Consider the following 60,948-nt stretch of genomic DNA (forward strand, 5'->3'; position numbering starts at 1 on the left):
GACTGGGCAGCTCTTTTCACAAGGCAGCTCTGCCAAAGCCCCACCAGTGGTGCCGTCTTGGAACTTTGAAGTACCTTCTCCTGAAGCAGTCTATGCTGAGGATGCACATAGTCTCTGGGCCAGTCCCAATGGGGTGCTTTTGCCATTCCTTCCCAGTTAGACTCACTTCAGCCTCCAGTACAGTTAACTGTTGGGATCCCCCTGTCACTCCAGAAATACAGGTGGGTTCTACCTCTTTCTAGCTTGATGGCATTAGGGTACACTGTGCACCGGTGCCTAGTAGAGCCTGATACATTTGTGGATCTGATGTGTCAGGCCATTAAATATACCCAGTCCAGTAAACCTGATTGTCCCTTTCCTCCCTGCCTCCCCCTGGCTGGAAGGAGGATCCCTCTAGTCCTTCTCATAGTGTTCATTACCGTGTATAGTCGATGGCCCACTGGAAACACATCCCACCATGGCAGGGGAGAGGGCACTGACAGCCATGGGATGCGTTTCGGTGCAGGATAGACAAGGAGTCAAGGCAGTGTGGTGGGGGAGGCCAGCAGAAGCAGCCCAAGGGGTGGTGCTGCTGGTGAGGACACGTTTGTGGCAGCAGCCGGAGTGGGCAGCAGCTGTGCGCAGGTGAGGGGAGGCCAGGACGCGCATGGCAAGAGCGCTCCTGCCAGCAGAGCCAAGGCTGGGGCCGAGCCCAAGGGCAGAGGCAGGCCCAGGGCAGGGGGCTGCAAAGGCCATGCTGAGCTCCCTGCCCCTGCAGCAGTCACCCTGGCCCTCAGCAGATGTGCTGGCCGGCTGCACGGGGAGGTGCTGGTGTGCATCAGAGAGCAGCAAGGAGGGCGCTGGAGAGGGCCGGGGCCGGGCGGGTGGCAGAGCCCCATGCAGGGCCTGGCTGGTGGTCCCCTCTGCTGCAGCCTGCACACGCAGCATGGCAGGAGGAGGGCAGGCAGGGTTCGTGGCCACCTTGCTGGGGAAGAGCCCTGATCTGGAGGACAATGTTTTCCTGCTCGGAAGGACAAGGAGCTCCGGCTTTGCCCCACGATTTGTGTCTTTACCGTCTCCCTGTGCACCACAGAGCAGAGCCAGGCCCTGGGCCCTTCCTGACATCCCTGCAGGCCCTGGTGATATCAGTTCAGAAGGACATTTGGTTCTCTCCCTATTAGAATAATAAAACCAAATTTGAAATACGTTGCTATGTTTAATTAGATGGAAGACTAGAAACCTTTTATGTCTGATGCTACCTTAGTCACTAACACCTTATCTGTAAGGCCGTACAGAATTGTAACCCAGGATGGAGGAGACGGATAAGATAATCTAGTGCTAGAGTATGTGCCTGTAAAAATAGGTGAGGAACTTGTGATATACAAGCAGTGCTATAGGCTGGGAGATAAGTGGTTGGAAAGCTGCCTGGCAGAGGAGGACCTGGGAGTATTGGTTGATGGTCAGCTGAATATGATCCAGCAGTGTGCCCAGGTGGCCAAGAAGGCCAATGGCATCCTGGCTTGTATCAGAAGCAGTGTGGCCAGCAGGGCTAGGGAGGTGATTGTCCCCCTGTACTCGGCTCTGGTGAGGCCGCACCTCAAGTACTGTGTTCAGTTTTGGGCCCCTCAATACAGGAAAGACATCGAAAGACATCTCTACAAGAAGGACATGGAGGTGCTTGAGCGAGTCCAGAGAAGGGCGACGAAGCTGGTGAGGGGCCTGGAGAACAAGTCCTACGAGGAGCGGCTGAGGGAGCTGGGCTTGTTCAGCCTGGAGAAAAGGAGGCTCAGGGGCGACCTTATCGCTCTCTACAGATACCTTAAAGGAGGCTGTAGCGAGGTGGGGGTTGGTCTCCTCCCACGTGCCCAATGACTGGATGAGGTGGGAATGGGCTAAAGTTGTGCCAGGCGAGGTTTAGTTTGGATCTTAGGAAGAACTTCTCTTCCGACAGGGTTGTTAGGCATTGGAATGGGCTGCCCGGGGAAGTGGTGGAGTCACCACCCCCGGACGGCTGCAAGGAATCACTTGCCAGGCTCCTTTGCTGTGGCTGCTGCGTGCCCTGGGGCTGCTGAGCTCTCCTCTGCCTGCTCACACCAGACTGAGCACTTGAGCTCTTGTCAGTCCACCTCAGGCACAACATGGTGCTCAGCGGTAAATATTGGGGCCATCTTTCCAAGTTAAGGTTACAGTTTCTCAGAGACTGGCAGTACAGTGGTCTGCTTGTGGGAATTGAAAAGTTACTAAATATTCCTCATGTTTGGGGTTGGAATATCTTTTTCTTTCATTTTTCTTTTCCTTTCCCTTACTTATGTGTCTATCTCTCTGAGTTTTTATGGTTTTGTTTTGTTTTGTTTTGTTTTGTTTTGTTTTGTTTTCCCCTTCTCCCTCTAGATGTATTTCCTCCTCTCCCTCTAGAGGAGGAGGAAGCAGGCAGCTCATACATGTGTAGTGTCTGCTTGGGGTGAGCAAGGAGGAGTCTGGCTATGGTGCCAGGAGATGGAGGTCTGTGAAGCTGCAGGAGCCCTGATCTCCTGCCTGGGAGATCCCCAGCACACAGTGCCTGTGCCCCGCAGGGCCAGCCCCAGTCCCCAGGCCAGCACAAGAGGCCTGGCCCAGCCACAGAGCAGCCTGCCCCGAGCAGGGGCCTGCACAAAGAGCTTTCTCCTTCTCATTTCTGCTTTTATACAGGCCCAGCAATGCTGCCCTGCTCTTCCCCAGGGCCATCCCTGCTCCCAGAGAGCCTCGCCCAGGGCAGTGTGTCCGTGCTGGCCAGGTCAGCCATTGCTGCTTCCTGCCCTGTGCTCCCCACAGAGCCCCAGGCTGGCGGTGCTGCTGTGAGAGCCAGGGGCTGTGGTGCCCTGGGATCCCCGGGGGTCTCCCTCCCTGCCCATGCTGCTCAGGCTGGGCTGGAGACCTATGTCCATGGGGATCTCTGCTGCTGAGCCCCTTTCCATCTGCCCTGATGGCTCAGCAGCACAGGGCAGTGCTGGGCAGGGCCATGGGGTGTCTCTGAGGGCACAAAGGGCAGGCGAGTGCTGCACCAGACCTGGTCCATGAGGCCTCAAGAAGGTTATCCTCAATTATTCTACACTCTTAGAGGTCTCTGTCCGCTGGCTCTTCAGCACCACTCCTGGCATGGCAGAGCTGTCCTTACCCCATGGACTCCTCATATTCCCTTTTTTCTTTACGAAACTCTTCTTTGGATGCCATTAATTTTATGGGATTCTAATCCCTACCAACTCAGCATTGCATGTTCTCCCTGCAGATCCCCTGACATCTCCTGGCAGCTCCAGATTCCTCTCCAGGCTGACAGTGGCCATGAGCCCCACTGCAGGGGGGCAGTGACATGCAGATGAGTCCAAGACCAGTTGTTGTCAGGTGCTGCCATAAAGCTCTTGGTCAGGCCCTTGGTCCCTCTCAGGCTGCCCTTGGACTTTAAGTCTATGTCCTTCACTCCACAAAGTCCCAAATAGAACCCCATTTGTTGCTGTGGTGCTAACAGGGAGGCAGCTGTGACTCAGGGCTGCACAGTGCCTGCTGCTGCCTGCAGGGACAGGGATGCCACTGTAGAGACAACAGGACTGTCACCAAGGTAAATGAGATATCAGGGCTTACCCAGAAAAACAAAAAAAGAAGCACAATGTGGAAGCAAAAAGAGAGCAGCAGTGTAAAGGCCACGTCCTGCCGCTGGCCATGGCCATGGCTCCAGGGAAGCAGCAGCCCTGACCCGAAGGCAGCAGAGAGGCAGAGCCCAGCAGGCAGTGAGGGGCAGCCCCAAGAACCACCAGGGCTGCTCCTGCATGTGGCAGCTGGGATCTTGGTCCTGAGCCCCTCCTGCGTGCTGGGGCTGCTCCCCCAGCTCCTGAGGAGATGGCAAGAGAGATGGCAGCTGAGACCAATCAGGTTCTAACAGCTTCTCAATTGTCTTTATCTAGAAGGCAGGCATGGTTCTACAGGTACATGAGATATTTTTGTGAAAAAAAAAATAAAAATAATTAAAAGATTTGAAAATAAAGATACCATTATAAAATGAAAATCTAATAATGCAGTATAATATATTACAAAAGAAGTATAGCAAAAGAATATTCTAACAATTTTTTAGAAAAACAGTGAGTCCTGGCTGGATTGGGGGCTTCAATATTACTGACGAAGGAACATGTATCCAAAGAGTTTCCACAAGGCATCCTTGAGCTGCTGGTTCCTCATGCTGTAGATGAGGGGGTTCAGTGCTCGAGGCAACACTGAGTACAATAATGACACCAGGTCCAAGGATGGCGAAGAGATGGAGAAGGGCTTCAAGTAGACAAATATGGCAGTACTGACAAAGAGGGAGACCACGGCCAGGTGAGGGAGGCACATGGAAAAGGCTTTGTGCCGGCCCTGAGAAGAGGGCATCCTCAGCACCACCCTGAAGATCTGCACATAGGACAACACAATGAAAACAAAACAACCAAATGCTAAAGAAAAACTAAAGAGAAGTACCCCGACTTCCCTGAGGTAGTAGTCTGACCAGGAGAGCTTGAGGATGTGGGGGATTTCACAGAAGAACTGGTCCACAGCATTGCCTTGGCAGAGGGGCAGGGAAAATGTGTTGGCCGTGTGCAGGACAGCATTGAGAAAGCCACTGCCCCAGGCAGCTGCTGCCATCTGGGCACAAGCTCTGCTGCCCACGAGGCTCCCGTAGTGCAGGGGCTTGCAGATGGCAACGTAGCGGTCATAGGCCATGATGGTGAGAATAGAATATTCTGCTGCTATAAAGAAGAGAAAGAATAAGACCTGTGCAGCACATCCTTGATAGGAGATGGCCCTGGTGTCCCAGAGGGCATTGGCCATGGCTTTGGGCAGAGTGGTGGAGATGCAGCCCAGGTCGAGGAGGGTGAGGTTGAGGAGGAAGAAGTACATGGGGGTGTGGAGGCGGTGGTGGCAGGCTACGGCGCTGAGGATGAGGCCGTTGCCCAGGAGGGCAGCCAGGTAGATGCCCAGGAAGAGCGCGAAGTGCAGGAGCTGCAGCTCGTGCGTGTCTGCGAATGCCAGGAGAAGAAAATCTGTGATAGAGCTGATGTTGGGCATTTTCTGACATTGAAAACCGTTTTCTGTTAAAGAGGAAATTGCGGAAAAATGTTAAAACAAATTTCTCTGAGGAAAACCTATTGTATGTCATAGAGCACCCCCAAACACAGCCTGTCTCTTTGCAGGAGAACCTTTCTGCATCTGTCTTGCTTGAGCCGTGGCTGGTGCTGGCTGAGAGGGGCACTGGGAGCAGGGGCTGCTGTGGCTCCATAGGAGTTCTTCCTGCTGTGCAGCTGGAGGGAGGCAGAAACACGGCAGAAAATTACATTCCGTCCACTGTTCAGATCCATGAGATCTGCAGTGTTGTTGCAAAAAACTCATCTTAATACAGAGGCAGAGCTGCAGGGATTTTGTTTCCTTTGTTTTGTTCCTATTATCCCAGTAACACTTATCAGAGGTATTGGATGGTTGAGCTCCCTGACATTTCCTGTGCACTTCCAGAGAAACCCTGTGGGTGCCAGGAGGCAAAGGGGCTGTCCCTTGGTGAAGACTGAGCAGAGCAGCTCTGTTGATCAGACCAGTTCTCAGCAGTCAATTGTCACCCCTCTGAGCTGCAGGACAATTGCTCTCAGGTGTTTCCCTGAGTAAAAAATGTAGATGGCTGCTAATCGAGGAGGACGAAATCAAGACAGAATTTGAGAGCTTCTCGTACGGGCTCTGCCTGTACTGCTGGCCATGCCTGTCCCTCAGCCCATGGGCTGCAGGGGGAGAGGAGGCCAGGGTGGGGCTGCTCCAGGGGAAGGTGTCTGCACTGCAGGGCATGGCCGTGAGGTGCCCGAATCCCCCCTGCCACGACGTTTCTGCCAACAGCTCCTTCTGGCCGCCTGCCCCTCTCTCTGCTGCCTGCAGCTGTCCCTGCCGGGAGCTGCTGCTCTGCGCCCACCTCTTCTTTCCCCCTGCCCGTGCTCACAGACCCCATCCCACGCGGCTGTGCTCAGCATTGCCCTGCAGCACCCTGCCACCAACAGGGCCCTGCCAAGGGGCACCTCCATGGCTGCAGGAGCTACGGGGCAGCTGACAGAGAGCCCGGCATGGCCAGCCACGGCAGGGTGTTCTGGGCTGACTGGGGGCACCTGCCTTAGGGCACTCCAAGGGGCTTCTGCCAGACTTCCTCACCTCACACTGCAACCCAGCAGGACTCTCAAAGCCTACTGCATTGCCCACTGCCCTCCCAGAAACAAGACCCAGCAGGAGGAGACCCTTCCAGGACCTGCAGCAGCATGGCCCTGCAGCCAGGCACTTACCTTGTCAAAGGCTGTACACATTTCTCCTGCAGGCAGCTCTCAGCATCCTCTCACTCACAACTGAATTCAGCCCCTGGCCCCTTTTCTTCTCTCTGTGTGTCTGCCTCTGTGTCTCTTTCCTGCTGCGTTGTGCAGAGGAGCTGCTCCTAGGCACAGCTGTCTCTCTGCTTCATGGGACTTTTTAAAAAGTGTTTTCTCTGTCCTATGAGCCCGGCCCAGCTCAACAGCACAGCACCAGCCCAAGGCTCCTCTGGAGGCTTTCCTGATGAGCCCAAGAAACTCAGGCACTCAGAGACAATTGAAGACATCTCTCCAGAAGTCCAAGTCAGAGGCAAATTTCCTGCAGTGTCCCCCTGAGGGCCAGCACTGACACAGCCTCCCTTGGAGCTCGTTAGAGCAGAACCCTAGAGGCAGTGAGGACAAGGAGACAAAGGCAATGTGAAGGTGACACTGATGTGTGGAGAAACTGGATGTGTGTCAGCAAGCACAAGAGCCAGGCCTTGACCCCTGTCCCCTGGGAAGGGAGATCCTTTCCCTTCACACCTTGCTCAGAGCTCTTTGTGGGGCAGTAGGAGATGGGGATGTACATGGCCAAGTGCAGGAGAATGGTACGACTCCTGCCTGCTTCATGGGTGGGGGGTGAGGAGGCAATGAGGCCCTGGTGTTTTAACGATTAGCTCTCTCCTCTTTGGCCTCAGTGACAGACACAAGAACCATAGCCATGGACACAAAGACATTGGACCTTTTCAGACTTTGAGTCTTGCCATAGCCCTTGCTCCTCTCCAAACCAGGATACCCTAGAGACTCCCAGATCTGTACCTCTTTACTGACTATTTGTAGACACATGTCTGTGTGGTGTTACACCAGATCTGAGCTGAGTTTGATAACTCGGATCATCTTGGTCACTATGCTCCTCGTAAGGCAGCTCTGTAGGAAGCTGGCCTGGTTCCTGGTGAGCAGGCACCACTGCTCATATGGCATCCCTCATGGTGCCCAGGCCCTCCTCCTCCTCCTCACTCAGCAGTGTCCCAGTCTGCTCTGATGTGTGGGGTTCCTCTTCCTTTGCTGCACGACTAGGCTCTTCTCCTTGTAAATGTCAGGAGGTTTCTGTAGGTAAATCCTGGAATTTCTCGTGGTTCCCCCAACCAATGTTGCATTCTGTCAGCAGTTAATGTCTTCAGGAAGATGTCTCACCCTGATTGTGCTGTCTCTCACAAGATAACAGCATCAGCAGTTGCAGGACAGTTTGTATAATACAGGAGTAACTAGTTGAATGGATTTCCAGCACAAACTTAGAGAAGGTTAGAGGATGGAAGGTTGCCAGGTTCCACCTTTTCTTTGCTTCTTTCCATCCATGCAGTCATTTTGTGTAGAATTGAATCCTGAATGTCATGAAGTTTTGCAAAGACAAATTCAGAATGGCCAAATCCCAACTGAAGCTCAATCTGACTATTACCTTCAAAGACCTATGCTGCATATTTTTATGTGTAAATACATTAAAATAAGAAGAAGAAGAAAAAAAAAAAAAAAAATAAAGAGCACTTAGGGGAATCTTCATCCTGTATGGGATGTAGGGGGAAGCATATTCACAAGAGTTGAGGAAAAGGCTGAGGTACATAACGTTCTCTTTATGTACTCTTTGCCTCAGTTTTCAGCAACATGACCTGTTGTTCTGATACTCAGCCTCCTGAGCTGGTAGATAGGTACAGGGAGCAGAATGAAGCCTTCATAATGAATGAGGAAATAGTTAGAGCCCTGCTACTGCACAAAGATTTACACACATCTATGGGACCACATGGGATCCACCTGTCACTACCGAGGGAGCTGGCAGAATCACTTCCCAAGTTGCTTTCCATCATTGATCAGCAGTCCTGGCTATCGGGAGAGGGACCAGTAGACTGGTGACTGACAAATATAATGTGCGTCTACAAGGGCTGGAAGGAGGTGTTGGGGAACTACTGGCCTGTCAGTCTGACCAGTGATGTGGAAGTTCATGAAGCAGATTATCTTGAGTACCATCAGGCAACACTTACAAGACTTACACTTACAAGGTGATCAGGCCCAGTCAGTAGGGCTTTATCAAAGTCAGGATCTACTTGACAAATCTGAACTCCTTCTATGACAAGGTGATGCACTCAGCAGATGACGTAATGGCTGTGGCTGTGGTTTATCTGGACCTCAGTAAGGATTATGGCACTGTTTCCTACAGCATTCTCCCAGAGAAACTGGCTGCTTGAGGCTTGGACGGGTATATGTTTCCTTGGATTAAAAACAGTCTGGATGGCTGGGCCCAAAGAACTGTGGTACATGGAGCTAAATGCAGATGGAGGCCGTTCTCTAGTGGTGACCTCCAGGGCTCAGTTCTGAGGCCAGTTCCCTTTAATATTTTCATCAATGATCTGGACAAGGGGATCGAGTGAGTGCACCCTCAGTAAGTTTGCAGACAACACCAGGTTGAGTGGGTGTTGCTCTACTCAACGGTAGGAGGACTCTGCAGAGGGTCCTAGATAGGCTGCACCCATGGGCCAAGGCCAAATCTATGAAGTTCAACAAGGCTAAGTGCTGGGTCCTGCACTTGGGGCATGACAACCTGATGCAATGCTGGGGAAAGGCAGGTGGAATGCTGCCCATTGGAAAGGGTCTTGGGAGTAATGGTTGATAGTCAGATGAGTATGAGCCAGCAGTGTGCTCAGGTGGCCAGGAGAGCCAACAGCATGCGGGCTTGTACCAGGAATAGTGTGGTCAGCAGGAGTAGGGAAGTGATTGTGCCTCTGTACTCAGCCCTGGTGAGGCCACACATCAGGTATTGTGTTTAGCTCTGGGGCCCCCAGAACAAGAAGGACACAGGTCTATTAGAACGAATCCAGAGGAGGGCCACGAGGATGATCAAGGGACTGGAGCACCTCTCCTCTGAAGACAGGCTGTGGGATTTGGTGTTGTTCAGCCTGGAGAAAAGAAGGCTCTGGTGAGATGTTATAGTGGTCTTCTAATACTTAAAGGGGGTTGTAAGAAAGCTGGGGAGGGACTCTTCATTAAATAGTGTAGTGATAGGACTAGGGGAAATGGTTTTAAACTGAAAGAGGGTGGATTTAGATTAGGTATTAGAAAAAAGTTCTTTACTCAGAGGGTGGTGAGGCACTGCAACAGGCTGCCCAGAGATGTTGTGGATCCCCCCTCACTGGAAGTTTTGAAGGCCAGGTTGGATGGGGTTTTCAGCAACCTGGTCTAGTGGAAGGTGTGTCTGCCCATGGCAGAGGGGTTGGAATTTTATGATCTTTAAGGTCCTTTCATACCCAAACTACTCTCTGATTCGCTGATTCTGTACAGCACCATACCAGCTACTAGGAAGAAAAATTAAGTCTATCCCATCTAAAACTCAGACTATATCCAGCCCTTATTCCGTACCATTGTTCCTATGTCATACTCAGGTCTGACACTTTCTAAATAACTATCACCACTTTTCCTGTCTTTTGATATACACACAGAGATATCTTGCCCTTAGCCTATTTGTGTCCTGGTTTTGCTTAGGATTTAATTAATTTTCATCCTAGCATCATAGAATCATAGTATGGCTTGGGTTGGAAGTGACCTTAAAAATCATCTAACTGAAGTCCCCCCCAGATTCCATCCACTAGATCAGGTTGGGTTCCAAGGCCCCATCCAGCCTGGCCTTGAACACCTCCAGGGATGGAGCATCCACAACTTCTCTGGGCAACCTGTTCCACTACCTTACTACCCTTACAGTGAAGATTTTCCTCCTAATGTCTAATGTCTAGTCTAAATCGCCCCTTTTTAGTTTAAGACCATTCCCACATCCTCCTGTCATTATCTACCTGAGTAAAGAGTCCTCTACTTTTTTTAAAGACCCCTTTAAGTATTGACAAGATGCAAGGAGGTCTCCCTGGAGCCTTCTCTTCTCCAGGCTGAACAAACCTAATTCCTTCAGCCGGTCTTCATGGGAGAGGTGCTCCAGTCCTCTGATCATCTTTGCAGCTCTCCTCTAGATTCTCTGTAAGAGGTCCACATCTTTCTTGTGCTGGTGGCCCCAAATCTAGACACAGTACTCCAGGTGAGGCCTCACAAAGGCAGAGCAGAGGGGGGCAGTCACCTGCCTCCACCTGCTGGCCACTTCTCTCTTGATGCAGCCCACAATGCAGTTGGCCTTCTGTGCTGCCAGCACTCACTGCTGGCTCACGTCAAACCTTTTGTCCACCAGTACCCCAAGTCCTTCCCCACAAGGCTTCTCTCAATGTGTTCTTCTCTCAGTCTGTACTCATGTCCAGGATCGCCTCCACCCCAACCCGGGTGCCACAACTTGCACTTGGTCTTGTTCAACCTCATTAAGTTCACGTGGGCCCAGTTCTCAAGCTTGTCCAGGTCCCTCTGGATGGCTTCCCTTCCTTCTATTGTATCAACTGCATCACACCGTTTAGGGTCATTTGCAACCTTGCTGAGAGTGCACTCAATCCTACTAAGTCATTGTTGAAGATATTAAAAAATTTCTGGTCCCAGGACAGACCCCTGAACAACACCGCTCATCACCAGCCTCCACCTAGACATAGAACCATTACCCCTACTCTCTGGTTGTGGCCACCAAGTCAGTTTCTTTTCCACCAGGTCGTCCACCCTTCAAATCCGATATCTTTCCCATTCAGAGAGTAGTATATCATATGGGACCGTGTCCAAGGCCTTGCAGAAATCCAAGTAGATGACATCAGTCAGTAGATCGTCGTTTTTAATTGCACCATGGCTCCCAAGTCCTCCTGCTTGTTTCCCATTCTTCATGCATTGGTGCAGAGGCCCATCAGCTGGGCTATGGGCCACATCACCTTTTAAGAGGAACCCTTCCTAATTCCTATGGGATGATTCACAGGTGTTTCCCTGATACTTGTTAAGGTTATTGGCACTCAGGGGTTCTTCCGAGTCACTTACAAGTACATCCCCTTCCCCTATCAAATCTAGTTTAAAGCCCTGCTAATGAGTCTGGCCAGCTTGCTGCCCAAAACACTATTGTCCCACTTGGTCAGGTGCATCCATACACCGCCTCCTTCTCAGTTCCCAGTCTGACTGGGAGGATCAAGGAGAACACTACTTGTGATCCAGATCCCTTCAGCATCTTTCCAAGGGGCAGAAAGTCCCTTTGGATGCTTCTGAGCCTCCTTGTCATGGCCTCAGTTGTGCCTACATGCAAGAGCAGGAATGGGTGATAGTCCGCCAGTTTGAACAAGCTCGGTAGTTTCTTTGTGATGTCACAAATACCGGCCCCAGGCAGGTAGCAAACCTCTCAAGAGAGATTGTTTGGGCAGAAAATGGGTGCATCACTGCCACTCAGAGAGGAATCTCCAATCACCAACACCGTCTGTTTTTTTTTGTTTGTTTGTTTTGTTTTGTTTTGTTTTTGTTTGTTTGTTTGTTTTTGTTTTTGTCTAACAGGTCCTTAAAGAAGTGGTATGCTGGTCTACCTTTTTACAGTTGTCCTTTCTGGTGCTTTGGTACCATTACCATTGCTGTTATTGACACCCTCTCCTTGTTTGAGTGCCAGAGCATCGTATCTGTTGTGTAGGGGCACTTCAGAGGCAAGGGGGAGGTTCCTCAGTCTGCTCTGAGTGGAGACAAGGGTCTGGTATTCCTCCTCTTGTGAGTCCATCAATTCTGCTGGTTTCAGGTTGGAAACCATTTTACCACCCCATTGCAAGGAGTTAAGGCAAGTTTGTAAGACTGTTGCTCAGTCTATGCCAGCTTGTGATACCACGCGTTGATCTCTCGCTCGGATTCCTGGATGCATCGCAGCCTGCCGAGCTCCTCTTGCAACCTGGCCACTTGCTTAGAGAGTGTGTCTATCTGGTCACGATTGCACCCACGAAACACAACCTCTGCCTTCAGGCCTTAGGGGGACCTCCAAATTCTGGAGTTCCTTCAGCTGAAGGTCTGGGCAGCTATTTCAGTCCTTGGGAGGACAGTCCGGGTAGAGGCATCTGCCAGGATGGGTCATGGCCCCCCTGTCTGGGTTTCTCAGCCCGGCAGGTGCAACAGGTGGACACCATTTTTGTCTCACTACAAAGCCACTCCATAATGCTCCCAGAAGAGAGAGTAGAAAGCCATCTGCTTCCTGCCCTCCCTGGTCACTCTGCATGTGTGCACTCAAATATTGCAAGGGAACATGGGAATGCAGGCCCTCACTACCACAAAGTATGCAGCCAAGGTTCCCACATTTGGAAATCCACATTTTGGATATCCTCCACATTGCAGGAGCCAGCACACCTGGTGTGCAGGGGATGAGCCTCACCCTGGGAAAACAACCTGCCTGATCACGGTGTCTCTGCTGCCCTAAGTGCAGGAGCCAGCACTTAGCCTTGTTGAACTTCATACATTTGGCCTTGGCCCATGAGTCCAGCCTATTCAGGTCCCTCTGCAGAGCCCTCTTACCCTCGAGCAGACCAATACTTGTGCCTAACTTGGTGTTGTCTGCAAACTTACTGAGGGTGCACTCCATCTCCTCATTTAGATCACTGATGAAGATGAGAACTGGCCCCAATACTGAGCCCTGGGGGTCACCACTAGTGGCTGACCTCCAAATGGATCTAGCTCCATTCAGCATGACTCTTTGGGCCCAGCCACCCAGCCAGTTTTTAATCCAAAGAAGCTCTAAACCTTGAGCAGCCAGCTTCTTCGGGAGAATGTTGTGGGAAATGGTGTCAAAAGCCTTACTGCATTGCAGGTGGACCACATCCACAGCCTTTCCCTCATCTACTGAGTGCATCACCTTGTCATAGAACGATATCACATTCGTCAAGCAGGACCTGCCTTTGATAAATAACTTCTGACTGGGCCTGATCACCTGGTGGTCCTGGAACTGTTCCGTGATGGTAGTCAAGACAATCTGCTCCATGAACTTCCCTGTCACTGAGGTCAGACCTACAGGCCTGCAGTTCCCTGAATTGTCCTTCTGGCCTTTCTTGTAGATGGCTGTCAAATTTGCTAGTTGCCAATCGACTGGGACCTCCCCTGATATCCAGGACTGCTGATCAACGATGGAAAGCAGCTTGGGAAGTGATTCTGCCAGCTCCCTCAGTAGTGACAGGTGGATCCCATGTGGCCCCATAGATGTGTGTAAATCTTTGTGCAGTAGCAGTTCTCTAACCATTTCCTCATGGATTATGAAGGCTTCATCCTGCTCCCTTTCCCTACCTCCCAGCTCAGGGGGACGAGTACCAGGGGAACAACTGGTCTTCCTGCTAGAGACTGAGGCAAAGTAGGCATTAAGTACCTCAGCCTTTTCATCATCTCTTGTCACTATGTGTCGTATATTTGAGGAATGTAGGACTTCTAGAGAGGGTCCAGCATAGAGCCAGGAAGGTGATTAAGGGATTGGAGCATCTGTCCTCTGAGGAAAGACTAAGCACGCTGAGGGGACATTGTAAAGAGAATGTTGCCAAACTCTCCTCAGTGATGGCCAGTGGTAGGACAAGGGGTGATGGGTACAAATTTAACCACAGGAGGTTTCATCACCAAATGAGGAAGAACTTCACTGTTTGCGTGACAGAGCACTGGAATAGGCTGCCCAGAGAGGTTTTCTCACCCAGAGAGGTTTCTTACACTGGAACAGGCTGCCCTGTTTGAGCGGGGGTGTTGGATTAGATGATTAGATTAGCGCTCTACTCTGCGCTGGTGCGGCCTCACCTCAAGTACTGTGTGCAGTTCTGGGCACCACAGTATAAAAAGGACATGAAACTGTTGGAAAGTGTCCAGAGGAGGGCTACGAAGATGGTGAAAGGCCTGGAGGGGAAGACGTACGAGGAACGGCTGAGGTCACTGGGCCTGTTCAGCCTGGAGAAGAGGAGGCTGAGGGGAGACCTCATCACAGCCTACAACTTCCTCGTAAGGGGGTGTCGAGAGGCAGGAGACCTTTTCTCCATTAACACTAGTGACAGGACCCGCGGGAACGGGGTTAAGCTGAAGCAGAGGAAAATTAGGGTGGACGTCAGGAGGGGGTTCTTCACAGAGAGGGTGGTTGCACACTGGAACAGGCTCCCCAGGGAAGTGGTCACTGCACCGAGCCTGTCTGAATTTAAGAGATTGGACTGTGAACTTAGTCACGTGGTCTGAACTTTTGGGTAGACCTGTGCGGTGTCAAGAGTTGGACTTGATTATCTTTAAGGGTCCCTTCCAACTCAGGATATTCTATGATTCTATGATTCTATGAGGGGGAATGGGCTGAAGTTGTACAAGGAGTGTTTTAGGTTGGATATTAGGAAGAACTTCTTTTCCAAGAGGGTTGTTACACATTGGAATGGGCTGCCCAGGGAAGTGGTGGAGTCACCATCCCTGGAGGTCTTTAAAAGATGTTTAGATGTTGAACTTAGTGATATGGTTTAGTGGAGGACTTGTTAGTGTTAGGTCACAGGTTGGAGAAGAAACACCCACTAAGTGTGCATTGGAAGGTTGGTTGGCACTGGCCATGAGGAGGAAGAAATGTCCAGGGGAACAACTGGTCTTGCTGCTAGAGTCTGAGGCAAAGAAGGCATTAAGTACCTCTGTCTTTACCTTATCTCTAGATATTCACCAGATTCTCCCCACATCCAATAAAGGATGATGATTCTCCTTAATCCTGCTTTATTTAAAGTATTTATATAAACAGTTTTTTTATTGTCTTTGACAGTCATAGCCAGATTGAGCTCCAGCTGGGTTTGGCCCTTCTAACTTTCCCTGCACAGCCTCATAACATTCAGGACACAGCTCCAGACAAACTGACAGCATGCATGAGAAGGAAGACAGAAGAAATGGAACCTGACAGCCTTCCATCCCCTACCCTTCTGTGACTCTGTGCTGCAATTCCATTCAACTGGTTACTCCTGTATTATTCAAACTTTCCCACAACTCTCTCTTCTCAAAGATAGCACAATCACATGAAGCTTGAACTGTCTGCCTGCAGCCATGAATGGCTGACAGAATGGAGCATCAGTGTCAAGGAACCTTGAGAAACTGCAGGATTTTGCCTATAGAAAAACCTTTTCATTTACAAGGAGACGAGCCTTGTACTTCACCAGAAGAAGAGGAACCCCACACATCAGGGCAGACTGGGACCCTGCTGAGTGAGCAGTGCCCAAGAGGAGGAGGGCCTGGGCACCACGAGGGATGCCATACAAGCAGTGGTGCCTGCTCACCAGGAACCAGGTCAGCTTCCTAGAGAGCTGCCTTACGAGGAGCATGGCCACCAAGAAAATGTGAGTTATCAGCCTCAGCTCAGATACAGTGAGACACCACAAACACAATGGTTTATAGGAATGGGGAAAAAGGTACAGGTCTAGGAGTGCCTAGGACAGCCTGGTGTGGAGAGGATCATGGGCTCTACCAAGGCTGAAAGTCCCAACATGACCCAGGTCCTTGCATCCATGGCTATGGCTGTTGTCTCTGTCACTGAGGCCTCTGAGGAGACAGCTGATCAGTAAAGCACCAGGGCCTCATTGCCTCCTCCCCTCCACCCATGAAGCAGGCAGGGGTCGTACCATTCTCCTGCACTTGGAAATGAACATCCGCATCTCCTACTGCCCCACAAAGAGCCCTGAGCAACCTGTCAAGGAGAAGGATCTCCCTTCCCTGGTGCTTGGGGTCCCTTCCCTGGCCCTTGTGCTTGGTGACACACATCCAGTTTTCCTACACATCAGTGCCACCTTCACATTGCCTTTGTCTCCTTGTCCTCACTGCCTCCAGGGTTCTGCTCTAACGAGCTCCAAGGGAGGCTGTGTCAGTGCTGGCCCTCAGGGGGACACTGCAGGAAACTTGCCTCTGACTTGCACTTCTGGAGAGCTGTCTTCAATTGTCTCTGAGTGCCTGAGGTTTGTGGGCTCATCAGCAAAGCCCCCAGAGGGGTGATTGCAGTGCCTTGGGCTGGTGCTGTGCTGCTGAGCTGGGCCGGGCTCGTGGGACAGAGAGAGCTCGTGGCAAGAGGGCCCTGGTGCAGAGAGACAGCTGTGGCCAGGAGCAGCTCCTCTGCACAGCGCAGCAGGGCTGGGGGCTCTGACCGCAGCTGGCACGCAGAGAGGAGAGAAGGAGAGAGGGCTTGGAGGCACTGAGGAGCGCAACAACAGAGGGCAGCGTGTGGCAGGACACATCTGCAAGCTGTTGACACCGTGAGGCTCTGGCAGCAGGGCCATGCAGGTGGGGTTGCCAGAGGGGTCTTCTACAGCGGGCACATCCAATGGCTGACAGCACCTGTCGGGATGGGTCTCTCTGTTTCTCCAGAAATGAGCAGAAAATGCTTTAGAGAATGGCATCTATGGTTGGACATTTAGAGAGGAAGGCTAAAACTGGGGTTACCTGAAGGGTAAGATTTTTTCTATAGTCTGTGTTTTGAGCTTATGGCAGTGGAGTGCAGGTAGGTTTCATGGTAATTTGTTGTCAGCATTGTGTAGGAGACTGAGACTCCTGGAGCATTGCACTGAGAGATCCATATGTCAGAAATGAACTTCATAAAGTGTCTTCAGCCACCTCAGCTTAAAGATTGCACCAACGTCATGTTTGTGGACTCCTCAGGTTTTTACTGAGCTGACGCTAATCTGGCTCCTGGCAAGGATATGGGCAGATAGCAGGGACATGGGCAGGCAGTAAGAGGGAGCTGCTGCCAGAAATGTTGTGTTAGGGAGGGCTCAGGCACCTCCCTGCCATCCCCTGCAGGGCAGGCGCCTTCCCTGGGACACCCCCTGCTCTCCTCTCCCACCAGCACAGCCTCTGCCCTGGTGTCCCCAGCAGGAGCTGCCTCGTCTGCAGGCAGAGCTGCAGCACAGGAGGGTCTGCTGAGTGTCCGTCTGTCCCTCCCTGGCCTTGCCTCCCCTGGCAGCAGCACGCTGGCATTCCTCCTGGCTTCTCCAGCTGGCCGTGCTGCTGCTGGTCTTGTTCCCAGGCTGGCTGGGGATGGGGCTCTCACATGCCCATGGGGAGAGCTCTCGGTGTGCTTGGGGGAAGGGGAGTATGGGAGTATGGGGACAGAGTGGGGGGTCTGGAGGTGGACACTTTGAGCTTGGATTGCTCTGCTCTCAGCAGTGTCCAGATTATTCTCAGGTGAACTTCTGAGTGCAGTTTTCCTGCAGCACAGATCAACTGAAACCATGGAGAGGATCCACAGGATCCCCAGTATTTCATGTGCAATAAGAACGAAATGTACAGGATTTCTGCCTTAGAGATTCTCCACAGGAGTAATGGCTAAGCTAGAAGAAAAGATACAAGTCTTCCTATGTTATTTACCTATTGGTGTAGGACAGGACTGACTCCTGCATTGCCTATAGCAGAGTCCTCTGCTCCAAAGCACAGCCTAAGCCAGCATCAATCCAAATGCAAGAAAGGAATCTGCCAAATATCTTCATGGAAGTGAGCAAGCATTTTGTGAGGCTTAAATGAGAAATGGAAATCCTTTTCCTTAGATAATTCTAATGTTAATAATTACCGTCTTTCTGTTCCTTGGGCAGGACCCCATGCCCAGAACAAGGAAATGCCCAACATCAGCTCAGTGAGCGAGTTCCTCCTGCTGGCATTTGCAGACACGTGTGAGCTGCAGCTCCTGCACTTCGCGCTCTTCCTGGGCATCTACCTGGCTGCCCTCCTGGGCAACGGCCTCATCCTCAGCGCCGTAGCCTGCGACCACCGCCTCCACACCCCCATGTACTTCTTCCTCCTCAACCTCGCCCTCCTGGACCTGGGCTGCATCTCCACCACTCTGCCCAAAGCCATGGCCAATGCCCTCTGGGACACCAGGGCCATCTCCTATCAAGGCTGTGCTGCACAGGTCTTCTTTTTATTCTTTTTTTCTATTTCAGAGTACTATCTCCTCACCATCATGGCCTACGACCGCTACGTTGCCATCTGCAAGCCCCTGCACTACGGGAGCCTCGTGGGCAGCAGAGCTTGTGCCCAGATGGCAGCAGCTGCCTGGGGCAGTGGCTTTCTCAATGCTGTCCTGCACACGGCCACTACATTTTCCCTGCCCCTCTGTCACGGCAATGCTGTGGACCAGTTCTTCTGTGAGATCCCCCAGATCCTCAAGCTCTCCTGCTCAGATGCCTACCTCAGGGAAGTTGGGGCACTTGTGTTTAGTGTTTCTTTAGCCTTTTGTTGCTTTGTTTTCATCATGTTATCCTATGTGCAGATCTTCAGGGCAGTGCTGAGGATGCCCTCTTCTCAGGGCCGGCACAAAGCCTTTTCCACGTGCCTCCCTCACCTGACCGTCATCTCCCTTTTTGTCAGTACTGCCATATTTGCCTACCTGAAGCCCCCCTCCGTTTCCTAACCATCCTTGGACCTGGTGGTCGCACTTCTGTACTCCGTGGTGCCTCCAGCACTGAACCCCCTCATCTACAGCATGAGGAACCAAGAGGTGAAGGATGCAATGAGGAAACTGTTTCAATACATGCTTCTTAAGCATCAGTGATGTGTTCAGAAGATGTATTTCTAATAATATGGAATTTTGATTCGTATTATGTTATTTCATTTTTATCTTTACTAGTGCTATCATAACATTATCATTGATAATAATCCTAACAGAAATAAAAGGGTATTTGGGAAGATGATACAATATTTTTTAAAAAAATATTTTTCTCTGTTAATATTTTAAATATTTATTTATTTTTTTTTTAATAATGTAATTCTTAGCATTCTGAATGTTACATTTTGTGTTAGTTTTTACTACATCATCCGTGACCCAGAGGCTTTCTCTGAATGTGTTTATCCCTAAATGACATCTGTACTCTGTTGTGGCATCTTGTTCATAAAATGAAGTTGCTCAGTGCTCAGGGCTCTTCTTCCCAATCTGGAGTGAAGAAGATGCTCAGGGAATACCAGGCTCAAGGCCTCGGTCTTGTACTTGGGTGCCACCTGGACACAGGGGCATGAGGGCATGGGGTGCTGGGTGAGGGAGTCAGGGCTGGACTGAGTCTTTACTGGTGGATGCCCATTGCCCCTGGAGACACTGACCTGTCAAGAAGCAGCTTCTTGGGATCGACAAGTGACAGGACTGGTGGCATCAAGGAGGTATTGCGAGCCACCAGAATATCCTAAGGGTTCTCCTGGGACACTGTGTGCCTTGTGTTGGGTGGGCAGTGAGTGGATCATCACAGTAAAGTTAAGCCAAAGGATGCATGGGCTGATGGGAGCTCTGCAGTGCCAGGACACACAGTAATTACCCAGTAATTTATTTAGTACTTAATAAAACAACACATCAGCTCAAAAGATTCCATCCCTTCCATAAAATGTCTCATGTGAAGTGTAATTTCTATCATGAAATGTGATTTTTCAGGATGTACATTCATCGCAGGAGAAGAAATACTGGTGTTCACCTGTACTTGCATTGTCATTGCTTTTCTATCATGGTGTGCTCCCTCCCTCATCTTTCAGGCACAAAACCTATCTTGATTACACAGACCCTGCTGAATGCCCCCTTTCCAGCTGCCTGTCTGGACCTGGACTTCCCATCTTTCCCCTGGTTTGCCCTCCCCTTACTCTTTGACCATTCAGACCGCTCTCACCAACCCAGTTGCTGCTTGGAGTTTCAGTGAGTTCAAGCTCACCCATCTCTCAGCAGTCTGTCTAACGTTTTCCTTAGTAAGACCCTCATCATTTATCATTGAATTAATATGATATGGATGGATATTAACACTATTATTTTAAATTTCCTATTAATAATTTTAAAATACATTGTGTACGTAGCCATCCTTTAGGGAACGTAAACATTACTGGAGGCAACCAAATTAGGAATTTGAACTGTGTTTTCTTGGAAATTCCAGTGTGTTTTCCTGTTCTTAGTTTTTAAATAGGAAAAAACACCTTTTCCTACCTATGCAGGGCTCCAAAGGAGAAACCGTAGACCAATACCTATCGGAGAATGATGCTCTAAACTGAAACACAACAAAATTCAGCCTTTAAAATGAAAAAAGATTTTTATTAGATGCTCTTTGAAATCTTCCTCCTCAACTACACCATGAAGGCTCTCTGTAGTGGGTTTATGTGGCAAGGTTTTGGTAGCAGGGGACCATAAGGGTGGTTTCTGTGAGAAGGATCTAGAAGCTGCCCCATGTTTGGGAAGGGCCCCACTGGTTTCCAGAGCTGAGCCAATAAGCGATGTTGTTTTGCGCCTCTGTGAGAGCATATTTAAGACAGGGAAAAAAACGCTGCGCCACACAGCAGCCGGGAGAGTGAGAGGAGTGAGGAACGGCCTTGCAGGCACCAAGGTCAGTGTAGAAGGAGGGGGAGAGGTGCTCCAGGCGCCGGAGCAGAAGTCCCCTGCGGCCTGTGGTGAGGACCATGGTGAAGCAGGATGTCCCCCTGCAGCCCATGGAGTACCACGGTGGAGCAGGGTTCCACGCTGCAGCCCGTGGAGGAGACCACGGTGGAGCAGGTGGCCCTGCACCGACGGAGGCTGCCGCCTGTGGAAGACCCCTGCCGGAGCAGATTCTGGGCCGGACCTGTAGCCCGTGGAGAGGAGCCCACGCAGGAGCAGGTGACCTGGCAGGAGCTGCTGCCCATAGGGGAGCCATGTTGGAGCAGTTTTCTCCTGTGGGATGGACCCCGTGGTACAGACACATATCTGGAGCAGTTCTGGAAGAGCTGCTGCCTGTGGGAAGCCCACGCCGGATCAGTTCATCAAGGACTGCATCCCGTGGGTGGGACCCCACAGCACAGGGGACGAGAGTGACCGAGAAGGAGCGGCAGAGAAGAAGTGCTGTAGACTGACCATAACCCCCATTCCCCCGTTCCCTTGCGCCGCTTGGGGGGAGGAGGTGGAAGAGGGTGGTTGGGGGGTGGAAGGTCCTTTTGGTTTCTTTCCTTTGTTTCTCACTTCTCTAGCTTGTTAGTAATGCGCAATAAATCTTACTATCTTCTTATGCTGAGTCTGTTTTGACCGTTACAATAATTACTGAGTGATTTTCTCGTCCTTATCTCAACCTTTGAGCCCTTTTCACATATTTTCTCCCCATTCTTCTTTGAGGAGGGGGAGTGAGAGAGCTGCTGTGGTGGAGCTTGGCTGCCCACTAGAGCGGAACCACGACACGCTGCTATAGAGACGACAGGACTGCCACCTAGATCCACAAGGTCTAATCCAAACACACTGCTCCTAACTGTGGCAGCTGGGCTCCTGGACCTGAGCCCCTCCTGGATGCTGGGGCTGCTCCCCCAGCTTGACAGAAGATGGGAAGAGAAGGATACTAAGACCAATGAAAATCCAGTGACATCTTTATTGTCTTTCTCTACCAAGGAAGCCTGGTTCTGTATGTACATTAGATGATGTGGTCAAACCTTACATCAGATGTAACATTCAGAATGCTAAGAATGAGATTATTAAAAACAAAATGAAATGTAGTTCAAATACTAACAAAGAAATATAACTTAAGAAATGTTGTATCATTTTCCCAAATACCCTTTGATTTCTGTTAGGATTACTATTAATGACAAACTTACGATAACACTAGTAACGATCAAAATGGTATGATATAATATGAATCAAAATATTTGCATATTATTAAGAATAGATCTTCTGAACACATCATGGATGCTTAAGAAGCATGTATGGAAACATTTTCCTCACTGTATCCTTGAGCTCCTGGTTCCTCATGCTGTAGATGAGGGGGTTCAGAGCTGCAGGCACCACTGAGTAGAGAAGTGTGACCACCAGGTCCAGGGATGGCGAGGAAATGGAGGGGGGCTTCAGGTTGGCAAACACAGCAGTGCTGACAAACAGAGAGACTACGGCCAGGTGAGGGAGACACATAGAAAAGGCTTTGTGCCGGCCCTGCTCAGAGGGCATCCTGAGCACTGCCCTGAAGATCTGCACATAGGACAGCACTATGAAGACAAAACAACCAAAGACTAAAGAAACATTAAGCACAAGAACCCAGACTTCTCTGAGGTAGGCATTTGAGCAGGAGAGCTTGAGGATCTGGGGGATTTCACAGAAGAACTGCTCCACAGCATTGCCTTGGCAGAGGGGCAGGGAAAATGTGTTGGCCGTGTGCAGGACAGCATTGAGAAAGCCACTGCCCCAGGCAGCTGCTGCCATCTGGGCACAAGCTCTGCTGCCCATGAGGCTCCCGTAGTGCAGGGGCTTGCAGATGGCAACGTAGCGGTCATAGGCCATGACAGTGAGAAGAGAATACTCTGCTCCAATAAAATAGACAAAAAAGAAGACCTGTGCAGCACAGCCTTGATAGGAGATGGCCCTGGTGTCCCAGAGGGCATTGGCCATGGCTTTGGGCAGAGTGGTGGAGATGCAGCTCAGGTCGAGGAGGGCGAGGTTGAGGAGGAAGAAGTACATGGGGGTGTGGAGGCGGTGGTCGCGGGCTACGGCGCTGAGGATGAGGCCGTTGCCCAGGAGGGCAGCCAGGTAGATGCCCAGGAAGAGCGCGAAGTGCAGGAGCTGCAGCTTGCGCGTGTCTGCGAATGCCAGCAGCAAGAACTCACTCACAGAGCTGACATTGGGCATTTGCTGACTCTGGACACAGTTGTCTGCTGAAGATGAGATGGCAGAGAAACGTTATAACAAACTTCTCTCAGGAAATCCATTGCAAGTCTTAAAGCATGCCCTAGCCTGAACCTCTCTCTTTGCAGGAGAACCTTCCTGCAGCTTTCTTGCTTGAGCAAGGTAGAATTTTCTTTTGTTATCTAGTAGTTATCCCTGTAATGGTTAGCATGATGAACATGGTCAGGGATTTCTCTGAGAAGAAAGCTGAGACAGCTGGGAGCACAGAAGCTGCAGTAGAAGTGCAGATGGACAGAATATTCACTTTGTCTGCAGGTGCATGAGCAGGATCTCAGCTCTTCTCTCCTAACCAGGGGTGTAGAGGACTCACTCCAGCTGCACACAGACAGCCATCCAGCAGCACGGACATGACCTTAACACAGAACTGCTTCCTCCTTGGGGCACCTGGATAACACAGGGATGCCTCGAGAGAGCTGCATCTTGCAGGAGAACAGCCTGCAGCCCAGGAGGACAACCCTCAGACAGAGCTGGATATTCACAAGCTGGGGTATCCCAATATCCAATCTGCATCCCATGCAGTTTCTTTAGGAGTTTGGCCATCCCTGTTTTATATGACCAGGAGTAGCTAGATTATGGTACTCCAAGGGGTTTCTGCCAGACTTCCTCACCTTGCAGAGCAGCCCAGCAGGACTCTCAAAGCCTACTGTGTTGCCCACTCCCAGAAACAAGACCCAGCACGAGACCCTTCCAGGACCTGCAGCTGCATGGCCCTGCAGCCAGGCACTTACCTTGTCAAGGGCTGTGCAGGTTTCTCCTGCAGGCAGCTCTCAGCATCCTCCCACTCAAAACTGTCTCCAAGCCCTCTCTCCTTCTCTCCTCTCTGCATGCCAGCTGCAGTCAGAGCCCCCAACCCTACTGCGCTGTGCAGAGGAGCTGCTCCTGGGCACAGATGTCTATCAGCTTCATGGGACTTTTTGAAATGTGTTTTTTTTTTCATGTTCCAGGAGCCCGGCCCAGCTCAGCAGCACAGGCCCAGCCCAAGGCATTATAATCACCTCTCTGGGGGCATTGCTGATGAGCCCATGAGGAGTCAATTAGGCTCTGGTGCTTTAATGATTAGCTGTCTCCTCAAAAGCTTTAGTGGCTGAGACAATAGCCATAGCCATGGACCCAAATATCTCATAAGGCAGCTCTGTAGGAAGCTGGCCTGGTTCCTTGTGAGAAGGCACCACTGCTCGTATGGCATCCCTGTGGTGGAAACCCCTCCTGAAGTAGGCATCCCAACCCAGCAGGCTCCTTGCGGCCTCTCAGCCAAGCAGACACAAGTCACCTCAGCAGCAGCTTCCAAGCCAGGGGCCTGCTGCTGGCCTTGCAGCTTCTTGTGGAGACACAGCCAAGCCTTGTGCCTGCTGCTGCCCACTCATGGACTCAAGCAGAAGGGACAGGACAACCCATCTGGGGGCCTTCTTTCTGCCTGGGTCCTCCTGGCTCTGGAGGCAGAGGGGATCCCCCAGTCAGCATGCCAAGCAGGTGCCTTCTGCTGGCCTAGCAGGGCCACTGCCAGATGTCAGCCCAAAAGTGCAGCTCCCAGGGAGAAGGCAAGGGAGACCTGCCACCTCCAGACACAAGTGACCTCACAGTCCCTTTCTGTGACACGTTCCTGCTGCTGCCCTATCAAGTGCAGAGACAGAAGTGACCTCACAGTCCCTGCCACAGTTATGATCCTCCTCCTGGGGCAGGAGATGCTGAGGCAGAGCTGAGCTCCTCAGAGTATTCCCACCCATCTCCCCCTTGCGGCCCACCAGCTGATCAGATCAGAGTGAGCAAGAGACTAAAGATAAAGGCAAATGGCTATGGGCTGTGTTTTAGCTTGAAGGGATACTTTGACATCAGGCATAAGAATAGTGGATTCCTGTCAGCGTGTGGAGTAGCATTTAGGCTTGGGGATTAATGACACTGGCTAAAATAGGGGAATGGCTTTACATGACTGTTTTAAGCCAGCATTACAGCAGAATCAACATTGCCTGAATGTTCGAACCTCACAGATATCATTAATTTCTGCTGGCCAAACTCCTCTTCCCTCCCTCAAATCTCACATCTCTCCTGGCCAGGCTTCTCCTGACTTCCCCATATCAGTCATTTTCTTAGGGGCAGCTTTCTGATGGCTTTCATGATCTCAGAGTATCTGTCTCATATCTGTTGGCTACTCCTTTCTTGAGATTGACGTGGCACCTAAGTCAGGATGGAAAAGAACAAACAGGCTGTAGGTGAACCCTGCACAATGTGCCCAGCAGCTCTTGTACCACCCCAAAATTTTGTTTCCTGCCTCCAACTTTTGGATACAGAATGGCTTCTGTGCACCCAGGCTATCTTTTTCCAAACCCTCATGCATGGTTCAGTTTGCCCCAAGCGTCTTGGAGGCAGTGGCCCTCTCGGTGTAGAAAAATGAAAGCAGTCCTAAAGGATGACTTCAGGCAAAAGCTGACACCTCTGACATGACAACCCCTACCCAAGACCTCTTCCTCTATGGGGCCTACCAGGTACTTAGAAAGAGCCGATCTCAGAAACTACATGCACAGCAAGTGCCTTCTGCTGCCCTACCATGGACACTGGCAGATGTGAGCCTAAAGGCACAGATCCCAGCCAGGAGTCAAGGGTGACCTGTCAGCTACTTCAAAAAGAGCTCAACTCACAGGCCATTTAACAGCCATTAGCTTCCTGCTGGACTTAGTGTTTCTGAGGCACCACTGAGCTTATAATACCACACCTACAAAACACCCCCTTTTTGGGCCAGGACCTGCCCAGGTGGAAGTGATCTGGTTGTGATGCTCCAAGCTCATGGCACACCTGCTGGGCTCCCAGCCTCTCTGACACTCAGGAGCCAGTTCTGTGCCAGTCCTGTGAGTTGCTAGGCAGGAGGGACCTTTCAGGCAATGTTCCAGCCCCGTTCCTGTTGGCGGTCTCTCAGCTCCTAGTGCACAGTGGGGACCACATTCGTATCTAGAAGCCATGAGCCTGAAGCTGGTCTAGAAGGCACTCAGGGGAAGCGCTCTCTCAGGCCCTGCCCCAGCCCCAGCCTGAACCCCAGCTGGCGGTGCTGCTCTGCAGAGTGAGGGGACTGTGGTACCTGGTGCCCTGGGGCTGCAGAGCTCTCCTCTGCCTGCTCACACCAGACTGAGCACTTCAGCTCTAGATAGTCCACATGGGACACAACATGGTGCTCAGCAGTAAATATTGGCATCATCTTTCTAAGACAAGCTAGCAGTTTCTCAGAGACTGGCAGCACAGCAGTCTGCTTGTGGGTATTGAAGACTTACTAAATATTCGTCGTGTTTGGGGTTGGAATTTCTTTTTCTTTCATTTTTCTTTTCCTTTCCTGTCCTCATGTGTCTATCTCTCTGTGAGTTTTTATGTTCTTTCCCCTCTCCCTCTAGATGTGTTTCCTCCTCTCCCTCTAGAGGAGGAGGAAGCAGGCAGCTCATGCATGTGTAGTTTCTGGTGGAGGTGAGCAAGGAGGAGGCTGGCTATGCTGCAAGGTGATGGAGGTCCGTGAAGCTGCAGGAGCCCTGCTCTCTTGCCTGGGAGATCCCCAGCACACAGTGCCTGTGCCCCGCAGGGCCAGCCCCGCTCCCCAGGCCAGCACAAGAGGCCTGGCCCAGCCACAGAGCAGCCTGCCCCGAGCAGGGGCCTACACAAAGAGCTTTCCCTTTGCCCTTTCCCCATCAGTGCAGGCCCAGCAATGCTGCCCTGCTCTTCCCCAGGGCCATCCCTGCTCCCAGGGAGCCTTGCCCAGGGCAGTGTGTCTGTGCTAGCCTGGCTGGCCATTGCTGCTTCCTTCTCCGTGATCCCTGCAGGGCCCCAAGCTGGCGGTGGTGCTGTGAGAGCCAGGGGCTGTGGTGCCCTGGAATCCCCGTGGGTCTCCCCCCCTGCCCATGCTGCTCAGGGTGAGCAGCAGACCCATCTCCATGGGGATCTCTGCTGCTGAGCCCCTTTCCATCTGCCCTGATGGCTCAGCAGCACAGGGCAGTGCTGGGCAGGGCCATGGGATGTGTCCGAGGGTAGAAAGGGCAGGCAAGTGCTGCACCAGACCTTGTCCACGGCACTTCAAAATGCTTATCCTCAGTTATACTGCAGTCTTATGGGCCTTTGCCTGCTGGCTCTTCAACACCTCTGATGTCATTGCAGAGACCTCCTTTAGCCCATGGACTCCTCAGATTTCCCTTTTCCTTTACCAGACCCTTCTTTGCATGGTCACACATTTTATGAGGTTCTAATCACTACCCACTGAGCACATTGTCCCTGCAGATCTCCTGACATCTCCTGGAAGCTCCAGATTCCTCTACAGGCTGGAATTTGCCATCTGCCCCGCTGCAGGGGGTGCAGTCCCATGCAGATAAATTTAAGATCAGTTGTCATCTCCTTAGGCAAGTTCTACCATAACTGAAGCTCTTGATCCTGCCCTTGGTTCCTCAGGAACCACCCTGGGACTTTCAGCCTGTGTCCCTCACTCCATGACTAATCTCCAGAATAGAGAAGAGAAGGGAGCAACCCTTTGGCTGTGTTCCTGATAGCACATTTGGAAGAGGTGTCCAGGGTCCTGGGCTTGCCCTCAGCAGCCCCTCTTGTTACTGTGGTGCTAGCAGGGAGGCAGCTGTAACCCAGGGCTGCACAGTGCCTGCTGCTGCCTGCAGCCACAGGGATGCCACTGCAGAGAGAACAGGACTGTCACCAAGGTACACGAGATCTGAGGGTTTACCCAGAAAAAAAGAAGTTCAATGTGGAAGCCAGAAGAGAGCAGCAGGGAAAAAGCCACGTCCTGCTGCTGGCCATGGCCATGGCTCCAGGGAAGCAGCAGCCCCGACCCGAAGGCAGCAGAGAGGCAGAGCCCAGCGGGCAGTGAGGGGCAGCCCAGAGGGCCACCGGGGCTGCTCCTGCATGTGTCAGCTGGGTTCTTGGCCCTGAGCCCCTCCTGCATGCTGGGGCTTCTTCCCCAGCTCCAGAAAAGATGGGAAGAGATGGCAGCTGAGACCAGTGAAGTTCTAATGGCTTTATTATTGGGTTTATCTACACAGGGAGTCGTCTTCAATAGGAAAATAATTGATTCTAGGGGGGGTTAAAAATAATATTATTTAATTCAAAAGTGAAATACTTAGAGAAAATAATAATACAGACATTAAATAACAGAAGACATGATATTATTTTATTTCTGAGAATAGCTGGGATTTCTAATATTAGACATAGTATTATAGGTGAATTTGCTGAAGATGTGTGTATTCAAGTAGAGTCCTGATGGAATCCCTTAGTTCCCAGTTCCTCATACTGTAGATGAGTGGGTTCGCTGCTGGAGGTACTATTGAGTACAGAAGTGACACCACCAAGTCCAGGGATGGCGACGAGATGGAGGGAGGCTTCAGGTAGGCAAACATGGCAGTGCTGACCATCAGGGAGACGACAGCTAGGTGAGGGAGGCATGTGGAAAAGGCTTTGTGCTGGCCCTGCACAGAGGGTATCCTCAGCACTGCCCTGAAGATCTGCACATAAGATACCACTATGAAGACAAAACAACCAAAGGCCAAAAAAATACTAAACACAAGTGCCCAAACTTCCCTGAGAGAGGCATCTAAGCAGGAGAGCTTGAGGATGTGGGGGATTTCACAGAAGAACTGGTCCACAGCATTGCCGTGGCAGAGGGGCAGGGAAAATGTAGTGGCTGTGTGCAGGACAGCATTGAGAAAGCCACTGCCCCAGGCAGCTGCTGCCATCTGGGCACAGGCTCTGCTGCCCAGGAGGCTCCCGTAGTGCAGAGGCTTGCAGATGGCAACGTAGCGATCGTAGGCCATGACAGTTAGAATTGAATACTCTGAACCAAAGAAGAAGACAAAAAAGAGAACTTGAGCAGCACAGCCTTGATAGGAGATGGCCCTGGTGTCCCAGAGGGCATTGGCCATGGCTTTGGGCAGAGTGGTGGAGATGAATCCCAGGTCGAGGAGGGCGAGGTTGAGGAGGAAGAAGTACATGGGGGTGTGGAGGTGGTGGTGGCAGGCTACGGCACTGAGGATGAGGCCGTTGCCCAGGAGGGCAGCCAGGTAGATGCCCAGGAAGAGCACAGAGTGCAGGAGCTGCAGCTCGTACGTGTCTGCGAATGCCAGCAGGAGGAACTCGCTCACAGAGCTGATGTTGGGCATTCTCTGACTTTGTACTTGCTTGTCTGTTGAAGGGGAGAAGGCAGAAAAACGTTAGAACAAACTTCTATGAAGAAAACTGGAAATAAAACAAAAGGCTGGCTAACTCATATTCAGACAAATGTCAGATCAATGAGGTTTGACGTATTGCTGCAAAAGACTGAGCTGAATGCAAAGCAGAGCTGCAACTATTTCCCTCACTTTATTTTATTCTAGTTGCCCTATCCTAGTTGAGGTATTGGATTTTGAAACTCCCTGACATTACTTGTACACTCACGGTGAAATCCTGTGTTTGCCAGGAGGCAAAAGGGCTGTCCCTAGGTGAAGACTGAGCAGAGCAGCTCTGCCCAGTGGTCCTGTTCTCAGTTGCTCTGTGTCACCTCTCTGAGCGGCAGGACCATCCCACTCAGATGTTTCCTGAGAAGAAACAAAAGAAAACTGAGAGCAGAAAAGCCTGAGTCCAAGTGCATCTGGACAGAATCCTCACCTTGTCTTACAGGGTCTTAGCAGGATCTCAGCTCTTCCCTCCTAACCAGGCCTGCAGAAGCCTCACTCCAGCTTCCCAGAGACAGCCATCCAGCAGCACATCCAGGCATGGCCTTAACACGGAGGTGTCTCCTCCTTCAGGTACCTGGATGCTGCAAGGGCACAAGGATGCCACGAGAGAGCTGCATCCTGCTGGAGAGCAGCCTGCAGCCCAGGAGGACACCCCTCAGACTGCTCTGGATATTCAAAAGCTGGGGTAACCCAATATTCAAACTGCATCCCCTGCAGTGTCTGGAGGAGGCTCGGCCACCACACTCCTGGCTGACAAGGGGTAGCTAGGTTATGACATTCCAAGGGGCTTCTGCCAGACTTCATTAACTCACACTGCAACCCAGCAGGACTCTCAAAGCCTACTGCATTGCCCACCGCCCCCCCAGAAACAAGACCTAGCAGGAGGAAACCATTCCAGGACCTGTGGCATAATATCAGCGGCATAATGTCAGCGGCATGGCCCTGCAGCCAGACACCTACCTTGTCAAGGGCTGTGCAGGTTTCTCCTGCAGGCAGCTCTCAGCATCCTCCCACTGCCAACTGCCTTCAGCCACTCTCTCCTTTTCTTCTCTCTGTGTCTGTGCCTCTGTTTCTCTTTCCTGCTGCGCTGTGCAGAGGAGCTACTCCTGGGCACAGCTGTCTCTCTGCACCAAGGCCCTCTTGCCACAAACTCTCTCTGTCCCACGAGTCTGGCCCAGCTCAGCAGCACAGCACCAGCCCAAGGCACTGCAATCACTCCTCTGGAGGCTTTGCTGATGAGCCCACGAACCTCAGGCACTCAGAGACAATTGAAGACAGCTCTCCAGAAGTCCAAGTCAGAGGCAAGTTTCCTGCAGTGTCCCCCTGAGGGCCAGCACTGACACAGCCTCCCTTGGAGCTCGTTAGAGCAGAACCCTGGAGGCAGTGAGGACAAGGAGACAAAGGCAATGTGAAGGTGACACTGATGTGTAGGAAAAGTGGATGTGTGTCACCAAGTACAAGGGTCAGGCCTTGCCCCATGTCCCCTGGGAAGGGAGATCCTTTCCCTTGACAGGTTGCTCAGGGCTCATTGTGGGGCAGTAGGAGATGGAGATGTGCATTGCCAAGTGCAGGAGAATGGTACGACCTCTGACTGCTTCATGGGTGGGGGCGAGGAGGCAGTTAGGCCCTGGTGCTTTAACGATCAGCTGTCTCCTCCTAGGCCTCAGTGGCAGAGACAACAGCCATCGCCATGGACACAAAGACCTGGGTTGTGACTTTGAGCCCTTGTAGAGCCCTTGATCCTTTCCACACCAGGCTGTCCTAGGGACTCCCAGACCTGTACCTCCTGAGGGCTGCAGACCCTCTTCTGTGTGGAGCCACACCGGATCTGAGCTTGAGTATGATAACTCAGATTTTCTTGGAGGTCCTGCTCCTCGTAAGGCAGCTCTGTAGGAAGCTGGCCTGGTTCCTGGTGAGCAGGAGTCTAGGGTTAAATAGAGCATTTTAATGGGAATTTTAATGTTAAGGGAAGGCATTGGGGTTAGTAAGAGAAAAAAAATAAAAAAAAAAAGATTCCTTTCAGAGTACTGTAGTAGCATTTAGGTTTAGGGATTGAAAGTACTGTTTCAAGTAAGGAAAGGGCCATATGTGACTGTTTTAAGTCAGTGTTACCACAGCATCCACATTACGTAAACCCTCTTCCTTCTATGAAATCGTAAGTTGCTGCTGGCCAAGCTCTTCTTCCCACAGAATCACAGAATCGCAGAATTGTCTAGGTTGGAAGAGACCTCAAGATCATCGAGTCCAGCCTGTGACCTAACACTAACAAGTCCTCCACTAAACCATATCACTAAGTTCAACATCTAAACATCTTTTAAAGACCTCCAGGGATGGTGACTCCACCACTTCCCTGGGCAGCCCATTCCAATGCCTCACAACCCTCTCGGTAAAGAAGTTCTTCCAACCAAAACCACACCTGGTGCAACTTTAGCCTGTTCCCCCTCGTCCTGTCACCAGGCATGTGGGAGAACAGACCAACCCCCACCTCACTACAGCCTCCTTTAAGGTATCTGTAAAGAGCAATAAGGTCACCCCTGAGCCTCCTTTTCTCCAGGCTGAACAAGCCCAGCTCCCTCAGCCGCTCCTCGTAGGACTTGTTCTCCAGGCCCCTCACCAGCTTCGTATTTTCTCTGAACTTGCTGGAGCACCTCAATGTCCTTCTTGTAGTGAGAGGCCCAAAACTGAACACAGTACTCGAGGTGCAGCCTCACCAGAGCCAAGTACAGGGGGACGATCACCTCCCTAGCCCTGCTGGTCACACTGTTTCTGATACAAGCCAGGATGCTGTTGGCCTTCTTGGCCACCTGAGCACACTGCTGGCTCATATTCAGCCGACTATCCACCATCACTCCCAGGTCCTTCTCTGCCTGGCAGCTTTCCAACCACTCCTCTCCCAGCCTGTAGCTCTGCTTGGGGTTATTGCATCCCAGGTGCAGGACCCGGCACTTGGCCTTGTTGAACTTCAGTTGACTTCAGCCCATCGGTGCAGCCTATCCAGATCCTCCTGCAGAGCTTTCCTACCCTCGAGCAGATCGACACATGCACCTACCTTGGTGTCATCTGCGAACTTACTGAGGGTGCACTCGATCCCCTCATCCAGATCATTGATAAAGATATTAAAGAGGACTGGCCCTAGTACTGAGTACTCATGCTAAATCCAAAACACAGCTTCATACCAGCTACTAAGATGAAAATTAACTCGATCCTAGCCAACTCCAGCACACCCACAGACTAAGGGCATGATATATCTGCGTGTATATCATCTGAGAAAAGGTGGTGGTGATTAACTGGAAAGTATTGGAGCTGAGCACGGTGCAGATGGTATGGAATATAGGGTGGATATTGTCCATGTGTTGGCTGGGATAGACTTAATTTCCTTCTTATTAGATGATACAGTGTTGTATTTTGTATATAGGACACAGTTCCAGATAAAGTAACAGTATGCAAGAGAAGGAAGAAGAGAAAAGTAGAATCTGGCAGCCTTCTGTCCCCCACCCTTCACTGATTCTGTGCTGTAATTCCATTCAACTAGTTCCTGCTGTATAATCCAAACTGTCCTGCAAACTCGTGTTACTGTTATCTTGTGAGAAACAGCATAGTCAGGGTGAGCCATCTGCCTGCAGACATTAACAGCTGACAGAATGGAGCATCAGTGTGGGGCAACCTTGAGAAACTGTGGGAATTTGCCTACACAAACCTCCTGACATTTACAAGGAGAAGAGCCCAATCCTGCACCAGAGGAAGAGGAACCCCACACATGGAGGCAGACTGGGACCCTGCAGAGTGAGCAGTGTCCAGGAGGAGGAGGGCCTGGGCACCACGAGGGATGCCATATGAGCAGTGGTGCCTGCTCAGCAGGAATCAGGCCAGCTTCCTACAGAGCTCCCTTCTGAGGAGCAGGAACACCAAGAAGATCTGAGTTATCAGACAGCTCAGATCAAATGTGACACTACCCACAGAAGGGTCTGCATCTGGCAGTGGAAGATTAGGAAGTCCGGGAGTCTCTCAGACAGCCTGCTGTGGAGAGGAGTAATGGCTGTGGCAAGGCTGTAAGACCCATCAGGACTCAGGTCTTTGTGTCCATGGCTATGGCTGTTGTCACTGTCACTGAGGCCTAGGAGGAGACGGCTGATCGTTAAAGCACCAGGGCCTCATTGCCTCCTCACCCCCACCCATGAACCAGGCAGGGGTCGTACCATTCTCCTGCACTTGGCCATATACATCCCCATCTCCTACTGCCCCACAAAGAGCCCTGAGAAAGGTGTGAAGGGAAAGCATCTCCATTCCCAGAGGACAATGGTCAAGGCCTGGCCCTTGTGCTTGGTGACACACATCCAGTTTTCCTACACATCAGTGTCACCTTCACATTGCCTTTGTCTCCTTGTCCTCACTGCCTCCAGGGTTCTGCTCTAACGAGCTCCAAGGGAGGCTGTGTCAGTGCTGGCCCTCAGGGGGACACTGCAGGAAACTTGCCTCTGACTTGCACTTCTGGAGAGATGTCTTCAATTGTCTCTGAGTGCCTGAGGTTTGTGGGCTCATCAGCAAAGCCCCCAGAGGGGTGATTGCAGTGCCTTGGGCTGGTCCTGTGCTGCTGAGCTGGGCCGGCCTCGTGGGACAGAGAGAGCTCGTGGCAAGAGGGCCTTGGTGCAGAGAGACAGCTGTGGCCAGGAGCAGCTCCTCTGCACAGCGCAGCAGGGCTGGGGGCTCTGACTGCAGCTGACACACATTGAGAGAAGGAGAGAGGGCTTGGAGGCACTGAGGAGTGCAACAACAGAGGACAGCGTGTGGCAGGACACATCTGCAGGCTTTTGACACCGTGAGGCTCTGGCAGCAGGGCCATGCAGGTGGGGTTGCCAGAGGGGTCTTCTACAGCTGGCACATCTGATGGCTGATAGCATCTGTCAGGGTCGGTCTCACTCTTTTGGTAATTTGGACTAGGAGAAACTTTAGAGAATGGCATTTATGAATGGGCATTTCAGGAGGAAGACTGAGGCTCGCTTAGTCTGAGGAGAAAGGCTTTTTTGGATTCAGTGCCCTAAGTGCCAAATTCTTGCAGTGGAGGGGAATCTGAGTGATTGTAAGCACACAGCTTGTGGTCTGGGGTCTCTTAGCATGGACAGGGAAGAGATGTGGGGACAGAGAACCAGTTCCCAGCAGGGCTATAGGCAGGCAGTGAGAGGGAGCTGCTGACAGAAATGCTGTTTGAGGGAGGGCTCAGGCACCTCCCTGGGACAATCGCTGCTCTTCTCTCCCACCAGCACAGGGCAGCTGAGACCAGAATGGATGGACAGACTGGCTGTGCTCTCTGAAGTACACTCTGCACTAGAGGAATGGTATCTATGACTCTGAGGATCCACAAGGCTTTGCTTGTAGTGCAGCAGGAACGACAGCATAGAAAAAAAAAAATTGCCACAGCCCTTCTCTGCCATTAGGTGATTTGGGAGTAAAAATTTCTTCATATGAAGAGTTAAACTGATCTGACAATACCCCATGCTCCTCTTTACTTTTTTTTTTTTTTTTATAGGTAGGGACTGTTAACTACACTGCCTACAGAAGAGTCCCCTGTTCCCACGGACTACTTTAGGCAGCATCCGTCAGGGCTCATGAAATGAACATGCCGAATGTCTGCTTAAAAGGCCGATATTGAATCAGATATCAACAGATAGTTGTGTTGTATTTTCTTACTGCCTTTTCCCTCCTTGTAGAACCCCATGGCCAGAACCAGCAAATGCCCAACATCAGCTCTGTGAGCGAGTTCCTGCTGCTGCCATTCGCAGACACGCGCGAGCTGCAGCTCCTGCACTTCGCGCTCTTCCTGGGCATCTACCTGGCTGCCCTCCTGGGCAACGGCCTCATCCTCAGTGCCGTAGCCTGCCACCACCGCCTCCACACCCCCATGTACTTCTTCCTCCTCAACCTCGCCCTCCTCGACTTGGGCTGCATCTCCACCACTCTGCCCAAAGCCATGGCCAATGCCCTCTGGGACAACAGGGCCATCTCCTATCAAGGATGTGCTGCATAGGTCTTTCTCTTTGTCTTCTTGATTGTATCAGAATTTTATCTTCTCACTGTCATGGCCTACGACCGCTATGTTGCCATCTGCAAGCCCCTGCACTACGGGAGCCTCCTGGGCAGCAGAGCTTGTGCCCAGATGGCAGCAGCTGCCTGGGGCAGTGGCTTTCTCAATGCTGTCCTGCACACGGCCAACACATTTTCCCTGCCCCTCTGCCACGGCAATGTTTTGGACCAGTTCTTCTGTGAAATCCCCCAGATCCTCAAGCTCTCCTGCTCAGATGCCTACTTCAGGGAAGTTGGGCCAGTTGTGTTTAGTTTTTCTTTAGCATTTGGTTGTTTTGCTTTCATTGTGCTGTCCTATGTGCAGATCTTCAGGGCAGTGCTGAGGATGCCCTCTTCTCAGGGCCGGCACAAAGCCTTCTCCACGTGCCTCCCTCACCTGGCTGTTGTCTCCCTGATGGTCAGCACTGGCATGTTTGCCTACCTGAAGCCCCCCTCCATCTCCTCCCCACATCTAAATCTGGTGGTGGCTGTTCTGTACTCCATGGTACCTCCAGCACTGAACCCCCTCATCTACAGCATGAGGAATAAGGAGCTCAAGGAGGCACTGAGGATGTTATTGCAATATTCAGTATTTCAACGAGGAACCGATCTTCTGCATGTGACTCCCTGAAGTATACCTGGACAAGGCAGAAACACCTTTGTTCACATATTTCAAAAACTGTTCATTCTTTTCAATATTATTCCCATATGCTATATATGTCTTTATACTTTTATTTTATAAATTTAATATATTTTTCTTCTTCTGTGTCCTTCTACCTTTTCTTCTAAGCCAAAGACTTCATGTAGAGGTGCTGCTAAGCTCTTTGTAACTAACTAAATAAAGGAACCAGCAGGTAGGCAGTTTCTGTGGATCTCATTTCTCATCCACTCTTCTCAGGTACAGCAGTGGTTGTGGGATGAAGATCCCTGCTGCAACGTGGTGGAAAACCCTGGTGTTGTTTGGGGCTGCCCTTTTCTGCCCTGGCAGGCACTCCTTGCCTGCAGCCTTTGAGTAAGGGTTGCCACTTTCTTGGACCCACAAACACTGACATCAGCAAGACATGGGCGTTTTAGTGCTGGTCTCACTTCTCTTCCACACTGCTGTCTTGTAGCACCACTGAATCAGAACTGGCCTTCCAGCTAACACCCCTAGGAGTACGGCTTTCAAAAGTGAGCTGGAAGAAGCATTGAGGAAGCAGCCTGATCTGATGTGAAAGTTCTCCCTGCTCAGAGCAGATCTTAGCACTGGAAACCTCCAGAACTCCCTTCTGGCTCTAATCCTGAAGGAAAGAAGGGCAGGACAGGGAGATAGGGGGAGGAAATACTGTGGTGGGTTGAGGTATTGCTGACATATGTAGTCCTTGCTCTACATTGTCCTCAGGGTTACATCATGAATGAGTTCATCCCCAAAAGATTCTCTGCACCATGAGCACCCGGTGTCCAGCTGGTTTGGAAATACTGCAGAGACGTTCTTCTGATGCTTGTGTAACCAGATTGGTGATGGCAGGAAAAGACTGTTCCTTCACTAGTGATCAACTTTCTTCTTCATGTTAGGCCACAACTGAACATCCCTCACAATTCTTAGAGTGTTTGCTTTATCTCAGGGATGAACTGCATTAGGTCTCCTTGATTAGTCTGAGGCACAATGCAATACTTTTTCCCTTCTGCCACTCCAGCACAAAACCTCTGAGTATTTTTTCCACATTGACCTGATGGGGCATTTCACATTTTTTACTTTCATATCCCTGATGGAAGGGGATGATTCCCAAACTAGGATACGCAGATGGGTTCTGCTTCAGCCATTTGAGGTGTCCTGTTCTTGAGTATTTCCGCCTGAGTTTTGCCACAACTCCTGCACTGTAATGCATCCCTTGTCTGGCATCACCCTGTCCCCTGTACTGTCGGATGACTGTGCTGTGGTGGGATGTGTTTCCAGTGGTTCGTCTACCAGACACTGTAAAGAATACTATAAGCAGGACTAGAGGGGTTCTGCTTCCAGCCATGGGGAGGCGGGGAAGAAAGGAACAATCGGGTTTACTGGACTGGGTATAGTTAATGGCCTGGTACATCACACCCACAAATGTATCAGGCTCTACTGATACATCAGTACTCACCGGTGCACAGAGTACCCTAATGCCATCAAGCTAGAAAGAGGTAGAACCCACCTGTATTTCTGGAGTGACAGGGGGAACCCAATACATAACTGTACTGGAGGCTGAGGTGAGTCTAACTGGGAAGGAATGGCAAAACCACCTCATTGGGACTGGCCCGGAGGCTATGTGCATCCTTGGCACAGACTGCATCAGGAGAGGGAATTCAGAGTTCCAAGAGGGCACCACCGGTGGGGCTTTGGCAGAGCTGCCTTGGAGACAAAGGACATGAAACAGTTGTCTACCTTGCTTGGCCTTCCACAGAATCCTTCTGTTGGGGGTTTGCTGAGGGTTGAAGAACAGCAGGTGCCAATGGCTACCATGGTGGTGTACCTGAGGCAGCGTCACGCTAACTGAGACTCCCTGATTGCCATCCAAGAGCTGGGTCATCGACTGGAGAGCCAAGGTGTAGATGTAGAGCTTGGGAGCGTGCTTTAGTGATGGACTTGTCAGCACTAAGGTAAAGTTGCCTGAACTGGGTGACACGTCCCAGAGTAGTTTCAGGCACATTGCAATTCTTTTTGCATCTATTGCACAGGAAGTAGGACTTTGCCCTACTCTATTGACCGGACAGCTCTTTTCACTCTACCCAATGTAGGTTTCTGTGTCTGGAAGGGGACAATTTCCCCAATGAGGCCAAGATCATGGGTACAGCTACAGCCAATAATGATATATTTTCTTTATTTTTCACCCTGAGTTTTCCACAGATGACCCAAGATAGTCCATGGATGTCCAGGTGTGTACTGAGATTCTGGCTGAATTTCTCAGGATCCAATGGTCATTTCAATCTTTATTTTATTTTATTTTATTTTATTTTATTTTATTTTATTTTATTTTATTTTATTTTATTTTAATTTTATTTTATTTTATTTTATTTTATTTTATTTTATTTTATTTTATTTTATTTTATTTTATTTTATTTTGTTATTTATTTTCTGAAGGCACCCCTGACTTATCTTATAAGGGTTTCATACGCTGGGCTGGGCTGGAGTTACAGGGACGAAGACCATTGTTGGCAGTGGAGGTGTCAGACCAGGAGGCTCTGCTTTTCCTTCGTATGGAGGTCTGCAAAGAAGTCACCCTGGATGAATAGCAATAGGAGAATGATTGTCAAAACTGAAATGCAGAAAAATTCAGCCTTTGAAATAAAAAAGTCTTTTTATTAGGTGTTCTTTGAAATCTTCTTCCTTAGCTACATCTTGCAAGCTCTGCAATTAGCTGCACAAGGGGTGAAGGCTTGAAGACAACTATGGAAGAGATGTTAGGAGTTTCTGCATTTTAATGAGTTCCATGGTGTATTGTAGTGCTGTCTATGAAGCTCAGTTACTGAGAGGAGAACGATGCAACTGCTAGAGAAAGTAAAGTCAGAAGGAAAAGCTGAGGTGACTTGGAGTATTAATGGGCCCCACTGAGGGCTGTTACTATCAAAGCCTCCCCAGGGGCTAGTTAAGGCAGATAATTGGAGGCCATGATTACAGACAGGCAAAGCACTGTGCTAAGAAAAGTCTTGGTTGGTTCTTGGCTACACACAGCCAAGCCTTGTGCCTCCTGCTGCCCACTCATGGACTCAAGCAGAAGGGACAGGACAACCCATGTTGGGGCCTTCTTTCTGCCTGGGTCCTCCTGGCTCTGGAGGCAGAGGGGATCCCCCAGTCAGCATGCCAAGCAGGTGCCTTCTGCTGGCCTAGCAGGGCCACTGCCAGATGTCAGCCCAAAAGTGCAGCTCCCAGGGAGAAGGCAAGGGAGACCTGCCACCTGCAGACACAAGTGACCTCACAGTCCCTTTGTGTGACACATTCCTGCTGCTGCCCTATCAAGGGCAGAGACAGAAGTGACCTCACTGTCCCTGCCACAGTCACATTCCTCCTGCTGGGGCAGGAGATCCTGAGGCAGAACTGAGCTCTTCAGAGCATTCCCACCCATCTCCTCCTTGTGGCCCACAAGCTGGTCAGATCCATGGCCTCTCACATTCAGCTTTGACTGCCATGTGACTGCAGAGCAACCTCATGATTCATACCCTGCCCCATGGGCCTAGCACCTTAAGTGCATGGGATAAGGGCCAAGCACCTTAAGTGCTTAAGAGTAGGGTTAGCAAAAGGGTTGGATGTGAAGAAGTTAATGCAAAGGAACCGTGACTTTGGGTGTTAGGCTTTCATGTATGAGATTAGGGACTAGGGCTCAGCTTTCTGTGACAGAGATTAATCAAACACATAGTGGAAGGGTTTGGTGTTCGGCTTGTGGTGTCAGGTCTGTGGTTAGGGTATGTACAAGTTCTTTGGTTTAGGATTTTATTTAGGTCTGCAAGAAATCTAGGGCTAAATAGAGTGTGTTCATCGTAGCGTTAAGGGCAGGGATCAGGCTGAAGAAGAGAGTAAGGGTGATGTAATGGGGCTGTGGAGTAGTTTTGGCTTCAAGGGATCTGTTGGTCAAATATTAGAGCAGTGGATTCATGTCAAAGTGTGAAGTAGCATTAGCTCTATGGACTAACGTTACAGGTTAAAATAGGGCAAGGGCCTCACATGACTGCTTTAAGTCTGCTTTATGGTAGGATCAACATTACCTGAACATTCTTACCTCTGCAAAATCATTAGCTTCTGCTGTCCACGCTCCTTTGCCCTCCCACAAATCTCACATCTCTGTTGGCCAGGCTTCTCCTGACTTCCCCATATCAGTCATCTTCTTAGGGGAAGTTTGGAGAACCAGCATGGAGAAGGAGAGAAACATCTGTAGGAGCACCCTGCACAATGTGCCCAGCAGTTCTGCAACACCACAGAAGCAGACCTGAAGGATGAGTTTAGGCAAAAGCTGATACCTCTGACATGACAACTCCTATCCAAGACCTCTTCCTCTGTGGGGCCTACCAGGTACTTAGAAAGAGGGGATCTCACAAACTGCAGAGCAGGTGCATCTGCTGGCCTGCCATGAAGACCAGCAGATGTGAGCCTAAAGGCACAGATCCCAGCCAGAAGTCAAGGGTTAAGCTGTTGGCTACTTCAGAAAGAAGTCAACTCACAGCCACTTAACAGCCATTAGCTTCCTACTGGGCTGACAGCTTCTGAGGCACCTCTGCCTTCATAATACCAGACCTACAAAACACTCCCTTTTTGGGCCAGGACCTGCCAAGCTAGAAGTGAGCTGGTTTTCATCCTTCAAGCCTGCTGGGCTCCCAGCCTTTCTGACACTCAGGAGCCAGTCCTGTGCCAGTCCTGTGAGGTGCTAGGGCAGGAGGGACCTTGCAGACAATGTTCCAGCCCCGTGCCTGTTGGCGGTCTGTCAGTTCCTTGTGCACAGTGAAGATCACACTCACATCCAGAAGTCTGAAGCTGGCCTAGATGACACTCAGGGGAAGCGCCCTCGCAGCCGCAGCCCCAGCCCCAGCCCCAGCCCCAGCCGGTGGTGCTGCTCTGCAGAGTGAGGGGGCTGTGGTGCCCGGGGCATGGGGGAACTCTGCAGGGCTGTGTTGGGCAGGCTGGGAGGCAGACCCAGCTCATGGGGTCACTGCCATTGCCCCAGGGCTGCAAGGAATCACTCGCCAGGCTCCTTTGCTGGGGCTGCTGTGTGCCCTGGGGCTGCCGAGTTCTCCCCTGCCTGCTCACACCAGACTGAGCACTTCAGCTCTGCTCAGTCCACCTCGGACAGGCTCATGCTCTGCGGGCTACATTCATTTCTGGTCCCTGGGCTCACAAATCCCCATCAATGAGCCTTGCAAAAGATCTGTTGCAGCCCTGGGGCAATGGCAGTGACATTTCCTTGTTTCTCACATCCTTCACCCAAGCCTTTCTCCTGACCCTCCCCACTGCCCAGCACTGCCTCTCAGGTGGCACTCGGTGACCCTTCAGAAGGGCCTTTGGGCTTCCTCAATTGTCCTGGTGCTTATTAGCACCTTCCTGGCTCCTTCCCAAGCTTAGAGGGGGCCTTCTTGTCCATCAGGGGCACTGCACTGGTTCTGGCTTGGACAAAGTTACTGTCTGCAGACCACCCCCTGTGGTGCTGTGTTTCTGATACGTGACCAGAGCAGTGTTGGTCACCCATGGCTGTAGTCTCTGTCCCTGAGCAGTGCTGGCACAGCGTCAAGGCCTTCTCTGCTTCTCACTCTACCCCAGGAGTTAGTTGGCTGCAGGTGGGCAAGAGGCTGGGAGGGGAACCTGCAGTGACAGCTGGCCCAGCCTGAGCAGTCTGAGCTGCCCATGCACTCCTCAGATTCACCTTGTTTGTTACCTGAAACGACCTTGCACAGTCATTTTATGAGGTTCTAATCACTACCCACTGATCACCTTGTCCCTGGAGATCCTCTGACATCTCCTGGAAGCTCTCCAGGCTGGCTTCGGCCATCAGCCCCACTGCAGGGGGTGCAGTCTCATGCTGATGAGTCCAACACCAGTTGTCATCTGCTTGGGCAAGTGCCCCCATAAAGGGAGCTCTTAGTGCTGCCCTTGTTTCCCCACAAACCACCCTGGGACTTTCATTCTGAGTCCTGCATTCCATGAAGATCCCCAGAAAACAGAAGAGCAGGGAGCAACCTCTTAGCTCTATTCCCAATAGCACATTTGAAAGAGGTGTCCAGACTTCTGGGTTTGCCCTGAGCAAGACCCTTTTATTACTGTGGTGCTAGCAGGGAGACAGATGTGACTCGGGGCTGCACAGTGCCTGCTGCTGCCTGCAGCCACAGGGATGCCACTGCAGGGACAACAGGACTGTCACCAAGGTACATGAGATCTGATGGCTTATCCATAAAAAAGAGCACAGGATAAAAATGTGGAGACCTAAAGAGAGCAGCAGGGAAAAGGCCACATCATGCTGCTGGCCATGGCCATGGCTCCAGGGAAGCAGCAGCACCGACCCGAAGGCAGCAGAGAGGCAGAGCCCAGCGGGCAGTGAGGGTCAGCCCCGAGGGCCACCATGGGCTGCTCCTGCATGTGTCAGCTGGGCTCTTGGCCCTGAGCCCCTCCTGCGTGCTGGGGCTGCTCCCCCAGCTCCAGAGAAGATGGGAAGAGAGGGATACTGAGACCATTGAATTTATTCTGTCTTCTTTATTGTCTATACCTACAGAGGAAGCCTAGTTCAATAGGTGGAATGGAAGATGTAGTCAAAGTAAAAAAATTACTAAATAAATTAAAGCAATATCAAAAGTTATGAAAATAATAAATAATAATAAAAAAAATGATATGAAAATCTCTTATGTCAGTTTCTCAAATAGAATTGTAGCGTTTAGAGGATTATTATTATTATTACAATATGATAATAATACTAAGTATAAAAATGGTATGATACAAATCACAGTAATGTTAACAACACTGATGCTTAAGAAGCACATAGAGAAACAATTTCCTCACTGCAACCTGGAGCTCCTGGTTCCTCATGCTGTAGATGAGGGTGTTCACTGCTGGAGGTACCACTGAGTACAGAAGTGACACCACCAAGTCCAGAGATGAGGAAGAGATGGAAGCAGGCTTCAGGTAGGCAAACATGGAAGTGCTGAGAAAGAGGAAGACCATGGCCAGGTGTGGGAGGCACGTGGAAAAGGCTTTGTGCCGGCCCTGTTCAGAGGGTATCCTCAGCACTGTCCTGAAGATCTCCACATAAGACAACACAATGAAAACAAAAGAACCAAAGGCTAAAGAAAAACTAAACACAAGTGCCCAAACTTCCCTGAGGTAGGCATCTGAGCAGGAGAGCTTGAGGATGTGGGGGATTTCACAGAAGAACTGGTCCACAGCATTGCCTCGGCAGAGGGGCACTGAAAATGTAGTGGCTGTGTGCAGGACAGCATTGAGAAGGCCACTGCCCCAGGCAGCTGCTGCCATCTGGGCACAAGCTCTGCTGCCCACGAGGCTCCCGTAGTGCAGGGGCTTGCAGATGGCAACGTAGCGGTCATAGGCCATGACGGTGAGAAGGGAAAATTCTGAGCCAAAGAAGAAGACAAAAAAGAGAACTTGAGCAGCACATCCTTGATAGGAGATGTCTCTGGTGTCCCAGAGGGCATTGGCCATGGCTTTGGGCAGAGAGGCTGACCTGCCACCTCCAGACACAAGTGACCTCACAGTCCCTTTCTATGACACGTTCCTGCTGCTGCCCTATCAAGTGCAGAGACAGAAGTGACCTCACAGTCACATTCCTCCTGCTGGGTCAGGACATCCTGAGGTAGGGCTGACCTCTCTCTAGTCCTTTAGGGACTAGGGCTCACCATTCTAGGTTAGAGGAAAAACACAGGTTTAATGGGAATCTTTAGTGTTCTTCTGTGCATATCAGGTCTGTCATAAGCATATGGGCAAACCCTGTGGTTTAGGGAATTTTAAGGCCTGCCAACAACTTCTCTAGGGCTAAATAGTGCATTTTAATGTTAGTGTTTAGGGTAGGGATTGGGGTAAGCAGGAGTGTAAAGGGAAGGGAAGGGTAAGGGAAAGGGGCTAAGGGCTGTGTTTTGCTTCAATGCATACTTTGAGTAGTGGATTCCTCTCAGAGAGGTCGAGTAGTGTTTAGTATTTAGTAGCATTTAGTTTTAAGGATTAAAATTACTGGTTCAAATAAGGTGACGGCAATACATGACTGTTTTAAATCAGTGTTAGTGTAGCATCTAGCATCTACAGTCTCTTGTCCAAGCTGCTCCAGACTGTGCCATATTTTATTGGGATCAGCTTTCTGATGACATTTAACATCTCAGTGTATCTGTCTCATCGCTGTTGGCTACCCCATTCCTGAGAAGGAAGTCGCATTGTAGTCAGGAGGGAAAAGGACCCATGGGTCTTTAGGAGCATCCTGCACAATGTGCCCATCAGCTTTGCACCTCCACAAAATCATGCTTCCTGCCTACAAGTTTTGTTTCCCAAGTGGCATCTATGAAGCCAGGGTTCCTTTTCCCAGGCCCTCTCACATGTTTCAGTTTTGGGTGTGCAGGGATGGGATAAGGAAAGTTAAGGCACAGATGGAATTGATGTTCTCAAGGGATGCAAGGAATAATAGGAAGGGATTCTACAGATTCACTGCTCATAAAAGAAAGGCCAAGGAGGGTGTACGCCTTGTGACGGATGAGAATGACAGACATGGAGAAGGCTGAGGGACTCAACAACATTGTTGCCTCAGTCTTCTCTGCCAGTCAGGCTTCCCAAGTCTTTCATTTCCCTGAACCCACGGATGGAGGCTGGGGGTGCAAAGTCCTACCCACTCTAAGTGAAGAGCATGTTTGAGACCACCTGAAGAAACTCAACAAATACAAGTCTATGGGGCCTGATGACGTGCATCCCAGGGTCCTGAGGGAACTGGCTGATGTAGTTGCCAAGCATCTCCCCATCATATTTGAAGAGTCCTGGCGGTTGGGTGAAGTCCCTGGTGACCTGAAAAAGGAAAACATCACTCCCATTTTTAAAAAGGGTAGAAATGAGAAGCCGTAGAACTATTGAATGCTGAGCCTCACCTCTGTGTCTGGCAAGATCATGGAAAAGATCCTCCTGGTATCAATGTCAAGGCACATGCAAGACAAAGAGGTGATCTCACACAGCCAGCATGGCTTCACCAAAGGATAAATCTTGCCTGACCAGTGTGCTGGCTTTCTACAATGGAGTGACCACATCAGACAACAAGGGAAGACCGACCAATGTCGTCTACTTGGACTTCTGTAAGACCATTGCTATGGTCCCACATGACATCCTGATCTCCAAATTAGAGAGATATGCATTTGATGGGTGAACCATTCAGTGGGTAAGGAGTTGGCCTGAAGGTCACATGCAGGGAGTGGTGCTCAATGGCTCTATGTCCAAGTGGAGGCTGGTGATGAGTCTTGTACCTCAGGGGTCTGTCCTCAGACCCGTATTGTTTAATATTATTACTGATGACATAGACAGTGGGGTCGAGTGCACCCTCAGCAAGTGTGCATATGACACCAAGCTGAGAGGTGTAGTTGATGCAACAGAGGAAGGGATTCCTGTGCAAAGGGCTCTGGGCAATCTGTTCTCCTGGGGGGCATCCCTGCTTATGGCCAGAGGGCTGGCAATAGGTGATCTTTAAAGTCCCTTGCCATTCTCTGATTCTATAGTCTCATGAGCTATACCTCAAGCATGACTCCCATGCCATCAGCCTTCCTGTGGTCTCTCACCTGACCAGAACAGAAGGTGCCTCACCACCATCTTCAATGCTTTGAGCATGGTTCTGGCCTTTACGGTCCCTATCTGTGCCACATTACTCCTGCTGGTCCGTCAGATCCAGAGACAGAAGTGACCTCCCAGCCTCCTTCACAGCCATGTGCCTCCTGCAGGCCCAGCACATCCTGAGGCACACCTGACCTCATCCCAGCATTCCCAGCCAGCTCCTCCTTGTGACCTCGGATCTGATCACATACCTGTCACCTCACATGCCTCTTCCAATGCCATGCGACTGCTGCAGGACCTCGCAGTCCCTGCCCTGCCCCAAGGGGACAAACAGCTGAAGTAAGGGGTAGGAGTGGGGTTGAAGCTGAGATGTGCTGTGTGCATGGTGGAGAGCTTAGGGAATTAGGTGTTCAGAGTAACATTTAGGGATTAGAGGTCACCTTCTAGGGTTAAGGGAATGGTAGGGCTTTGAGGGAAGGATTGGTGTTCTTCTCAAGATGCCTGCTCAATTTATAGGGGAAGATCAAGCTTTGGAGATTGGAGATTTGTTTAGTTCTTGACTGGGGGCTAGGGTGAAGGCTGGCGTTATAATCCTTGGTTAGGCTTAATCATCCTTTTGCTCAGCCTTCTAGTAGAAGGGTTTGATATCTGCCTTTTCTAAGTCCTCAGGAATGACTTTGATCTATTTGTCCTTTCCAAGGTCTTTGAGATAGGTCTTATGACGATGTCAGCAGCTGCACCAGCACCTCTCTCACCCTTCTGAAACCAACTCTAAGCAAACTGAGGACTGGCCAGGGGGATGGTGAAATTTTGGGAAAGGGCTTAGTTAAAATCTCTGAGGAGAGCCTTTATGAGCTTCACATGGTCAATGATGGCAGTATCATAGACAATCATAGAAACATGGGATCATAGAATCATAGAATGGTTTGGCTTGGAGGGGATCTAAAGATCTTCTTGTTCCACGCCCCCTGCTGTGGGCAGGGACACTTCGCACTAGACCAGGTTCCTCAAAACTCATTCCAACCTGTCCTTGAACACTTCCAGGGATGGGACGTTCACAGCTTTTCCAGAAAACATGTAACAGCGCCTCATCATCCTCAGAGGAAAGAATTTCTTCCATACATGTAATTTAAACCTACCCTCTTCTAGTTTAATATCATTTCTCCTTGTCCCATCACTACACCAACAAAGACTGTCTCCCCAGCTTTCCTGTAGGTCCTCTCTAAGCACTGGAAGGTTGCTCTAAGGTTTCTCCGGTGCTGAGTAGTACCATTTCTCTCAGCACGCCTTCATAGCAGAAGTGCTCTAGCCCCTTGATCGCCTTTGTGGCCCTCCTCTGGACCTCTTCAAATAATTCCATGTACTCAAACTGTCGCGTTAAACCACAGAAGTCTTTTTGGCACCCAGTGTGGGGCACAAAGTGTTGAGATAAGGACAGATCTTACCACAGAGTGCTAAAGTTAAATTGTTATAAGCATTAGACCAGTTTAATAGTTGCTGATCACAAGGTCGACATTTTGGATCTCAGGTCTGTTGGGCTTGTTTTCAGAAATGTGTTGTATAGCACATTACTTACTGCACGTGTTCCCATTGTGCTCTTTATCATTTCTGGGTCTGGTATAAAGTTATTTTGCTATGTTGTGTAACACTGGCTTATGAATCTATAAAATTACTGGTCATGTGACAAATCTGTTCTTTGTACTGAGCATTGCCATCACCTCCATACCTCAGGAACCATCACTCAGAAACTATTAAGAATTACACTCTTGACCTTTTTGCTTTAGGGAGCCAATCCATGAGGAGAAATGGGAGAGACACTTCTCCACTTATGCACTCTCTCTTTCTCCTTCACCTCCCCTTTCTCCTCCAGGCTAATTACACTAGCTCTACAAAGCTTTGGATATCCATGGGATGGACCTACTGTGATGTTTCCTGAATGTGTTTCAACTTTTGTTTAAGGATAAACAACTCCTTAAGAATGCCCTCCGGAGACCTGCCCCAAGGCCGGAGAGTTAGGAGTGGCAGGGAGCATGGGAGGATCTGGGCAGGCACCTAGAGCAGTGGGCACCTCCGGTGCTTTGGAACTTCCCCCCTGAGCACGTGCAGAATCCTTAAAAACTGCAGAAGTGCTTGAAAAGGAGGGGTTATCACCTTGGCAATTCCAAAGGGAATTCCAAAGGGAGCCTCAGTCAGTGCCGCTCCAAGCCCTGGGACAGGCCCTGCAGCTACTCCAACACCTCTGACATGTCCCGCAGCCACTCCAGCCTCTGTGACAGACCCCAGGTCTAGTCTGGGGCCTAGACCAGACCCCCCAGGTCTGCTCTTGCTAGGCCAGAACACCAACCTTTGCCAGGATCCATTGCCTCTACATGCAGGAGAAAACAATGGGTGTGAAAATCAGGCTCATAAGAATGGAAAAGAACTACTGCCCAGAAAAGAAAGGAGGGAGAAGAATGTTGATCTATGAAACCTTGACATAAACTTCCCCATGAGAGGGTACTTCCAAGATCCAAAAGGGTACAGGTGGGGTTTTGGGATAGCTGTCTTGGGGACAGAGGATATTAAAGAGTTGTCTCCCTCGCCCAGTCCCTAGGAGGACCCTTCCATTTCCACAGTGGTTGAAGGTCAAAGAAGAGCAGGTGCAGATGGTTAATGCAATGTTCTACCAGTTGGGGACAGGCTGGACATCAGTCAGTAATGAGCAATTGCACTGTGTATAGCTTGCTTTGAACATAACAATAATAGTAATAAAAATAATTACTATTATTATTATTATTTCTCTTCCCTTTTGGTCTTTCAAATCGCCCTTACTTCAATACATAAGCATGTGGGGGCGTTGGTGTGAGGCAACCACTGTGTGGTGCTGAGCTGCCCACCAGGTTAAAGCACATCATGTTTGACAATCACACTCTAACAGGACAAATAACATTTCTAAAAGTCATCTCCCCTGTGTTCAGAGAAGGCCAGTCGGTGATGAATTCAGTCTCCCTCAATGAGCACACTCCTGCAGAGACCCTGCTGCCTTGGGGAGCTGTCAGCCCTGAGGCCTTGGGGACACCTCAAGGGAGCCCAAGGGCACAGAGCAAGCGATGTCATGGTCGGGTGCTGTGTTGCTGAGCTGTGCTGGGCTCCTGGGCCCAAGGGGAGCTCCTGACAAGTGCTGCAGAGAGACAGCTGTGCCCAGGAGCAGTTCCTCTGCACAGCGCAGCAGGGCTGGGGGCTCTGACCGCAGCTGGCACACAGAGAGGAGAGAAGGAGAGAGGGCTTGGAGGCACTGAGGAGCGCAACAACAGAGGGCAGCGTGTGGCAGGACACATCTGCAGGCTCTTGACACCGTGAGGCTCTGGCAGCAGGGCACTGCAGGTGGGGTTGCCAGAGGGGTCTTCTACAGCTGGCACATCTGATGGCTGATAGCATCTGTGAGGATGGCTTTTACTCTACATTTAATGTGGAATAGGATGTGCTATACACAATGGCATTTATAAAAGGGCATTTCCAGAGGAAAACTGAGGCTTGGTTAATCTGAAGAGGAAGGCTTTTTTAGTTTCTGTGCTTTCCGAATCTTGCAGTGCAGTGGAAGCATGGATGGGGTCTGTGAGCATGGACAGGGAGATGTGGGGACATAGAACCATCTCCAAGCAGAGAAATAGGAAGGCAGCAGGGACTTGGGCAGGTGGTGAGAGGGAGCTGCTGCCACAAATGCTGTGCGAGGGAGGGCTCAGGCACCTACCTGCAACCCCCTGCACGGCAGGAGCATTCCCTGGGACACACCGTGCTCTCCTCTCCCTCCAGCACAGCCTCTGCCCTCAATCCCCCGGTGTCCCCAGCAGGAGCTGCCTCATCTGCAGGCAGATCTGCAGCACAGGAGGGTCTGCTGAGTGTCCGTCTGTCCCTCCCTGGCCTTGCCTCCCCTGGCAGCAGCATGCTGGCATTCCTCCTGGCTTCTCCAGCTGGCTGTGCTGCTGCTGGTCTTGTTCCCAGGCTGGCTGGGGATGGGGGTTTCACATGCCCATTCCATGAGCCCTAGGAGTGTTTGGCTGGAAGAGGAGTATGGGGACAGGATGAGGGGTCTGGAGATGGGCACTTTGTGCCTGGATTCCTCTACTCTCAGCAGTATTCAGGTTCTTCTCAGGTCAACCTCTGAGTACAACTTTCCTGCAACACTCACACGGTGGCTGAGACCAGTATTGATGGACAGATTATCTGTCCTCACTAAAGGACACTGCAGTATAGGGCCAGTCCCTTTTTCCCTTAGGATGCACAACATTTCCACTTATGTGCTGGAGAAATGCCCGGGATTTCTGTTTTAGAAAAACTCAGCAGGTGTGGTAGGTCAGTAACAACAAAAAATCTGACCCTATAAAATGAAAATTAAAAAAAAATCATATATATATATCTGTTGTGAAGTTGGGTAACCGGGGAGCAACACTGGGGCAAGGTTCTTTATTATCAGGAGTGAAGTGAGTCTGAGATTGCCCCATGTTCCACCTTACCTCTGGCTATTGGGCATAACTGACTCTTGCATTGAATACAGAGGAGTCCCCTGCTCCCGGGGATACCCTCAGGCATCAGGAAGAACTCAGGAAAGATACCTACCAAATGTCTTCCTGGAAATGGACAATTTTCTGGCAATTCTAAATGAGAAATGGGATGAGTTTTTCTCTGATGAATCTGTTGTACATTGTTACTATTCTTTCTCTTCTTTGTTCAGGATCACATCCCCAAAAAAGCAGATGTCCAACAGAAGCACCATCTCCGAGTTCCTCCTGCTGGCATTCGCAGACACGCGCGAGCTGCAGCTCCTGCACTTCGCGCTCTTCCTGGGCATCTACCTGGCTGCCCTCCTGGGCAACGGCCTCATCCTCAGCGCCGTAGCCTGCCACCACTGCCTCTACACCCCCATGTACTTCTTCCTCCTCAACCTCGCCCTCCTCGACCTGGGATCCATCTCTACCACTATTCCTAAAGCCATGGCCAATGCCCTCTGGGACACCAGGGCCATCTCCTATCAAGGATGTGCTGTACAAGTCTTCTTTTTCGTCTTCTTCTTTGGTTCAGAGTTTTCCCTTCTCACGGTCATGGCCTACGATCGCTACGTTGCCATCTGCAAGCCCCTGCACTACGGGAGCCTCCTGGGCAGCAGAGCTTGTGCCCAGATGGCAGCAGCTGCCTGGGGCAGTGGCTTTCTCAATGCTGTCCTGCACACGGCCAACACATTTTCCCTGCCCCTCTGTCACAGCAGTGTTGTGGATCAGTTCTTCTGTGAAATCCCCCGGATCCTCAAGCTCTCCTGCTCAGATGCCTCTCTCAGGGAAGTCTGGGCACTTGTGTTTAGCGTTTCTTTAGTCCTTGGTTGCTTTATTTTCATTGTGGTGTCCTATGTGCAGATCTTCATTGTGGTGCTGAGGATGCCCTCTGAGCAGGGCAAGCACAAAGCCTTTTCCACGTGCCTCCCTCACCTGGCCGTGGTATCCCTTTTTGTCAGCACTGTCATGTTTGCCTACCTGAAGCCCTCCTCCATTTCCCCTGCATTCTTAGACATGGTGGTGTCATTTCTGTACTCGGTGGTGCCTCCAACAGTGAATCCCCTCATCTATAGCATGAGGAACCAGGAGCTCAAGGATGGCTTGAAAAGACTGATTACTGGAGATGTTTCACAATCAAAAACATAGCCCATTTTTTTCTGCATATGACCCACAATACATTGCAGGCTCAAGGTTTGTTCTGTTATCTTGTTGTCATTTTTCTTACTCTGGAGAGCATCACCACCAGCTCAGAGATATACAGTGCATCGAAGGAGGTTCACCAATGGCTGGCCAGTCCACTGCTCATTGCTCATCTCATAAAGGCTCCCTGGGAAGTAGGATGTCCAGGAGAAGAGCAGGGCCCCCTGCAGGTTCATGGGAGATGTATAAAGGGAAACCCATTGCTGCTGGTGCCAGCAGGCATATCATACACACAGAGAGAGATGAACACGAGCGAGCACAAATGCCATCAGCCATTCCTACAAGTCTCATGAAGGCCAGTGGGGCAGACAGTGTCATGAGGTTAAGTAACATGCCCTGGGAAGGCACCTGAATCCTGCTCTGAGATGTGCTTCCTTGAAGCAAGGTCCCTGTGACCATTCCTCATGCCGTGGGGCATCTCAGAGGAGGGCAGAGCAGGGCAAAGCACTGCAGGGCTGAGGTGCCTCCCAGCCTCTGGCAGTGGCTGCAGGAGCCAGAGGGACACTGCAGGCACTGCAGTGCACTGTGTGTGGTGTGCAAGGCAGAGACTCGTGTCTCTCAACAGTCCTGTGTGTATGAGGAGCGTGGGAGGCCAGCTCAGATGTGGACACCTCACAGAACACTGCCGTTGCCCTGTGTGACTCCAGAACCAACGCCCAGTGTCTCTGTGAGATTTCTGTAACCTCCCTCTCACAGGCTCATTACAGATACCCCTCTCTGCTATGTCACACTACTCTGCCTTTCTGGACCAGGCCATCAAGCGTTTGGATCAGAGAGATTTCTGGGGACTTGGAAAAAGCAGACAGCAAACTTGTCTTCAGGAAGGACAAGAAAAAGGACTGGGAGATTTGCAGTTGTCACCTCTGCCCATGGGAACATGATGGGGAAAGTCCTGCCACAGGTGAAGCAGTAGGGGAGGGGAGAGAAGGGAATGTGGTGAATCTGGATTTGGCAAGGCCTTTGCCATAGTCTCCTGGAGTCTCCCTTTAGCCACATTGCTGATATTCACACTGAAGAAGGGGATGAAGTTGGGGGGGGGAGAAGTTGGCTGGACATTAGTAGTACAAAGTGCTCCTGCCAGCCAGTTACCAGCAGCGCCCTTCAGTCATGGGCACTTGGGCCAACACTGTTGACCCTTTTTTATCTCCCTTTATGTTGGCATGGAGCACTTTTCCCAGCCTTGATCTTTCCAACATGAGTTGAAACAAAGGATCACTGAGTATTCTGAAACTCAATACCATGTTGTTGTTGTTGTTATTATTATTATTATTATTATTACTTTCCCTCTGAAGCACAATCACAGAATCATACAATGGTTGAGTTCGAAAGCACCTTGACGATCATCTAGTTCCAGCCCCCCTGCCATAGGCAGGGACACCACCCCCTAGATCAGGTTGCTCAGGGCCTCATCTAACGTGGCCTTGAACACCCCCAGGGATGGAATATCCACAGCCTCAGCCACAGCATTCCACTCCCTGGAAGGCAAGTCATCAAGCCCCATAGACTTGTACTTCTTGAGCTTCTTCAGGTGGCCTCAAATCTTCTCTTCACTTACAACAGGTGGGAATTTGCACCCCCAGCCACCAACTATGGGTTCAGGGAATGAAAGACTTGGGAAGCCTGACTGGCAGGGAAGACTGAGGCAAAGACGTTGTTGAGTCCCTCAGGCTTCTCCATGTCTGTCATTACCAGTTCACCCTTCTCATCCATCAGATGGGGTACAATCTCCTTGGCCTTTCTTTTCTGAGCAAAGTACTTATAGGATCTCTTCCTGTTATGCTTTTCATCCCCAGATAAGCTGAGTTCCATCCATGCCTTGGCTTTCCTTATCCCATCCCTGCACATCCAAAACTGAAACATGTGAGAGGGCCTGGGAAAAGTAACCCTGGATCCACAGAAGCCATTTGGGAAACAAAACTTGTAGGTAGGAAGTGTGATTTTGTGGAGGTGTAGAGCTGATGGGCACATTGTGCAGGATGCGCCTAAAGACCTTTGTGTCCTTTTCCCTCCTGACTACAATGCCACTTCCTTCTCAGGAATGGAGGAGCCAACAGAGGTGAGACAGATACACTGAGATGGTAAATGTCATCAGAAAGCTGATCCCAGTAAGATATGGGGAGTTCAGGAGCAGCAGTGAGATTATGGGGTGGTAAGAGGAGCATGGCCAGCAGAAATTAATGATTTCATAGAGGTAAGAGCATTCATGCAATGCCAGTAGTGCAGTAAGACTGACTTAAAACAGTCACATATGGCCCTTAACTTACTTGAAACAGTAATTTTATTCCCCAACCTAAATACTAATATAATACTCTGAAATGAAGCAGTTTTCTCTCTTGATTACCCTAATCCCTTCTGTCAACACTAACATTAAAATGCTCTATTTAACCCTAGACTTCTTGGCAGACCTAAAACATCCCTAAACCACAAAGCTTGTCTGTACCTTAACCACAGACCTGTCACCACAAGCAGAACACCAAACACTCCCACTAAAACTTTGCTTAATCTCTAACCCAGAAAGTGAAAAAGAGGTACCGAAGAGACGAGAGTGAGCTCAGCTCTGTCTCAGGATCTCATGGCCCAGCAGGAGGAATGTGACTGTGGCAGTGACTGTGAGGTAACTTCTGTCTCTGCACATGATAGGGCAGCAGCAGGAATGTGTCACAGAAAGGGACTGTGAGGTCACTTGTGTCTGGAGGTGGCAGGTCAGCCTTGACTTCTCCCTGGGAGCTGCACTTTTGGGCTGACATCTGGCAGTGGCCCTGCTAGGCCAGCAGAAGGCACCTGCTTGGCATGCTGACTGGGGGATCCCCTCTGCCTCCAGAGCCAGGACGACCCAGGCAGAAAGAAGGCCCCAAGATGGTTTGTCCTGTCCCTTCTGCTTGAGTCCATGAGTGGGCAGCAGCAGGAGGCACAAGGCTTGTCTGTGTGTAGCCAAGAAGCTGCAAGGCCAGCAGCAGGCCCCTGGCTTGGAAGCTGCTGCTGAGTATCTATGATGTGACCTTAGCTTCACTTTTCAAGGAACAGCTGGTGAGGGTTGATGAGACGGTGAAATGATGGAAATGCTGGGATGAGAGCAAGGTTGTGAACAGAGATGGGTGTCTGCAGACTTCCAGGAAATAGGACAAAGTGTGAGACAGCATATTAAAACGTGCAGAGGAAAAGGCAGAGAGTGCTGGCAAGAATGGAAGGCACCAACAGCCCTGTCACTTTGGCTAGAGCTTATAAGAAGATGACATATGGTCATTGCAATGTAGCCTCTTTGCTTCCTTGCAACCCTGTGCAGAGGAAGGGTGGTGTCATACCAGTGTTCTTCTCATGGCATCACACTGCCCACCACATTCCTCAGACCTCCAGGAAAAGTCCTGAGCCAGACAGGGGGATGCAGGATCTCCCCTCACAGTTCCAGGGGTCAGGCCTTGGCTCTTCTGCTTCACCAAATCCAAGAAAGACCTTTCTCAGCACAGTGCTTTGCCTGTCTATAATCATGGCCTCCAATTGTCTGCCCTAAGCAGTCCCTGGGGAGGCCTTGTTAGTAACAGCCCTCAGTGGGGCCCATTCATACTCCAAGTCACTTCAGCTTTTCCTTTTGAGTTTGTTTTTTTCGCACAGTTGCATCATTCTCCTCTCAGTACTCCTCTCAAAACATGCAATGGAACTCATTAAAACACAGAAACTCCTAAGGAGCCATGTCTCTCCCACCATTTTCTTGAAGTATTCAAGACTTGTTCAGCTAATTGGAGAGCTTTCATGTTGTAGTTAAGGGGGAAGATTTCAAAGAGCATCTAATAAAAATCTTTCTTCATTTTAAAGGCTGAATTTTGTTGTGTTTCAGTTTAGAGCATCATTCTGCTATAGGTATTGGTCTAGGTTTTGACCTTTGAAGCCCTGTTTAGGTGGGAAGACCAGGGTCTTTCCTATTTCAAAACAAACAACAGGAAATCATGCTGCAATTTAAAAAAAAAAAAAACACAGTTCAAGTTCCTAATTTTATTGCCTCCAGTGATGTTTACCTTCCCAAAAGGATGACTGTACATGATGTATTTTTCAGTGAGTAATAGGAAATTTCAGATAATTGTGTTAATATTAATCCATACCATACTAATTCAATGATAATCGATGAGGGTCTTACTAAGGAAACCATTAGAAAGACTGCTGAGAGATGGGCGACCTTGAACTCACTGAAACTCCAAGCAGCAACTGGATTGGTGAGAGTGGTCTGAATGATTAAGAAAAAGGGGAGGGCAAACCAGGAGAATGATGGGAAGTGCATAGGTCCAGACAGGAAGCTGGGTCCAGACATTCAGCTCTCTGACCGTAAGCAACCAGGGAAAACCTCCAGTGACCCCGTTGTGTTTCAGGCACTTTCTTGGACTGGCAGATGTCAGAAAAGACCTGCAGGAGGCAGGAACCCTTTGGGAAAATCAGGTGGAGCCAGGTGGAGTTCCCAGGGCACCTCCACTGCCAGCAGTGGTCTTTGTCCCTGTAACTGCAGCCCAGTCCAGCACAGCAACACCCCTTCAAAGACAAACCTCTTCTTCAGTGGGGTCCTGGGATTGACCTAGATCTGAAATGGCCACTGGAAACCTGAGATACTCTCCCTTACTTAAACTAGACACTTGAACATCTGTTGATGACCTTCCTGGGTCACCTTTAGCAAACTCAGGCTGAAAAACTCAAGTATAGCATGCTTCAAATGGCTGAGGCAGAACACATCAGCTTGCCCCACTTTGCAAATGGCCCCCGTCCAGCTAACATTTTGAAAGCAACAAATACGGAATGACCCGTGAGGTCAATGTGCAGAGTAAGGGAAAGTCACCCATATTGTGCTGGAGCAGCAGAAGGCAAAAAGCATTGCATTGTGCCTCAGAATAATTAAGGAGACCTAATCCAGTTCATCCATGAAGAAAAGCAGAGAGAAGGATGTTGAGTTTGGCCTAACATGAAGAAGGATGTGCATCACTGCTGAAGGAACTGGCATTTTTGCTATCACCAATGTGAATTACACAAGCACCACCGCACCTAATGGTAACCTGTCCGCGCTGGCTTAGTATTCCCACAAAGCAGGGGAAAGGGAGCTGACAGCCAAGGGACACATTTAGGTGTGGAAGGTGGGGCCCAGCAGAGACAAGGAGTCAAGGCAGTGAGCTGGAGGAGGCCAGCAGAAGCAGCTCAAGGGGTGGTGCTGCTGGTGTGGACACGTTTGTGGCAGCAGCCGGAGTGGGCAGCAGCTGTGCGCAGGCGAGGGGAGGCCAGGAAGCGCATGCCAAGAGCGCTCCTGCCAGCAGAGCCAAAGCCAGGGGCACAGCCTGGCCGCGGGGCACAGCCTGGCCCTGGGCTATCATGACGGCCCTGTGGGTCCTGGCATGCTGTGGGGAGGGGACGAATGCCCTGGGCCCTCTTCCGGCTCTGCCCAGAGCAGCAAGGGCCCAGAGTGGCCTCCTCTACCCTTCCCCTGCAGCTCTGGGCTCCCTTCACGCAGCCCTGGCTCTGCAGCACCAAGCCCTGCTGGGAGCCCTCCCCTGCACGCTGCCACCACTCCCTGACGCTGCTGTTGCCCTCTGCCGGGCACTGCCCAGCCCAGCCCAGCCCCTGCCCACCTCTTCCCACCTCCCTGCCCTCTCCCCAGTCCAGCAGCACAGGCTGTGCTGGCCCCAGGGCAGTGCCCACCGCAGGCTGCTGCAGGGCTCTGGGCACGGCCCCCACAGCCCCAGCCCCTCGCAAGGCACCGCAGCTGCTGGCACAAAGGCGGCTCTGGGCCTCCCCAGCAGCCCCCACACTGGGGCCAGCTCAGGAAATGGAGGTCCGTGAAGCTTCAGGAGCCCTGCTTTCTTGCCTGGGAGATCCCCAGCACACAGTGCCTGTGCCCCGCAGGGCCAGCCCCGCTCCCCAGGCCAGCACAAGAGGCCTGGCCCAGCCACAGAGCAGCTCCACATTCCTCTCCAGGTTGCCATTTGCCATCAGACTCAGCAACTTCAGGATACTCCCTGGGCAGTCAAGGCCAATTATTGATTGCTGACCATGGCTATCCAAGAAGGGAGTTCCCAGTCCAGCACTACACTGAAATTCTGATCCACAGTGAAGCCCAGAGAAGTGCGGGGCCCATTCATGCAGCAGTTCCTTGGGTATATTCCTAGCACCAGCTTTGGAAGAGCTGTGCAAAGAAAGACTGTCAGCAATATACATGGAATCTCAAGACTTAGTCAAATGCAAGAGTACAAGAGAAGAACGCAGAAGTCAAAAGAGAACAACAGTGACAAGGCCATGTCCTGCTGCTGGCCATGGCCATGGCTCCAGGGAAGCAGCAGCCCCGGCCCGAAGGCAGCAGAGAGGCAGAGCCCAGCGGGCAGTGAGGGGCAGCCCCGAGGGCCAGCAGGGCTGCTCCTGCATGTGGCAGCTGGGCTCTTGGCCCTGAGCCCCTCCTGCATGCTGGGGCTGCTCCCCCAGCTCCAGTTGACACGGGACCTCTGACCAGTGCCATTCTGAATGTATTTCAGATGCCTTCCTTATTGTCTTTATTCACAGAGGAAACCTAGCTCTACAGGTACATGAGATGACTGTGTTAAAGTAAATAAATTAACATACTTCAGGTTAAAAATTCCATTATTCAAATAAAAATTATATTGAAAAAAATGTTAAAGCATAATAATAAAAATTGTCCTGTCAGTTTCCCAAATAACTTATCAGTCCAGTTAATGTTTTTATTTACCATTATGTATTATGACAGTAATAATAATGACCACAACACTGATGCTTAAGAAGCATGTATAAAAACAGTTTTAATCAAAGCATTCTTGAGCTCCTGGTTCCTAATGCTATAGATGAGAGGATTCACTGCTGGTGGCACCACTGAGTACAGAACTGCCACCACCAGGTCCAGGGAAGGAGAGGAGATAGAAGGGGGCTTCAGGTAGGCAACTGTAGCTGTGCTGACAAACAGGGAGACCACAGCGAGGTGAGGGAGGCACGTGGAAAAGGCTTTGTGTCGTCCCTGCTCAGAGGGCATCCTCAGCACTGCCCTGAAGATCTGCACATAGGACACCACAATGAAAACAAAACAACAAAGGACTAAAGAAACACTAAACACAAGTGCCCCAACTTCCCTGAGGTAGGCATGTGAGCAGGAGAGCTTGAGGATCTGGGGGATTTCACAGAAGAACTGGTCCACAACATTGCCTCGACAGAGGGGCAGGGAAAATGTAGTGGCCGTGTGCAAGACAGCACTGAAAAGGCCACTGCCCCAGGCAGCTGCTGCCATCTGGGCACAAGCTCTGCTGCCCAGGAGGCTCCCGTAGTGCAGGGGCTTGCAGATGGCAACGTAGCGGTCATAGGCCATGATGGTGAGAAGGGAATACTCTGCTACAAACAAGAAAGCAACGAAAAAGAGTTGGGCAGCACATGCTTCATAGGAGATGGCCCTGTTGTCCCAGAGGGCATTGGCCATGGCTTTGGGCAGAGTGGTGGAGATGCAGCCCAGGTCAAGGAGGGCGAGGTTGAGGAGGAAGAAGTACATGGGGGTGTGGAGGCGGTGGTCACAGGCTACGGCACTGAGGATGAGGCCGTTGCCCAGGAGGGCAGCCAGGTAGATGCCCAGGAAGAGCGCGAAGTGCAGGAGCTGCAGCTTGCGCGTGTCTGCGAATGGCAGCAGGAGGAACTCGCTCACAGAGCTGATGTTGGGCATTCTCTGACATTGGACACAGTTGTCTGTTGAAGAGAGAAGACAGAACAGTTAGAGGAGGCTTCTCTGAGGAAAACCTATTGCAAGTTTTGGAGCACCCCCCAGCCTGAGCCTCTCTTTGCCGGAGAACCTTTCCACACCTCCCTTACTTGAGTTTGCAGAGGAGTCCTTCCTGCTGTTCATCAGGGGGAAGCAGGGATATGGGGGAAACTCTAGTTCAGTCCACTGATCAGGACATTAGAATTCGCAGTGCTGTTTCAAACAATGCATCTCAAGGCAGAACAGGGATTCAGATGCCACTGTTGAACACTGCTATTCTCACCTGCCCTGTGTCAGCCCTCTGTGAGCTGCAGGACCACCACACTCAAGTGTTTCCCTGAGAAGAAACAGCAGACAGCTGAGAGCAGAGAACCCCCAGTCCAAGTGCAGATGGACAGAAACCTCACCTTGTCTGTGCGTTGTGAGCAACTTCTCAGCTCTTCCCTCCTAGCAAGAGGTGTAGAGGTCATTGCCCTTATTGCACCTCATTGCAGCTTCCCACAGACAGCCATCAAGACGCAAGGCCATGGTGTTAGCATGGAGGTGTCTTCTCCTTGGGGCACCTGGATAACACAAGGATGCCACAGGAGAGCTGCATCCTGCTGGAGAGCAGCCTGCAGCCCAGGAGGATGCCCCATGAACAGAGATGGATATCTGAAAGCTGGAGTGTCCCATATCCCAGCTGCACCCCCTGCAGGGTCTGGGGGAGGCTTGGCCACTCTGCTCATGGCTGCCCAGGGGCACCTGCCTAAGGGCACTCCAAGGGGCTTCTGGCAGACTTCCTCACTTCGCACCGCAACCCAGCAGGACTCTCAAAGCCTACTGCATTGCCCACTGCCCTCCCAGAAACAACACCCAGCAAGAGGAGACCCTTCCAGGACCTGCAGCTGCATGGCCCTGCAGACAGACCCTTACCTTGTCAAGGGCTGTGCAGGTTTCTCCTGCAGGCAGCTCTCAGCATCCTCCCACTGCCAACTGCCTTCAGCCGCTCTCTCCTTCTCTCTATGTCTGTGCTTCTGTGTCTCTTTCCTGCTGCGCTGTGCAGAGGAGCTGCTCCTGGGCACAGCTGTCTCTCTGCACCACGGCCCTCTTGCCACATTCTCCCCTTGAGCCCAGGAGCCCGGCCCAGCTCAGCAGCACAGACCTAGCCCAAGGCACTGCAATCACCCCTCTGGGGGCTTTGCTGGTGAGCCCAGGAACCTCAGGCACTCCGAGACAATTGAAGACATCTCTCCAGAAGTCCAAGTCAGAGGCAAGTTTCCTGCAGTGTCCCCCTGAGGGCCAGCACTGACACAGCCTCCCTTGGAGCTCGTTAGAGCAGAACCCTGGAGGCAGTGAGGACAAGGAGACAAAGGCTGTGTGAAGGTGACACTGAAGTGTACATAAAGTGGATTTGTTTCACTAAGTACCAGGGTACAGACAATAATGAATGATTTAAAATTTGAAAATACAGAAAAGGAAGATAAAATAGAAATTAATGTTAACAATAACAATGACAATAGCAATAACAATAGCAATAATAATATGTACAAGGCAAGTGTTGCACCATGCAATTCCTGAGAAGCCCCTCACTGATGCTCAACCTATCCCTGAGCTTTGGTCCCACTGACTCTGGCCAGCCGGCATCGGGATCTCTTGTGCACGTCCCTTGACCTTAATTTCTTTTAGTGCAAAATCAGCTTTCAGCGGAAGTTGGAGTATTTTCTTCCCTTTCTCAAATACTCCCTCTGCTGTGTCACCCCACCCAGTTATGCCATCGATGTAGTGCAGGTGCTCAGGAGCTTCCTCCTCTTCCAGGGCAGTCTGGATCAGTCCATGGCAAAAGGTAGGTCTGTGTTTCCTGCCCTGGGGCAGTTCGTTCCAGTTTTCAAGCAGGCTTTGGCCTTCACTCTGCTGGCAAACGGATGGAGAAAAATGCATTACTGGTATCAGCTGTGGCAAAACACTTGGGTGCCTGTCGTGGTTCCGCTCGAGTGGGCAGCCAAGCTCCACCACAGCCGCTCTCTCACTCCCCCTCCTCAAAGAGGAATGGGGAGAAAATATGTGAAAAGGGCTCAAGGGTTGAGATAAGGACGAGAAAATCACTCAGTAATTATAGTGACAGGCAAAACAGACTCAGCATAAGGAGATAGTAAGATTTATTGCTTATTACTAACAAGTTAGAGAAGTGAGAAACAAAGGAAAGAAACCAAAAGCACCTTCCCCCCCATCCACCCTCTTCCACCT

General features: G+C 50.8%; 5 protein-coding genes and 1 pseudogene across 6 annotated transcripts; 3 read left to right on the forward strand and 3 right to left on the reverse strand.

Moving 5' to 3' along the window:
• Positions 1 to 17,778: 17,778 nt before the first annotated feature.
• Positions 17,779 to 18,573, forward strand: LOC311216354 (olfactory receptor 14C36-like; the record flags this gene model as incomplete). Its single annotated transcript, XM_084297899.1, has 1 exon — positions 17,779 to 18,573. One exon carries the CDS (start codon positions 17,779 to 17,781, stop codon positions 18,571 to 18,573), a length of 795 nt encoding a protein of 264 aa, XP_084154025.1.
• Positions 18,574 to 21,822: 3,249 nt separating this feature from the next.
• On the reverse strand, positions 21,823 to 22,758 carry LOC311216355 (olfactory receptor 14J1-like; the record flags this gene model as incomplete). The annotated part of the gene is made up of 1 exon (XM_084297900.1): positions 21,823 to 22,758. The coding sequence occupies one exon, from the start codon at positions 22,756 to 22,758 to the stop codon at positions 21,823 to 21,825; it is 936 nt and encodes a 311-aa protein (XP_084154026.1).
• A 5,240-nt stretch (positions 22,759 to 27,998) lies between these two features.
• LOC311216356 (olfactory receptor 14C36-like) lies at positions 27,999 to 28,940 on the reverse strand (the record flags this gene model as incomplete). The annotated part of the gene is made up of 1 exon (XM_084297901.1): positions 27,999 to 28,940. One exon carries the CDS (start codon positions 28,938 to 28,940, stop codon positions 27,999 to 28,001), a length of 942 nt encoding a protein of 313 aa, XP_084154027.1.
• Positions 28,941 to 34,722: 5,782 nt separating this feature from the next.
• LOC311216357 (olfactory receptor 14A16-like) lies at positions 34,723 to 35,682 on the forward strand (annotated as a pseudogene). The gene has a single exon. The product of its transcript is annotated as an olfactory receptor 14A16-like (transcript).
• Positions 35,683 to 50,252: 14,570 nt separating this feature from the next.
• LOC311216358 (olfactory receptor 14C36-like) lies at positions 50,253 to 50,954 on the forward strand (the record flags this gene model as incomplete). The annotated part of the gene is made up of 1 exon (XM_084297902.1): positions 50,253 to 50,954. The coding sequence occupies one exon, from the start codon at positions 50,253 to 50,255 to the stop codon at positions 50,952 to 50,954; it is 702 nt and encodes a 233-aa protein (XP_084154028.1).
• A 6,805-nt stretch (positions 50,955 to 57,759) lies between these two features.
• On the reverse strand, positions 57,760 to 58,686 carry LOC311216360 (olfactory receptor 14J1-like; the record flags this gene model as incomplete). Its single annotated transcript, XM_084297904.1, has 1 exon — positions 57,760 to 58,686. One exon carries the CDS (start codon positions 58,684 to 58,686, stop codon positions 57,760 to 57,762), a length of 927 nt encoding a protein of 308 aa, XP_084154030.1.
• Between the last annotated feature and the right edge of the window lie 2,262 nt (positions 58,687 to 60,948).

This window comes from Netta rufina (assembly GCF_964035555.1).
Source record: "Netta rufina genome assembly, chromosome: 18".
Lineage (NCBI taxonomy): Eukaryota > Metazoa > Chordata > Aves > Anseriformes > Anatidae > Netta > Netta rufina.